At 44.5% G+C, this 72,089-nt stretch overlaps 1 protein-coding gene and 2 pseudogenes across 1 annotated transcript; all 3 read right to left on the minus strand.

Annotated features, from left to right (window-relative positions):
* Window positions 1–8,599: 8,599 nt before the first annotated feature.
* Window positions 8,600–10,713, minus strand: LOC123060071 (G-type lectin S-receptor-like serine/threonine-protein kinase SD2-5; annotated as a pseudogene).
* Window positions 10,714–22,975: 12,262 nt separating this feature from the next.
* On the minus strand, window positions 22,976–25,029 carry LOC123060072 (proline-rich receptor-like protein kinase PERK3). The gene has a single exon (XM_044482636.1). It carries the CDS (start codon window positions 25,018–25,020, stop codon window positions 22,990–22,992), a length of 2,031 nt encoding a protein of 676 aa, XP_044338571.1. The 5' UTR covers window positions 25,021–25,029; the 3' UTR covers window positions 22,976–22,989.
* Window positions 25,030–33,616: 8,587 nt separating this feature from the next.
* Window positions 33,617–35,859, minus strand: LOC123060073 (G-type lectin S-receptor-like serine/threonine-protein kinase SD2-5; annotated as a pseudogene).
* Window positions 35,860–72,089: the final 36,230 nt, after the last annotated feature.

The following is a 72,089-nucleotide window of genomic DNA, read 5'->3' on the forward strand; positions in this document are numbered from 1 at the left end:
TCCCTGGTGCCGCTCACAATTCACATATATGAGGCTAGAGGGTAGGGACCTTCTTATACTGTCGTTCCAAAGAGTCCACCTCTTATACAGATATAAGATTCCTAGTCTTTTTCACTAGTTTCCGGGATAGAGTCTAAATCAAATTACCAACCACGATCATATTTTTCTGCTTAACGGATTCTACCCGTTTTGTCCCCGGAGCACGCGCTTGTGAGCAACACGTCATAATAGAGTGTAAATTCCTCTAATTATGTAGATCAACATTAGGGCTGTAATCTAATTATACGATCTAGCTCCTTCCAATCATTAGTGTTCCCGGATAGTCTTTCCAATATAAATAGTATATTGTATTCCACCGATAATCGACCAGCTTCCTTAAGTATATATAAAACTTAAGTATGTTCCAGCAAGTAACAATTCCATGCTAAACATGTAAAACAATTCCATGTACAAATACATGTATAATTCCATAATGAGGTATTCCGAATATTTAACAATTCCAAGTTAATTGAATATAGTTGCAGGACACATAATTCTAACACGAATAAGTCCACATTATTAGATATTTGATTTGTTATCTTCTATGGATAAAGACAACTACATTGAATGATGACAACAAGAAGGCTAGCTATAAGCTTGTCTATCTAGTAAATAAATAGTCAAGAGAGAAGACAACTACATTTGAATGCTAACATATACTAAAACTAAAAGTTAGTCTATCTAACAAAGGGACAACTGGTAACTAAGTGTAAGTTATTATTGAGTGCTTAAGAATAGCAATGAAGATATACGAACATCCATGTACAGAACACAACAAGATTAAGTTGATGAACAATCACCTGGAGGATAGAAACTCTTGAAAGAATGACAGTAGGTAAAATGACTGATTTCACAAAGTTTCCTAGACTGCATTGACTTAAGTTGAACCATATAGACACCATGGCCCACCCATAGAAGTATTTCATCAGCATCCTCAACGCATCCCAGTATACCTTTCTTCCTTCCTTCAATCTCGGGAGGGAGCCCAAGAATGGCACGCATGTCAATGGTGTTCCGTAGCACCCATGTGGCAGCACCATGACAATTGATATTCCTCTGCCACAATTGCAAGTGATGGTAAGACAATAGGCGAAGGCACGAGCTCCATCCTCAGCATGGATGATCCAAGGACTGTCATGGCTGAAATCATTTGTAACCAGAGGCCCCTTGATCACAGCTAGACTTTGCTCATCCAAATCAAACTCAAGTATGCCATCGCTTATAGGATCCAGCAACCAGTAAAGTGCATTACCAACAAGCAACCCAAAGATACCAACATAAAAAATCTCATACGGAATGGCCGATACGATGATAGTGCTCCATATGCCAGTCTCGGAGGAGTAAACACAGGCGGCGAGTCGGTTCTCCGGTCCCAGTGGAGAGATCAACACCAACTTGAAGGGGCTCGAGTGGCAGCTGCCGTGCACGTGGTCATGATCGCTGGCAGCGCAGAGCACAGCCCAGTTGTCATGGGAGCATACTATGAACTCTGGCGGAACCTGCACACGGCGCTGCTCACCGATGATGGGGTCGCACATGATGACATGGTCTCCCAGCGGCTCGTTCGTGAGAAGGACGCGACCGTGACCGTGACGGCAATCAAGCAGTAAGACTTGCAACTTCGTGCGGCTGCCGGAGTCGCCGAGCTTGAGGTCGACGCGCTGAGGAGGCATGCGGTCGGGATGGTCCAGGATGGGCGTGAAGACGATATCATCATAGGTGCGCTGGTGGAAGAGGCCAAGGAGGGGCGGCTTTCCGTGGTGGAGGCGGAAGCCATGGAGGAACTTGGGGTCGGTGGCGGCGCATCGCCACTGCTTGCAGGCGGCGGAGGCCCGGAGGAGCGAGGAGGGCTGCCGCGGAAGACGGAGGAGGATCTCCCTCAGGAGGTCGTCGTCTTCGATCGGCGAGGCCAGCGCCGCCGGGAAGATTCCGCGGCGACGGATCGCTCCGGCGCCCTCGCCATCCGCGTGGATCTGGGAACGGGCTCCCTCCTCGCTGGCGTGAAGCTGGGGGTGGCAGCGGGCCACTCCGACGGCCTCATCACTCGCGTGGGTTTGGGAATGGAGGCGCGGGCTGCGGCGGTGGCGGTGGCGGTCGCCGTCCTCGCTCCCTTCCGTTTGGGCGGCGGCGGCAGAGGGAGCGGAGTGGTGGGCGTAGGCGTAGCAGTAACCAGTGAGTTCACCCGTCGCGTGGTTGTAGTACCACTGGGCCTTGGCTGATAAAGTGATGGTGTTGGGCCCCCGTTCACCCGACGGCTGCATCTTTTTTGCTGAATTTTTTTCTCAGTTTCCTCAGAGAGACATTTCTCTCTCTGTTGTAGCGCTAGCTAGCTAGTAGCTAGAAGCATTTCGAGACTTTTTTTTTGAACTGGCTACACTACATAGATCAGTAGTACTAGTACTAAGGGCCTGTTCGTTTTCTCTCCACTCCCGTGACTCAGCTCCCGGAGCAAGTTGCTGCAGCTTTTTATGAAGCTGCTCAAACCGAGCTCCGCAGCTCCATGGAGTTGAGCGCAGTGGAGAGAAACCGAAGGGTGCCTAACTAACAGATTGGTGTTGTTTCTTGGTGTCTTCTTCTATTCTACCGCTGTTTCTTGGTTCACCACTGAACTGATATTTCAAATTAACAGATTGGTGTTGTTTCAGCACTGAACTGATGAACCAAGAAACAGCACCAACCAGTGATGAACTATACAGAACTGATGAACCAAGAAACAGCACCAATCATGGTTCAAATTAACAGATTGGTGCTGTTTCACTCTCCAAACGTCAACATAATTTTGGAATCTGCAAGCTGCTAACTGCTTCTCCGTGTCTCATTTAAGCCAGATTCTCTCTTGTGTGGATTTCCCAGATAGTATTACACGATGATACCTCAATCTTTAACCCCACAATGTGAACTGCATCAACCAGATTATCACCATGGCATACAGTTATTCTTCCTTTAGTTCCAACTGATCTGTACATTTCTGTATAACTAAAAAACAGTGTGTTAATTTGAACCATGCATGATTGCATTCTCTCTTTCTTTTTTATGGTAAATGCAGTCAGTAATTCAGTTCAAAATATATCCTCCTGGCTTAAGAAGCCCAGACATGTAACAAGAAAGTATGAGATGAAAATAAAACCTGTAATATTACTTGGTGGAGCTCAAATCCACCAGACTTTTGGTATTCAAAAGCCTCTTGCTACATCAGAAACGTGGCTACAGTAAAACAGACGCTCAACAGGTACATGACTCGGTCAATTAATATGTACATGATACAGCCAATTTCAAAAGTACGGTTGTTTGCTTGTAAAAAAGCATGTTCTTTTTTTTCTCAAGGCAAAACTTACTGATCCCATAATACACAACCAAACAGAAAAGGCAGAGGAGAAAGAAAGAAACCGACAATCCACTTCCAAGCCCAGGCTCATCTGCACCCGTGCTGAAGAAAAAAACAAAATTAAAAGTAGAAAAATTCAAAACAAAAATCCACGTTTTTCTTGCATGGTAGATAATTTAATGCATGAGGTCCGCTTCAATTTTTAAATCATTTGGACATCTAAGCAGCTCTCGGCAAAAAACACAAAATAGAGGTCTGTAAAAAAGTTTACTGTTGATGCATTGTTTTGACACAGTTTGTCTTTTTTACTGGGAGCTACTCATATGTCCAAATAACCTGAAAATTAAAGTGGACCTCACCCAATAAATTTTGTACCATGCAAAAAATTGTTTTTTTAATGTTTTTTCTGGCGGGGTGCAGATGAGCCTGGGCACCGAAACTCTGCACTGGAAACTATCTATCTTAACTATACTACTCCCTCTGTCCCAAAATATAAGAACGTTTTTAACACTACACTAGTGTTAAAAACGTTCTTATATTATGGGACGGAGGAAGTAAGAAAGTAGAGCTCCAACTTGCACCTCCATGTCTGATTGCTAGTAAAATTTATGAACATTTTGAATTCATTTACAAAGGTTTGTGAAGATTTTTTCAAGTCTAAAATATTGTTTTAACTAGTGGACATTTTAAAATTTGAATAAACCGCCTGAAATGAAAAGAAAACAGATGGAAAACTCCCTGAAATAGAAACAAAGCTTTTTTAGTGCTAATTTTCTTTGAGGAATAAATAGAACCTAAAATCTAAAAAGTGCACACGCACCTTCTCGAGAGAACGAGCGGCCGGCTCGTGACCGCACGATCTCGATCCTGTCGTCCTGTGTCGGGGCCAGACTGCTGCGCGACACGCGCTTGTCCTCTCCGTGACTCCGTCCTTTGGACCGGCTCTCCACCGCGGCGCTGCCCTGCTTCTTCGCTGCCGCCCCTCGCCTTTCCTTCCTTCGCATGTTGGCTTCTCCTCCGCATTGAGCCGCCGCCATTCCTCTGCCCGCGTCTAATCTAGAGAGGTCCGGGGGGAGACAGCGGACCAGAGGAGCCATGTGAGCAGGCCGACTGGGACCCTGACCAGCGGTGCTGTCGTCTTCCCCTCGCCAGGTACATCACCAGATCCTGAAGCCGATTAAGGAATCTCCCGTGCAGCGTCGCAGGGGCTGAGCCTCGGGACGTTGGAGATCTAGCGTGACGTCAACGGCAACGAGTTTGCAGCGGCAGCACCGGCGCCGGTCAAGCCGTTCCCCAATGCGTCCATGTATCACCCTAGGGAAAAGTCTAATTCCTCAACTGTTCTCTGTATGTGCTAGAAAAAATTTCCCGCGGGGCAGGGCGAGATTCTAATTTTGCTAGTTGAACAATTTTAGATTCATGTGTATAGCCAATTAATGGATATGAGGTACGTGCTAGCCTTTTTTGATCTGATTGCTTAGTGCGCGCATGATAAGCAAATCTCGGAGCTGATGCTGGCCGTGGAACCAGAGGAGCAGCGCCGCCGCCACCGCCTCCTCCCTCCTTTTCTCGGAGCTGATGCTGGAACGACTCCGTTCGTCAAGGATAGTAGTCTAGTTGCACATATATTAATGTTTAGTTGGTTTATAATATAGTCTAGTTGCACACGCATTGATATTTAGTTAGTAGAAAGACTAGTTGCACACACATATGCTCAGTTGGCTTGTAATGTAGTCTACTTGTACACACATTGAAAATTAGTTGGCAGGAAGACTAATTGCACATGCATATGCTCAGTTGGCTTGTAATGTAGTCTAGTTACACATACATTGATATTTAGTTGGTAGAAAGACTAGTTGTACACAGATATGCTTAGTTGGCTTATAATATAGTCTAGTTGCACACACAGAGATGTTTAGTTGGCTTGTAATGTAGTCTAGTTACATGCACATTGATATTTAGTTGACAGGAAGACTAGTTGCACACGCATATGCTTAGTTGATTTGTAGTGCAATCTAGTTGCACACGCATTGATATTTAGTTGGCAGGACACTAGTTACACACACATATACGCAATTGACGCGGCAATGTAATCTAGTTGCACATGCATTGATATTTAGTTGGCAGGACTAGTTACATACGTATATGCTTAGTTAGCGCGACAATGTAGTCTAGTTGCACATACATTGGTGTTTAGTTGGCAGGACTATTGGCACACACATATGCTCAATTGACACGACAATGTGACTTAGTTGCACACACATTGATGTTTAGTTGGCAAGACTATTGGCACACACATATACTTAGTTGGCGTGACAATGTAGTTTAGTTGCACATATATTGATGTTTAGTTGGCAGGAAGACTAGTTATTGAAACATGTTCATGCGGGATCTACTTTTTAAGAGCACGCCGCGATGATTTCAACGGCGAAAACGGATCTGAATTTTGACAAGCGATTTTGAAGATATGTCTTTTATAATTTTAAAAACCAAAAATTAATATACAAGTGACGAACATGAGCAACATTAATGCAGCAGCATGCAGACATCTATCACTTGGAAAGAGATCACATAAGAAATGATTAATTAGCAATCTTCTTTTTAGCCATAGGAATAATTAGATAACAACATGCTAGGCACACTATTTGACAAAAAAGGCAGGCCGTCCAGGAACGCTAGCGGGCACCCAGCCGCCCGCTAGACGTGTCCTAAATAGAAACTGAGGTTTTTTTTGGAACCACTTGTACTTTTATTAGAAAAACAGAGCTGAAGCGCTACAAAAAATGTTCAACATTCCGTGGGCTGCATAGGCTGGGCTTTCTACGCCTGCATGACAGGGGCCTGCTCATACCCTTCCTCCCTACCCCTAAAAAAATCTAAGAAGAAGAAAAAAACACCTTTCTCCTCCAGCCGTTGCCGGCGGGGCCCCATCCGCGGCGAAGTCGCCGGTGAGCTGGGCCGTCTGGCCGCAGGGCATTTCCGTCGCCATATCTGGCGCCCAGTACCACGTATTTCCACCGCGCTCCATCAGCAGCCGCACCGCCCCTAATCGCCGGCCTCCAGCGAGGGGAACCGCGTTGCCGTCTTCGGTTTGATCCCCCTCAATCCTCGTCGGTGGAGGTAAGTAAACAACTCCCTTTTCAATTACTCGCTCGGCCAGCAATTCGATGATGAAACACCCACACATGGGTTCTTCAGTAGGGACAAGCATGGCAAGGTCAAGGTCTCAAGGATAAGGTTTGGGATGAACCACATGAACGTCAGGCAGGTCATTAGGTCAATATAACCTCTGTATTGCAATTTACGCGATGATTTGGTGCACCGGCATTGCATTATATGGTGAGCCGAAAACCAAATGGGATTAAACATGGCATAACTGATGTAGTGATGTAGTGATCTCTGTATGTAGATGTAGTGATGTGTGTGTATATGTTATGCTGATGTAGTAATGTAGTGATGTCTTGGTATAGTAGGACATTTTCATGGCTTGGGTTCATCAGTCGGTGGGTGGTTCAGAGAAAAAACCAATAATTAGGAGGCATCATTATAGTTGACAAGTTTCCTTACCATTCTAGTTCTTGCCCCGTGATTATTTTGTCACGAAGCTTATCTTGGCTATCAAACCATCGACCGGCATCCGGCCTCCTCCTCCTCCTACTCAGCATTTCCAACACAACAGTGCCACAGCCGTAAACATCTGACTTGAAAGATATTGTTCCAAACTTCAGAAAATATTATAGCATTTAAATATTTCTGAGTACGACAAGTTAAACAGTTGAAAGCCGTATTTTTCATCTTTTGAGAAAGCCGAGCCATCTTTTTAGACATAAGAACTTGATGCACATCACTAACTCCTCTGCCCTCTGGTGACTATTGTATAGCAAATCTCTCATTGTGCAGTTTTTTTCCTTAAAAAAACTCTGAATTTCAGCAGTCCCCACAAAACGAGTCATTTATCTGAAACAGAAGTTCTACTATTACAGAAGTGTGTTAAGTTCATTTGTAACCCTCTTCGTACAAGAAGAAATTTTGTCAGATCTACATGATGTCCACTCCATATAAAACTGAAGTACTATCACATAGGAACTGTGAAGCAACAAAGAGAGCTTAGGGACCATAAAGGAACTTCCTGCCTTTCCAAACTTAGTGGATTATTGAGAGTACAATAAGCACTTGTTGATACTAAACATTTGGTGTTTATTAGTCTCTCGAAGTCCCAATTTGCTTTCATATGGTCCATTTCTCAGCTTTCCCTGCACATGTGAAAATTTTAAACATGCTATTAATTTCAAGTACAATTACTAGAAACAGATTTGCAACGGGAGAAACTGGACAAAACAATAAAATTGACTCATTCGTCTGTTTTAGAGACCAAGACGAAGAGGGCTAAAAATGTCTTATTCACAATGATGGTTCTGCGGTTCCTGTGCAACAGAGAAGGATGGCCAGAGCCTTGTTATCTTGGGTTCTCTGGCCAATATGTAAAGAATGCAAACTAGGCATCTTAGTATCTCTGGAGTGCTGAAGCAGCAACATTGACTTCACCGTTGATCAAGTCCTTGAAGTGCCTCCCTCACTGGTGAATACGGTTACAGGGCTGGGATAGTGTTAGGTTTAGAAGAACCTCATGGGGGAAAACCCAGGAAATATGGATCAAGATCGAAGATCCGTGTGGCACTGTGACCTTAATCTATGAAAATGATATATGTGTGTGGCTACTGGAAAAATCTAGGCAATTTACAGTTATGTTATGAACTTTGCAAGATAAATTTTAATCTGAGTTCCTCCTCCTGCTCACATCTTTGCAAGCTAAGAATCTGAATTCTTTGTATTGAAAATGTAGCAAAATCCTTTCAGTCAGTGGAAGGAAGAATAAACATCTCATCAATTATCAACACTTTTTGGTTATCTGGGATGTTTAAGAAAGAGCAAAAATTTATCAATGCGTGTACATTTTACAGTTTGCTCGTAACGTCTTACAATAGATTTGAGCTACCTTTTCTCCATTTGAGGAAATCAAGCTGTACCTAATTTCAACAAAATCAAGTGGGCAAGCTGCAGAACATAAAGGCACTTGCGGTAACTAACATACCAGACTGCCCATTTACTTCTCTGCTTTATTGGAGCAATGACAATTTTACAACATGTTAGTAATTTTTAATTTCAACCATGATAACTCAAACTAGATTTGCGCTACAGGTGGAGCTGAAGAGCAATGCATGTGGAGCTCAAAGGAACACAAATGATTTCATCTGTTGTGGATCAAAGAAGGTTTGCAATACTGATATATTATGCAGGTTAGCATAACTCAAAAGTTGTAATAATTTGAGAAAATACAACAGACCATGAATTCTGTTTTACATAAGAGAATCTCCTACGCACAATCTAATTGCCTACCTTGTCTGAATTGTCTCTGTTTCACCTGGGGCCTGATACATCTGAGGCTAGAGGTGGCGCTGAAGAGCTCACATTTCCTGTTCTACCAAAATTTGCTGGAGTTGTTACAACAAAGTTATGCTCTATGTTGAGGTCTGCAGTCATGACACCTTCCAATACTTTTACCACCTCAGACATTTTAGGCCTTTTTTTGCAATCAATCTGCAAGCACCACATTGCAAGCATCATCATCTGAATGCATCTTGCTTGTGTGCTTGCATGTCGTTGCTGTTATTGTCAATCAAATCTACCAACTGATCATTCTTTACCTTTTCCTCCAATAGGCTGATGAGATGGATGCTCTCTTCTGACCGGGAAGTGTCGAGGTTCTTTCTTCCACTGATGATTTCCATGACCACGACGCCGAAGCTGTAGATATCCGCCTTTTCTGTGATCTGTGATGTCAACCATTCAGGAGCTAAATATCCAGGCGTGCCTCTCATTCCGGTAACCACTTGGCTCATATCCCTGTCTATGAGTTTGCATAGTCCAAAATCAGAAAGTTTAGCATTAAAGTCATCATCTAAGAGGATGTTTTGTGGTTTGACATCCAAATGAGCAATTCGTTTTGTGCACTCCTCGTGAAGATAAGAGAGGCCCTTAGCTATATGAGTTATAATCTTGCACCGCGTGCTCCAATCCAGAGGAGAAGCATCATTGTCATGTCGGCAATAGATCCATCTGTCCAAGGATCCTTTGGGCATGTACTCATATACCAAGAGCCTGTGGGATTTCTCTGCACAGAAACCAATCAATCTCACCAGATTAATATGATGAATGCTGCCAATTGTCTGAACTTCTGCCGAAAATTCTCTTTTGCCCTGACCAGTTCGATCCAAACGTTTTACTGCAATCCTTTCATCAGCAAATTGACCCTTGAAAACAGACCCAAATCCTCCTTCCCCGAGCTTGTCTTTGAACTGCTCGGTTGCTGCTCTTAGCTGTTGAAATGTGAACCTCATTGGTGTTCCTTGTAGCTCCCCAAACTCTTCCTCTTCTTCCATCTCATGTTGTTGTTGTGTTCTTCGTTTACATATAAAGAAGGCGACGAGGAACAAGATGGTGAGAAAAATGAAGCCGCCTACAGGAGGTAGAATTGCAACAACTCTTCTTCCAGAGGGGGATTTCGGTTTCATGCTTGTTGGCCCAATAGTTGTAGGTAGAGTACTTGGGGTCGGAGGTGTTGCCTTGGCTGGGGGTGCAGGCAGGGGACTTTCAGCTGTAGGTGAGAGTGTTTGATTAATCAGGGGACAGAAGATGACCTGGTACTTTGTGCCCGACGGGCAAGAGTAAGTGGATGTATCATCAGGCTTGCTGTAGGCATCTGGGCACATCTGCTTAACGAAGGCCGAGTAACTTGTGTTGCAACGGCTTGCCGTGCTCCCAGTACATGCATTGCTACACCCTCCCGGAGCCTCCAGCTCTCTTGGGCACTGCGATGTGATGTTGGCTGCACAACGCGGCCCCTTGCTGCACCCTGACCTTCCCTGAATCGGCACCGGCAGGAAGTCCATGGGCACGTTGAAGCCATCAATGAGCGAGATGTCGAAGAAATCATCAACACTTTGGCCTTGGCCAAGACTGAACTCGCCCAGCGTGCTTGGCGATCGACCACTGGCCGTACATGCGAGCAAGCCGCTGCAGTCACCAGTTTGGCATGACCCGCCTTCGTCAAGGAGTGAGCAGCCTGTGCGCGGCCAGATGCGCCCTGTTGAGGTACCAGCGGGCATGTTCAGCGCCCATGTCTCCCCCGGATCGAGCTTCACGCCACCTCCCGGCAGAGCGGCTGGCCACACGGTGTAGGAGCATTGGTTGATGATTTTGAATGTGGTGGCCTCGCTGGTGGCTGCGAGTAGGAGTACGAGGAGGAGAGGGAGGAGGTGGAGACACGAAGAGGTACTCGCCACTGCCATTTTTGGTACGATTTTTTTGCTTGCACGCGTTAACTTGAAACACAGTCTGAGTTGGAAACTTGCAATAGGGTTCCTGTGATGGCTAACAGGGTGGAAGAGTGGTAGGGGATTGTAGATAGGGACTGCATCTGTGTGTTGATTCATTCAACGGTCAGCAAAAAAACAGCCTAACATGCCTATAGCCATGACTGTTTGATAGGAACAGACTTGCTTGTTTGCTTGTTTAGTCCCTTTTGAATTGTAGCTGTACGTCTTCCAAAGAAAAAGAATGGGAATCTTTGCATCTGCATAACGTGTTGTTTGATCAATTTTTCTGCCTAACAAATTCTTTAAGCTGATGTAGACCTAAACCCTAAACCCTAACTGCGCACTTTTCTGCCTTTAAGGAAATTGTTAGGTTGCACATCTTAATTTGTTCATTCCTAATCTGCTGTTATGATTTGTCACGTCATTCCTGATCTGGAATCTGGAGTCACCAACAGTTTAGAGGTAATCTGGTGTTTGGGGGCAAAGCTGAAGCTGACAGCGGTTGGCAGCTGCCTCGAAGCAGCTGGAGGCCTCCTTCACCCGTCGACGACTGGCCTAGCTATCATACGCCGTCAACCACATGGAACCATGCATGCATGTCTCACTCATCATAACTGTTAGACCGGCATATTAGGGGCTTAGTCCAGTGGGCTGTGACCCAAGTTATTTTATAGTTATTAGGGGTTTAGCCCAATTATCTTATCGTTATTAGGGTCGTTTGCTTAGGTGTCAAGTAAACCTCCTTATATAAGGAGAGGAGATGTATCAATCTAATTAAGTAAGAAGTAATCAGTATTTGCTCAGCTTCCCTTAGGGAGCCGGGAGACCTAACCCTAGCTGCCTCTTGCACCGCCGCCGTCTCTTCTCCACCACGCAAGGACGGCGCCCAGCCGCCGGCCGCCGCGCCCTCGACCTCGTCTTCCTCCATCTTTCTCCTACAATCTCCGCCCTAGAACCGGCAGAACCCTAGCTCCTAACACTTTGGTATCAGGTAGCTCAGTTTCGATCATGTCTTCGCCGCCGCCCATCCCGTCGCTTCCGCTGCCGACCGTCACCACCGCGCCGCTGCTCTCCCCGTCCGCGCCGCTGGTCGCATCCTCCGGTGCCACCACCACCCAGATGACGATGCCCTCCACCGCACCACCGGCCGCCGTCTACTCCCCGGCGGAGATCACCGGGGTCCTCAACGATCTCGTCACCGCCGTCCAGGGGATACGGCTATACCTAGCCGGCCCCTACGGGCCGCCGGCCGCCGCGACCGGCCCAGCCGCCCTGCCATGGTATTCGGCACCCGCGGCGCCGACCGGGCCTCTACACCACCACTGGCCGGTTTAGCCGCCGCCCGCCGCCGCGCCCCAATGGCCGCAGTGGCCGGCGCCGGCCCTCGCCGCGTCACCCACGCTACCCGGGTCCTCGCCGCCACCGCCCTGGCAGCCCTGGTAGCCGTCGGACCCCAGGGCCACCGCGACGCTGGTTGGGCCACTACAGCCCTCGCTGCAGCTACAACCAGCCCCCGCCACCGCCCCGATCTGGCCACAATGGTTGGCCCCGGCCATCGCCGCGCCCGCCGCCTCCGCCGTTTCCAGGCAGCAGCAGCTGCCACTGCCGGCGCCTCCGCCGCCCAGCACCGGGCTGACTACAACCGCGCCGGCGGGCGTGCCGATTCAGCAAGTGCGGTACCCGCCCTCGCCGTCCCAGCTTCCGGCCTGGTTGGCCGGGACGTCACCGCCGCCAGTCTACACCGTGGCCGCGGACCAGCAGGCGCCCTCCCTGCCGTATGACGGGCCCTCCGGCTCCACAGGTTTCCACACTGGCTTCGACGGGTCATCGCTTTCCTGCGGACCACCTGTGCACAACGGACCAACACCATCTTCTTCGCTGCTCCATATCGCCGAGCCATACACTCACGCGGTCATGCTCAGACGCAGGCAAGGCTTTTGCATCTTTCAACAAAAGAAAAGAAAAAGCTTCGGACCCGGCCTGTGATGTATGAACTCTTAATGTGGCTGTCATTAAGAGCCTATAGAATAAATTAAGTTCTTTTTTTGTGATGTATGAACTCTTAATTTATATACTAACGAATAAATTAAGTTCTGCTGTAGAGCAAGAAGGTTTGTAATGTTAAAACATTTTGTATGTAAAATTAACTCAAGAGAAGCGGCTTTAGATTGTACTAATTTAGAAAGATTCAACATACAAATCTTTTACTCATTTCACTTGGCACGTGATACAATGGACAAATCTTTCACTCCAGATAAGCGGTTCATATTTTCATTGTCCTATTATTCTATTTTTAGTTTTAAATTCATGAATATTTTTAAAAACTTGTGAACATTTTGAATTAATTAAAATAATTTGAATTTATGAAGTTTTATAAGTAGAAAAATATTTTTAACTCGTGGACATTTTTAAATTTGAATAAACTGACCGAAATAAAAAAACCAGCTAGAAAAATCGCTGAAATAGAAACAGAGCTTTTTTAGTGCTTTTTTAGGCATATTTTTTTGAGGTGTTTATGAGGGATAAATAGAAAGAGAGCTTTTTTATCAGGGGTTGCGACATTCCGTGGGCTGCATAGATCGGGCCATATACGCCCGCATGAGGCAGGGGCCTGCGCTCAAGAAAAGAATAACTTTTGTCTCAAAAAGAATTAACCTTTCTCCTCCAGCCATTGCCGGCGGCGCCCCCATCCGCGGCGAAGTCGCCGGTGAAGTTGGTCATCTGGCCGCAGGGCATTTCTGTCGCCATATCTGGCGCCCAGTACCACGTATTTCTACCGCGCTCCATCAGCAGCCGCGCCGCCCCTAATCGCCGGCCTCCAGCGAGGGGAACCGCGTTGCCGTCTTTCGGTTTGATCCCCCTCAATCCTCATCGGTGGAGGTAAACTCCCTTATCAATTACTCACTCGGGCAGAAATTCGATGATGAAACACTCACGCATGGGTTCTTCAGTAGGGACAAGCATGGCAGGTCAAGGATAAGGTTTGGGATGAACCACATGAAGCGTCAGGCAGGTCAATATAACCTCTGTATTGCAATTTACGCGATGATTTGGTGCAACGGCATTGCATTATATGGTGAGCCGAAAACCAAATGGGATTAAACATGGCATAGCTGATGTAGTGATGTCTATATGTCTTGCTGATGTAGTGACGTAGTGATCTCTGTATGTCTTGGTATAGTTGGACATTTTCATGGCTTGGGTTCATGGTTGGCGGGTGGTGCAGAGAAAAAACCAATCATCAGGAGGCATCATTATAGTTGACAAGTTTCCTTACCGATTCTAGTCCTTGCCCTGTGATTATTTTGTCACGAAGCTTATCTTGGTTATCAAACCATGGACCGTCATCCGAGCTCCACCTACTCAGCATTTCCAACACAACCGTGCGACAGCCGTAAACATCTGACTTGAAAGATATTGTTCCGAAGTTCAGAAATTATTATACTCCATCCGTCTCCAAATAAGTGTCGTTGATGTAGTACAAAGTCGTACTAATTTTGTACTAAATCAGCGACACTTATTTTGGGACGCAGGGAGTAGCATTTAAATATTTTCTGAGCACGACAAGTTAAACAGTTGAAAGCCATATTTTCCATCTTTTGAGGAAGCCGAGCCATCTTTTTAGACATAAGAACAGGATGCATATCACTACCTCCTCTGCCCTCTGGTCATTGTGCAGTTTTTCATTCAAAAAACTCTGAATTTCAGCAGTCCCCACAAAATGAGTCATTTTTCTAGACAGAGGTTTCACCATTGGAGAACTGTGTGCAAAGTCCATTTTTTTGCCCTCTTCTGGATTTTTTCTGTTATGTCTGTATGATGGCCGCTCCATATAAAACTGGAGTATTACATAGGAACTGTGAAGGAACAAAGAGAGCTTAGAGATGATTAAAGGAACTCCCTGCCTTTCCAAACTTAGTGGATTATTGTTAGTACAAAAAGCACTTGTTGATACTAAACATTTGGTGTTTATTAGTGTCTCGAAGTCCCAATTTGCTTTCATACGGTGCATCTCTCTGCTTTCTCCACACATGTGGAAAATTTCAAGCTTATTCGTCCAGCCCAGGAAAGAATGCAAAATTTCAAGTACAATTACTAGAAACAGATTTGCAATGGGAGAAACTGGACAAAACAATAAAATTGACTTATTCGTCTGTTGTAGAGGCTCAGAAGCTGCTTGGAATCAGCTCAAGACCAAGACGTCTTTACTGACGAAAATGTCTTATTCACAATGATGGTTCTGCGGTTCCCGTGCAACAGAGAAGGATGGCCAGAGCCTTGTTATCTTGGGTTCTCTGGCCAATATGTAAAGAATGCAAACTAGGCATCTTAGTATCTCTGGAGTGCTGAAGCACCAACATTGACTTCACTGTTGATCAAATCCTTGAAGTGCCTCCCTCGCTGGTGAATACGGTTACAGGGCTGGGATAGTGTTAGGTTTAGAAGAACCTCATGGGGGAAAGCCCAGGAAATATGGATCAAGATCGAAGATCTGTGTGGCACTGTGACCTTAATCGATGAAAATGATATTTGTGTGTAGCTACTGGACAGATCTAGGCAATTTACAGTTAGGTTATGAACTTTGCAAGCTAAATTTTAATCTGAGTTCCTCCTCCTACTCACATCTTTGCAAGCTAAGAATCTGAATTCTTTGTATTGAAAATGTAGCAAAATCCTTTCACAGTCAGTGGAAGGAAGAATAAACATCTCATCAATTATCAACACTTTTTGGTTATCTGGGATGTTTAAGAAAGAGCAAAAATTTATCAATGAGTGTACATTTTACAGTTTTCTTGTAACGGCTTACAATAGGTTTGAGCTACCTTTTCTCCTTTTGAGGAAATCAAGCTGTACCTAATGTCATAAAAAACAACGAAACCAATGCAAGAAAAGTATAACAAAGATACCAGGTTGTCCTTCTAATGTGACAATGAAGAACTGATAATTAGCACATTCTTCTTCCACTTCTTAAAAGCAAAAGACTATTCTGGTTAACATTCTTCTTCCTCTTCTTAAAAGCAAAAGACTATTCTGGTTATGAGTTGTTCAAACATGATATTGGTTAAGATTCAAACATGATACTCAAGGTAGCATGACAATTGACAAGCACCAAATAGTCCTACTATAAGTACTAAAACATATGTCAAGGATCATTCTACTTCAATCAACACATGGATAGACAATAAACAAGTTGACGTATGGCATGCATCTTTCTGACCTGCTGAAAAACACTGAAATTCCTCTCACAAGCCGAGGAGCTGCATGTCAAACTCAAAATCCGCATCGCCAATACCCTGAGATTTGGTGCACTTGACCCATGATTGGACCACCAATCAGCTTCATTAAGAGTAAAAAACGGAGTTAAGAAAGCATTGCAAGTTCTGATTTGAGAATGGAGAAAAAATTAAATGTAAATATGCACCTGGATCAAAGTTTTTGTTTTTCCGCTGCCTTTTAGCAATGTCTCTTCCAAATGACCCCTCTTCACCTTGATATGCCTTAAGCTCATCCGTGATTTTGTCTTGAAGGAGAACATCTTCCACCATTTTTCCCATGCAACTTACAATCCCATCTTTAAATGTTGGATCCAACAAAATTTGTAGCTTGTTTTCATAAAAGTAGTCTGGATTTAAGAAGTATCCAGCCCTATGTAGTGGCCTCTTCAATTTGTTGTCCCATCTTTTATCCACTATATCCAACACTTCTTGAAAACAAGATTCTTGTTGTTCATTTTCACACTTGGCTGAGATCTCTTTCTTTGCATCCAAAAAGGCGCCGTATATGAATCCCATAGCTGGTACATCGCTGTCCATTCTCCTTAGCAAGTTAGCCAATGGTTCAAAGAACTTTACGGCAATATCTACTCCTCTCCAAAAAGATTCAGAGCGCACAGTTTTGTTGGTTTCACTTCCTTTAGCCTTTTTTAGATAGCCCATTTCATCAAGTTGATCTGATCTAAATAGCTTCTGGAGTTGCTTCTTGTTATCCAGCATGCTCTTCAAGTTGAAGTATGATGTAGCAAACCTAGTAATACCTGACCTAACCAGATCTTTCCCAAGGAACTCCCTCATTAGGCTCAAAACCCTTATGTGTGCATAAAGGAAAACCGTCACAGCTCTATCTTTTGTAATAGTGGAGTCAACTGATGGCAGCTTACCGATGTCCTCTAGCATCAAATCAATACAATGGGCAGCACAACCATTCCAGAATATGTTGGGCCGCTTTGCATTCAACAAAGTTGATGCTGCCTGATTCACACTTGCATTATCAGTCACCACTTGAACTACATGTTTCTCCCCAATCTCTTCAATGCAATCATCTACAAGCTGAAAGATGTACTTGCCATCCTTCTTCACAGCTGAACAATCAAAAGAATCGAGAAAAACCACACCATATGCACTATGGACTACCAGATTCATTACCCCTCTTCCTCTTATGTCGGTCCACGCATCTGTCATGATTGTACATCCAATGAGCTCCCAAGCTTCCCTGTGTGCTTTGAAGGATTCCATCACTTTCTTCTTCCTCTTCTTCAAGAATGGGCCACCCATTTCATAAGGACTAGGACCTGGCAAGTCTTCGCCGTATTGTCCAACTGACTGAAGCATAAGGGCAAAGCTTGGAAGTGTGACTGAATTGAAGGGAATGCATGCTTCATAGAAGAACTGGCATATGTACTCACAAGCACGGTTCCTTTTCTTCAGTCTCTCCCCAGTTGTCAGCTTTAATTGGATGCTCTCACTAGATTTTGCCTTCCTTGCAGCGATAGCATCTTCAGTTGATAGTTGGCAGAATTTGTCCATAGGCCCACCCGAGGATTTAGATGTTTTGCCTCTCGCCGACTTAAGCATAACAACAGAATTGCTTCTGCCATCTTCATCACTTGAACCTTCCCCCTTTGAGTGGCTCAAGTCCACTTCACATCTAATCCTCTTCTGCTCTGAAATTTTTGCTGCCTTTTTATCACCCTTCTTTGTCAAAAACTCAGTGATTTCATCCCTTACATCAGCTGGCACTTTTGTACAGGGAACAACACCGGAAGTTGGAATGTTTGCAAGGTGGAGCTTGATTCGAGCAATACCATTGGTGTACAAATGATTACAGAAAATGCACTTCAAAGAATTCCTCTTGTTTTCGTCAGGACAACTGCAATATTTCCATCCTGGGTCTTTTGATTTCACATTCACAACTACAACTTCTCCTTGCACCGTTGATGCTGTGCTTGAAGCACCAATGCCTACAATCAGACAAAGTATATATCAATGCCTACGTCTTCAGTGCAGTACATATATCTTTAGTACAGAGTAAATATATCTTTAGTACAGAGTACATATATCTTCAGTAGAGAGTAAACACCACCAAAATGAACCACATGGTGCAAATAAAATCGGCCCATCCAAGCATTAACACCAAATAATCACAGATAATTAGTCAAAATGAACCACATGGTGCAAGTTAATTAGTCAAAACCGTAAACCATATTGAGGAAATCAACATCTTTCTATGAATAAGTGAATAACTGAATATACAGGGATCTCCTTCTGAATCCTACTTCCCTTTGTTGGTGCTCTTGCCGGCGTTCATCTGGTGGTGCTCTTGCTGGCGACATAGCGGGAGACGGGGAGGGCATGGAGATGGCACAAGGGAAACTGGGTATGTGACGGTGTGGATGCTTGATTACCTAGTGGTTGACTTGCCAACGGTGTGGTTGACATCGCCCGTCGGTGCTAGGAATAGGATGGAGTCGAGATGGAGGACGCCGCCGCCACGAGAGGATGATGCCGCCGCTGCTCACGTGAAGATGTTGCCGCCGCGCTGATGACTTGATGCTGTCGCTCCCTGCGCTCACGCCCAGATGTTGCCACCGCAGCCGCCGCTCATCTGGGCTGGGAACTAGGAAGGGGGTGAGATGTGAGAACTAGGGTTAGCCGGTTAGGTCATGGGAGACTGATAAAAGGAGTGAGAAAGGTTGTTGTCGTGGGTTGGTTTCGGCTTGCTGGGCCTGCTGGGCTGTGCTTATTTTAGTTTTGCATGGTCTGCATGTTTAAACGTCAAACGCTACAACGTTATAGCGTCTGTAGCGCGCTAATAGCGCGATTAGCGCCGTAGCGGCCGATTTTGCCAAAATGTAATGTCTCCCTTCCGAATATGCTATAACCGCGCTATAACGGCGAAATAGTGTGCTATTTTTTTTCGTTGGGTAATACCCTACGTCCTGCTTGATTGTTCTTGATGATATGAGTATTACAAGAGTTGATCTATCACGAGATCGTAGAGACTATACCTTAAAAGCTAGCCTATGTTATGATTGTATGTTGTCCTACGGACTAAACCCTCCGGTTTATATAGACACCGGAGGGGGCTAGGGTTACACAGAGTCGGTTACAAGGGAGGAGATCTACATATCTGTATGACCAAGCTTGCCTTCCACGCCAAGAAAAGTCCCATCCGAACACGGGACGAAGTCTTCAATCTTGTATCTTCATAGTCCAACAGTCCGGTTAAAGAATATAGTCCGGCTGTCCAAAGACCCCCTAATCCAGGACTCCCTCAGCTGGGATAGTGTTAGGTTTAGAAGAACCTCATGTGGGAAAACACAGGAAATATGGCTCAAGATCAAAGATCCGTGTGGCACCGTGACCTTAATCAATGAAAATGATATATGTGTGTAGCTACTGGACAAATCTAGGCTGTTTACAGTTTGTTTATGAACTTTGCAAACTAAATTTAATCTGAGTTCCTCCTCCTACTCACATCTTTGCAAGCTAAGAATCTGAATTCTTTGTATTGAAAATGTAGCAAAATCCTTTCACGGTCAGTGGAAGGAAGAATAAACATCTCATCAATTATCAACACCTTTTGGTTATCTGGGATGTTTAAGAAGGAGCAAAAATTTATCAATGAGTGTACATTTTACAGTTTTCTTGTAACAGCTTACAATAGGTTTGAGCTACCTTTTCTCCTTTTGAGGAAATCAAGCTGTACCTAATGTCATTAAAACCAAGTTTGACATGCTGCAGAACATAAAGGCACTTGCGGTAACTAACATATACCAACTGATCGGTTTTTGTTAGTTAGTCCCTTGGACTGCCCATTTACTTCTCTGCTTTATTGGAGCAATGAGAATTTTACAACATGTTAGTAATTTTCAATTTCAACCATGATTACTCAAACCAGATTTGCGCTACAGGTGGAGCTCAAGAGCAATACACGTGGAGCTCAACGGAAGCAAATGAGCTCAAAGGAACATTTTAAAATTATTGAACATTTTTCAGCTGGAATACATTAAAATCAGAGAAACAGCCGAAATAAAAACAGAGCTGAAGAGCTACACAAAAAAATCTGGGTGCGACAATCCGTGGGCTGCATACTTGGCTGGGCTGTCCATGCCCGCACGAGCCAGGGGCCTTGCTGCTCTTACCCTTCCTCCTCCGACGCTCAAAGAAAAAGAAAAGGGAAACATTTCTCCACCAACCGTTGCCGGCGGCAGCCCTATCCGCGGCGAAGTCGCCGGTGAAGTGGGCCGTCTGGCTGCAGGGCATTGCCTCCCATTCCTTGTGCCCAGTGCCACATCTTTCCACCGCGCCCCATCCAGCAGCCGCGCCGTCCCTAGTCGCTGGCCTTCTTCGGTTTGACCCCCTCAGTCCTCGTCGCTCGTCGGTGGAGGTAATTAGCCAACTCCCGTGTTAATTACTTTCTCAGGCAGCAATTCGAAGATGAAACCCTCACACATGGTTTCTTCAGTAGGGAGAAGCATGGCAGGTCAAGGATGAGGACGGTGATGAACCACGCGAACACCAGGCGCAGGCGGTTCAATGTAAGCAGCAGCCTCTCCATTGCAAATTATTTGATGATTTGGTGCAACGCCATTACATTATATGGTCAGTGGAAAACCAAATGGGATTGTGGTCAGTAGCATAACTGATGTAGTGATGTAGTATATGGCTAGCTAATTAACAGTCCAAGAGTAACCGAGTACAGTGTAGTTGGACATTTTCATGGCTTGGGTTCATCGGCTGGCCCAGAAACAGAGCAGATTGCCTACCAGTCATTGTTAGACTTGGCAAATTTACTCACTGATTCCAGTTCTTGTCCAGTTATTAACTTTTTCTCACAAAGCTCATTTTGCCTATCAAACCATGGGCCATCATCTGAGTTCCTCCTCCTGCTCACCATTCCCAACACAAGCATATGCCCTGCTGTTATTAACATCTGACTTGTAGTATAGTTTTCCGAAGTTCAGAAAAATATTTTTGTTCTGGTGAGGCATTGCACTGTTACTGTAGCTGCAGTCAGTGTGATTGTGATGATTCCCCACAAAAAATAAGAAATGTGATTGTGATGATGCTTTCATCCCTAGCACACAGTTTTGTAAGCCCCAAACCTTGAATATTTAGATTGAAATTATAGAAAAACCATCTAGCTGCCAACAGAACAAAAAAAATGCTTCCTTTCTTTACATTTAGCAAATTCCTATTTATATAGCCTTTAAAAATTTCTGAGTACGACTGGTTGAACAATTGAATGCCATATTTTCCATCTTCTGAGGAAACCGAGCAATCTTTTTAGACACAGGAACTTCATAGACATCACTACCTCCTCTGCCCTCTGGTCACCATTGTATACCAAATATCTCATTGTGCAGATTTTTTTTTTCTTCAAAAAACTCTGAATTTCAGCAGTCCCCACAAAACAGCCATTTTTCTGAAACAGAAGTTCTACTATTGCAGAAGTGTGTGTAAAGTACATTTTTTCCCCTCTTCTCAAAAGAAGAAATTTTGTTATATCTGAATGATGGCCACTCCATATGAAACTGGAGTACTACATAGGATCTCTGAAGCAACAAAGAGAGCTTAGAGATCAATAAAGGAACTTCCTGCCTTCCCAAACCTAGTGGATCATTGTAAGGACAAAATTTTAAACATGCTATTAATTTTAAGTACAATAACTAGAAACAGATTTCCATTGGAAGAAACTGGACAGAACAATGAAATTTAGTTATTCATATGTTGCAGAGGCTCAGAGGCTGCTTGGAATCTGCTCAAGACCTGGATGTATTTACTAACCAAAATGTCTTATTCACCATGGCTCTGATTCCTGTTCAACAGAGAAGGATGGCCAGAGCCTCACTATCTTGGGCTCTCTGGTCAATATCTAAAGAATGCGGTCTAGGCATCTTAATATATCTGCAGCACTAAAGCAACAACATCGACTTCACATTGATCAGGTCCTTGAAGTGCCTCCCTCGTGGCGAATACAATTACAGGGCTGGGATAGTGTTAGGGTTAGAAGAACCTTCTGGGGGGAGCCCAGGAAATATGGATCAATATCCAGGATCTGTGTGACACTGAATTGATGAAAATGATATATGGGTGTATTTACTGGACAAATCTAGGAAATTTACAGCTAACTTCTTACATTTGCAAGCTGAGTCTCAATCTGAGTTGCTCTTCAATATGAGCTCCTATTCACAATTTAACTAAATATCTGAAATCTTTGGATTGAACATGTAGCAAAATCCTCCCAGTCATTGGAAAAAAAAAAGGGCAACCTGGTGCATGTAGCTCCCGCTTGCGCAGGGTCCAGGGAAGGGTCCGACCACTTTGGGTCTATAGTACGCAGCCTTTCCCTACATTTCTGTAAGAGGCTGTTTCCAGGACTTGAACCCATGACCTCATGGTCACAAGGCAGCAGCTTTACCACTGCGCCAAGGCTCCCCTTCCCTCCCAGTCATTGGAAACAAGAAAAAATACATATCTCATCTATTATCAACACTTTAGGTTATCTGGAGTGTTAAAAAGGGCAAACAATATCAATACATGTAGCATTTTACAGTTTTCTCAAAACGGCTTAGAATAGGTTTGAGCCATCTTTTATCGTTTTGAGGAAATCAAGCCGTACCTAGCGTCATAAAAAGGCAGTGGAAATGCTGCAGAACATAAAGGAACTTGTTGTAACTAACATACCAACTGATTGATGTCAATTAGTTAGTCCCTCAGATTGCCAATTTGCTTTTACTCTGCATTTCTCTGCTTTATTGGAGCTATGAGAAGTTTAAAACTTGTTATTAATTTCAACCATGATAGCTCAAAGCAGATTTGTGTTACAAGGAAAACCTGAACAAAACAATACAAATAAGTTCATCTGATTGTAATAATTTGAGAAAATACAGCAGTCCATAGCTTTGCTTTACATAAGAGAATCCCCTACTTACAATCTAATTGGCTACCTTGTCAGGATTGTCTCGTTTCACCTAGGGCCTGATACATCTGAGGCTAGAGGTGGAGCTGAAGACCTCACATTTCCAGCACTACCAAAATTTGCTGAATTCACAACAAAGTTATGATCTATGTTGATGTCTATATTCATGGCACCTTCCAATACTTTTACTACCTCAGACATTTTAGGCCTTCTTTTGCAATCAATCTGCAAGCACCACATTGCAAGCATGATCATCTGAATTACATCTTGCTTGTGTGCTTGCATGTCGGTGCTGTTATTGTCAATCAAATCTACCAACCGATCACTCTTCACCTTTTCCTCCAATAGGGTAATGAGATGAATGCTCTCCTCTGACCGGGAAGTGTCAAGGTTCTTTCTTCCACTCATGATTTCCATGACCACAATGCCAAAGCTATAGACATCTGCCTTTTCCGTGATCTGTGATGTCAACCATTCAGGAGCTAAATACCCAGGTGTGCCTCTCATTCTAGTAACCACTTGGCTCATATCCCTGTCAATGAGCTTGCATAGTCCAAAATCAGAAAGTTTAGCATTGAAGTTGTCATCTAAGAGGATGTTGTGTGGTTTGACATCCAAATGAGCAATTCGTTTTGTGCACTCCTCGTGAAGATACGTGAGGCCCTTAGCTATATGAGTGATAATCTTGCACCGTGTGCTCCAATGTAGAGGAGGAGCATCATTGTCATGTCGACAATAGATCCATCTGTCCAAGGATCCTTTGGGCATGTACTCATATACCAAGAGCCTATGGGATTTCTCTGCACAGAAGCCAATCAATCTCACCAGGTTAATGTGATGAATGCTGCCAATTGTCTGAACCTCTGCCGAAAATTCTGTTTTGCCTTGACCAGATCGATCCAAACGTTTTACCGCAATCCTTTCATCAGCAAATTGACCCTTGAAAACAGACCCAAATCCTCCTTCCCCGAGCTTGTCTTTGAACTGCTCGGTTGCTGCTTTTAGCTGTTGAAATGTGAACCTCATTGGTGTTCCTTGTAGCTCCCCAAACTCTTCCTCTTGTTCCATCCCATGCTGCCATTGTGTTCTTCGTTTACGTATGAAGAAACTGACGAGGAACAAGATGGTGAAGAAAATGAAGCCACCTACCGGAGCTAGAATTGCGACAACTCTTCTTACAGAGGGGGGGTTTGGTTTCATGCTTGTTGGCCCAATAGCTGCAGGCAGAGTACTTGGGGTCGGTGGTGTTACCTCGGCCGGGGGCGCGGGCAGGGGACTGTCAGCTGTAGGTGACAGTGCATTAATCTGGGGACTTTCAGCTGTAGGCGTCAGTGCTTGATTAATCTGGGGACTTTGAGTTGTAGGCGATAGTGTGTGATTAATCAGGGGACAGAAAACGACCTGGTAGTTGGTCCCCGACGGGCAATTGAAAGTTCTGGTGGAACCATCGTCGGGGTAGCTGTAGGCATCTGGGCACATCCGCTTAAAGAATTTCGAGTAATTTGTGGGGCTGCTTATTGTGCTTCCATTCAAGCAGTATATGTCCTGCTTGAACACTGTGCACGCGTTGTTACAACCCCCCGGAGCCTTCAGGTCGCCTGGGCACTGCGATGTGATGTTGGCTGCGCAGCGCAGCCCCTTGCCGCACCCTGACCTTCCCCGAACCAGCACCGGCAGTAACTCCATGGGCACATTGAAGCCATCGAGGAGGGAGATGTCGAAGAAGTCATTCGTTTGGTCTTGGCCAAGCGTGAATTCGCCCAGCGTGTTGGGCGGTTGACCATTCCCCTTACAAACGAGCAAGCCGCCGCAACCGCCAGTTTGGCATGACCCTATGCCTTCGCCATGGAATGAACAGTCTGTGCGTGCCCAGATGCGCCCGCCCATGGTGCCAGCGGGAACGTCCAGCAGCCACGTCTCCCCCGGATCGAGCTTCACGCCACCTCCAACTGGAATAGCGGCTGGCCACACGGTGTAGGAGCATCGGTTGATGATACTGAATATGGTGGCCTCGCTGGTGGCAGCGAGGAGAAGGAGAGGTAGGAGACAGAGAGCCGAAGAGGTACTCGCCGGTGCCATTTGTTGTTTTTTCTGCTTGCTCCCGTTAACTTGAATCAGAGTCTGAGTTTCCTAGCGCTATTGCAAACTTGAGTCAGAGTCTGAGTGACAGCTAACAGGATGGAAGAGTGGTAGGGGATTGCAAAGTTGAATCAGAGTCAAAGTTGACCGCATCTGTGTGTTGAATAATTCAATGGTCAGCATAAAAACAGCCTAACATACTCTGTAGTGATGACTGTTTGATAGGACCAGACTTGCTTGTTTGCTTGTTTAGTCCCTTGCAAATTGTACCTGTACTGAGTCTTACCCCAAAAAGAAGGAATCTGTATATGAGCATAATGTATTGTTTGATTAATTTTGTTTCCTAACAAAATTCTTTAAGCTGATGTAGACTGAGATTTTGTTTTATGTTTGCCTTTCGTGAAATCGTTAGATTGCACATCTTAATTTGTTCATTTCTGATCTGCTGTCATGATTTTTTTTTCGCTACAGTCAGACCCAGAATCTTGAGTCAGCAACCATCTTGGTGGTTGGGGGCAAGCTGAAGTTGACAGCGGATGTCAGCTGCCTGGAAGCAGCTGGAGGTCTCCTTCACTACTCTCTGGTTTGCGTGCAAACGAGAGTGGCGAAAACCTTGTGATCTTTGCGAAAATCTCTGTTGATTGGTAGCTTTCTTTTAACACATTTTGTGGCGCCCGATCCTAAGGTTGCATGACTTGTTTGGTTGCGCTGTTGGTAGAATTGAATCTCGCAGCTGGTATTAGCTGATTGTAATTCAATTTCCGAGTACTGGTATGTACTACTACTACCTTGTCTCTTACAAATTAATTGAAGTTCTAGTTCTGTTCATTTTTTAGCCTGGTACTACTGTCAAGAGGGGAAAACCATCATGCATGGTTTATTTTGGAATTATTAGTAAACAGTAAGCATTGCATTAACCTTACCATCCATAGGACAGACGTCAGCTTGACCAAGATTTGATCTTCAAAGTACTCTCAAGCTTGTGCCGTACGTGTTCTACTTGTACGTATGGTCTGGGGAAAAGCTCTGTGGTTTGAGGAAATGAATGCATGCATGTAGCTGTCCGTTCTTGGGATTTGTGAATGTGTCCTGAAATGACCTGGAAATGAGGCTGCAAGCGGAATTTCAGTCAGAGTCGTGCTCTACTGATAGCGATTTGGGCTGATTCTAGAGCAATTTCTTAGCAATCAGTTAAATCGGACCAAATGGAATTTTCCGTCAGGTCCACACTAATTTCCTGCTGTCACTCTCAAGGAGAACAGAAGAACTGGTGGATCATGGCCACATTAGATTGACCATAACGATATGATGTTTAAACCTCAGCTTAGAAGAACGAGAATAAACAGAAATATATACTTAGGCCTGAAACTCGTGGCTCACGGGAAGTCTGCCAAGCACAACCATATAAACCAAGCAAGGTATGGCGAAATCTCACTTGAAATGATACTTTGGGAAGCTGAACTTCCGTGAACTGGATTAGGTATTCAAAAACATCTTGCTACATTATTAACTTCGCTATATTAAGGCACGGCAGTTTTTTTTCTTCAGATAACATATAGAAACATTGTCGATCGCATTGATGTGATGCGACAAGCTCTGTGAGAACTTCAGCAGCCCTTCCTTCACCTGGAGAAAAGCTCTGTGCCATCTCCTACATATCAGGTATGGTCCGGGCAAAAGCTCTGTGGTTTGAGGAAATGAATGAGTGCTTATAGCAGGGACAGCTGTGTTCCTGATGCCGTGTTCTTGTGATTTACAAATGTTTCCTGAAATGACCTGGAAATGAGAATACAAACGGAATTTCAGTCAAGAGTGTGCTGTACTGATAGCTATATGTGTGAACCATTGCAGAGCAAGTATTGTAGAAGCAGAAGCAACCTCAGTCTCAGCAGCCGCTCCAATTTCTACCGCATAAACTTCAGTCGTGTAAACAATCAAAATGACTTGTGAAACCACCGTGCTTACACCACTTCTTTTGTATAGGAAAGATTATGTGACAAAACCATGTAAGGTCAAACGGATGCATATATGGAAACCACGTTCGGGCCATGCTTTTGTGTTTATTCAAAAGAAACATGCTGACTTTGCCAGCCCAAATGCCAAAAAATTATAGAGCAATTTCTTAGCAAATCTGTTAAATCTGACCAAATGGAATTTTCCGTCACGTCCGCACTATCTCCTGCTGTCAATCTCAAGGAAAACAGAAGCACTGGTGGATCCTGAACACACTAGATTTGACGATGGCAACATGATGTTTAAACTTTAAACCTCAGCTGAGAACAAGAATAAACAGAAATATAAGTTTAGGTGATATATGCTTGGGCCTGAAGCTCGTGGCTAACTAGAAGAGCTGCCAAGCACAACCATACAAGCCAAGCAAGGTATGACCCAATCTGACTTGAAATAATACTTGGGGAAGCTGAAAATCCCTGAATAGGATTAGGTATTCAAAAGCATCTTGCTACATTGTATAGTTGGCTAGATAAAGGCACATGATGCGGAGCATCCTACGGTCATCCCAATGGACCGACCATCGTCTCAAGAAGTGCCAAGAGGGCCTATGACTAGAGCTAGAGCTAGAGCTCTCGAGACCGAGGTGACTTCTCTCCTTAGTGATATTGCATACCATCACACATGAACATCATGATTTACACAGAGAGAGAGAGAGAGAGAGAGAGAGAGAGAGAGAGTTTATATATATATATATATATATATATATATATATATACCTATTTACAGAATTGCTCTTTGCTTTATTTATATCTTTGAACAAGATGCTTTCGAGATTACAAGTCTTCTATCGATCTTCCATTTCCTTTCCTTTGCATCTTCATTTGGTTATTGTTTGCCTCTTATGCATTCTCAAAAAATCTCCAAAAAGATTGCATTTGTTTTTTCGTTTGCTTTCTTGTCTTTAGAACCATTATACCTACCTACCATGACTAAGTCATTCAAAGTAAGCTTTCATTGTTGCCCCGGTTGTTCTTTTTTGCTGCCTAAGATTTTGAAGGAGGAAAATGTGTAGTTTTCTGTTCCCCTAGTAATGGCTTCAATGAAAATAAAAATAAAATATATTAAAAGAAAGTTGAGTTTAAATTTAGAGACCTGGAATTGAATTGTTTTCACGAACTTGTGATGGTGCGGAAAACCATAATAACAATGCAAATGGACATCATCATAAGGAGCAATGAAAAATAAAGTTCCAATTCACTAAGGTTTGAGCACCAAAAACCAAAATGTTGGATTGAATCTTTTGGGATCACTGAGATCAGGATGCATGTCGAGTATAATTTTTGGAGATGCCCGTAGTGACATTGGGATGACTCTATGGATAATACGTTAGAATGATAATTATAACGGTCATGAGGTGATTGTTTAGTCTAATTTTTAGGGCTGTCTGAAGTGACATTGGGGCTGCCCTATTTTTTTTCAAAACGGAGGCAAAGATTGCCTCATCTATTAATTAAGCATAAGAGAATTGCCCAATTAATTACGGAAAATCGGGCAAAAACCGGAACAACAAGGGCCGAGCCCACTCCCATAGACTGAAACACACAGGGCAAAGCCCACCCTCCCCGACGACATGTCGACCTGCGGACAAACAACGCAGCTCCAATTCTGACGGAGAACTCAGAAGAACGAAACCAGGCACGGCTGGCGCCACGGAAGATCGCCGAAAGGAGAGAGGTGCGCCTATCCATACCTACATTATCTCATCCTGCTTTGATCCGACAAAAAAGGAACTTGGGAGCAGTGGTGGAGCGTGAAACAAAATTTAGGGGTGGCCAAATAAGTGTGTGACAAAGATAAGGCTATGGTGATCAGAGACGTCGGGGAATTATTAAAGCAATTAGCAGAAAAATAAGCTTATTTGGCAAAAGTTTCTGTAGGAAAGGGTGGTCAAGGCCCGAGTTCGTCTGCTGACACTTCGCCAGTGCTTGGGAGTGATCCTTTGTTGCACTTTTTAAGGGTACAAACATATGTTTTAATTATGTTAATGATATTGCGATTCGGCAGTAGTGAATGTATGAACCCTCGACTTTGTTTCCAAGCTTTAATACATCATTTTATTACTCACTTTTACTACTCCTATTTACCTTGTTGTCCTATTTTATTTTGAAAATGCGAAAAAATGTTATCATTCAAATTATCAATCGGTTCGTCGAAGTAGTGCATGTATACAATTAACAATTGTATTGGGTGTGTTTGGGGACACAAGAGATGACTTGTATTTGATTGCAGGGTTGTTGAGAGGGGTCACTTTCAACCTACACCTCACCCGGATTGACATATCTTAGGTCTCCATTTGAGAGAAAATTGATGGTGTCCTACAATCCTTTGCGCTGGAGGCCTAATAGTCTACAAGAATATACGTGCATAGTAGATATCATGGATCTGACAAACGGGTCACGCATAATGAACCAAGCCCACCCCTACTAGATGGCTCATGAACCAAGCCCACCCCTACTAGATGGCTCATATCGGTTCTTGCTATTACAGGTAGTTTCCTTGAGGCATAAGTTCGAAGCAATGAGGAACTTGAGCAGAAGTCGACTAGGCTAGAACCAAAGTTCGTGAATGTCGATGATTCATTGCATGACGATGATGGCGGTGAAGTTGCAGCGGTGATAGTCCGAGATGAGAAAGGACATATTTTTAGCTGAAAAGGACATTTTTTGCAGCACAATGTAATTAAGTACATTCAGCACGCTTCTGATGTTACGATGATGAGACAGGGGCTATGTGGGATGGATTGGTTCTTGCAAATATTTTGGGATTCCACGTGGAGGCTGAATCAAACTCCCTTGATGATATCAATTTTTGCACAAGGCAAAACACAATGGCGGGATGCGGCTACAACAATCTTTTGCTGAATTTTTTGATACGACAACAATAATTGGGAAGGTCAAATTTAAACATTGTCTTCGTGCTGCTAATACCGTTGCACATTATCTAGCTAATTTTTATTTTTATAATAAATTTTCTGAGACTTGGGTTGACGAAACTTCTGATTGTGTCGTCAATGGATTTGTGAACAATGTAATTTTGATATGAGTTAATAAAGCTACCCATGATAGCCCTTTCTAAAAAAAAGTCTTTATTTGACCATAACAGTACCCAATCTTCATGCTTCGGGGTGCTTTTGCACTCTCAGCTACACCTGATTTTTGTTTTTTGAGGTTAACTACAGCTGAGCTAAGTGTTGGAGATGTTTTTTTTTTTTCAGATTTTTCCTTTCAAGAAAATTGTGTCTGGCTTTGACATTCTTTCAGTGGGTTGCATACTGGTGAGGGTTAGCTTCAGGCACCCATGCGTGAATGAGGCAGAGCCCTGCTCATCTTTGTCGATTGTCTGTGAAAAAAGTCCGTAAAGTTGTCCTTGCCGAATGTAAGTTTACCGAGTGATATACTCCGAGTGTATTTTGCCCTTTATCGAGCTTTTGCACGGTCAACTACACCTGAGTTCTATACCTGACATGAATACTTACATTTCATGTATTTATTTTAGCATGTGATGTCTGCTTAGTAGGAGATGATGTTTTCAGTGACTACTAGTAAATGCGCACGTGCAACTCACGTTAATATTTAGGCAATATATCAATTGCATGCGGATATTAGGTATGTTATTATTTATGTGTTAATTATATGATTAGTGAAGTATTTGGTATAATATTAATTGCACGTTTAACGCTCGCCATTGTAGGAGTCTAGGTCGTTGGATTGACTTAGTTAGATGGCCAAGATCAGTTTGGATCTGCCCCTTTGGGTCTTTTTATATTGGTAGGTATAGATGAAACACTTTGTGGTGACTATTTCTAGCTCAAAATTTGTCAACTCGATGTCTCGGAGGTACTCATAGGTTAGAGAGTGCATGTGTGTGTGTTCATTAGGATGAATGTACATGGATAATGTGTGTGGGTGTTGAAACATACTCCCTCCGCTCGCTTTTATAAGGTGTTGAAGACGTTTCAGACAGCATGCAAAGCAGCCCATTTTTAGTTGTCTGAAACGACTTACAAAACTGAATGGTGGGAGTATTTTTTTTCTTTTGCATGAACATTTCAAAATTGTTTGAAATTTTTTAAATTTATAAAATGAACCTATCAAAATAAAAAAAAACAGCTGGAATACATTAAAATCAGAGAAACAGCCGAAATAAAAACAGAGCTGAAGGGCTACACAAAAAAATCTGGGTGCGACAATCCGTGGGCTGCATACTTGGCTGGGCTGTCCATGCCCGCACGAGCCAGGGGCCTTCCTCCTCCGACGCTCAAAGAAAAAAAAAAGGGAAACCTTTCTCCTCCAACTGTTGCCGGCGGCGCACCCACCAGCGGCGAAGTCGCCGGTGAAGTGGGCTGTCTGGCCGCAGGGCATTGCCGTCGCCATTCCTCGTGCCCAGTGCCGCATCTTTCCACCGCGCCCCATCAGCAGCCGCGCAGCCCGTAATCGCTGGCCTCCAGAGAGGGGAACCGCGTTGCCGTCTTCGGTTTGATCCCCCTCAATCCTCGTTGGTGGAGGTAGTTAGCCAAGTCACTTATCGATTCGAGACGAAACGCTCACGCATGGGTTCTTCAGTAGGGAGAAGCAGGGCAGGTCAAGGATAAGGATGGGGATGAATCACACGAACACCAGGCGGTTCAGTGTAAGCAGCAGCCTCTCTATTGCAAATTATGCGATGATTTGGTGCAACGGCATTACATTATATGATCATCAGTAGAAAACCAAATGGGATTATGGTCAGTAGCACAACTGATGTACTGATGTGTAGCTAATTAACAGTCCAAGAGTAACCGAGTACCAGTGTAGTTGGACATTTTCATGGCTTGGGTTCATGGGCTGGCCCAGAAACAGAGCAGATTGCCTACCAGTCATTGTTAGACTTGGCAAATTTCCTGACTGATTCCAGCCCTTGCCCAGTTGTTGGCCATCATCTAAGTTCCTCCTCCTACTCACCATTTCCAACACAAGCATATGCCCTGCCGTTAACATCTGACCTGTAGGATATTTCTCCAAAGTTCAGAACAATATTTTGGTTCTGGTAAGGCAGCACACTGTTCCTGTAGCTGCAGTCAGTGTGATTGTGATGATTTGATGCTTTAATCCCTCGCACACAGTTTTGTAGGCCAAAACCTTGAATACTTAGATTATATATACATGAATATTTAGCATTTTACACTTCCTGCCTTTAGAAGTTTCTGAGTACGACCAGTTGAACAGTTGAATGCCATATTTTCCATCTTTTGAGGAAACCGAGCAATCTGTTTAGACATAAGCACTTAATGAACATCACTACCTCCTCTGCCCTCTGGTCACCATTGTATAGCAAGTATCTCATCGTGCAGATATTCTTTTCTTTCAAATAACTCTGAATTTCAGCAGTCCCACAAAACGGGTCATTTTTCTGAAACAGAAGTTCTACTATTGCAGAAGTGTGTGTAAAGTCCATTTCCCCCCCTCTTCTCAAAAGAAGAAATTTTGTTATATCTGAATGATGGCCACTCCATATGAAATTGGAGTATTATTATTATTTTTTGACAAATATATGAAACTGGAGTATCACATAGGATCTCTGAAGCAACAAAGAGAGCTTAGAGACGAATAAAGGAACTTCATGCCTTTCCAAACTTAGTGGATTATTGTTAGTACAAAAAGCACTTGTTGATACTAAACATTTGGTGTTTATTAGTGTCTCGAAGTACCAATTTGCTTTCATAAGGTGCATTTCTCTGCTTTCTCCGCACATGTGAAAATTTTAAACATGCTATTAATTTCAAGTACAATAACTAGAAACAGATTTGCAATGGGAGAAACTGGACAAAACAACAAACTTGATTTATTCATCTGTTGTAGAGGCTCAGAAGCTGCTTGGAATCTGCTCAAGACCAAGACGTCTTTACTGACGAAAATGTCTTATTCACCATGATGGTTCTGCGGTTCCCGTGCAACAGAGAAGGATGGCCAGAGCCCTGTTATCTTGGGTTCTCTGGCCAATATGTAAAGAATGCAAACCAAGCTTCTTAATATCCTGGAGTACTGGAGCAACAACATTGACTTCACCGTTGATCAGGCCCGAAGTGCCTCCCTCGCTGGGATTGTGTTAGGTTTCGAAGAACCTTATGGGGGGGAACCCAGGAAATATGGATCAAGATCGAAGATCCATGTTGCACTGTTACCTTAATTAATGAAAATGATATATGTGTGTAGCTACTGGACAAATCTAGGCAATTTACAGTTAGTTTATGAACTTTGCAAGCTAAATTTCGATCTGAGTTCCTTCTCCTACTCACATTTTTGCAAGGTAAGAATCTGAATTCTTTGTATTGAAAATGTAGTAGAATCCTCTCACAGTCAATGGAAGCAAGCATAACATCTCATAAGTTATCAACACTTTTTGGTTATATCCGGGGTGTTTAAGAAAGAGCAAAATTTTATCAATGCATGTACATTTTACAGATTTCTCATAACGGCTTACAATAGGTTTGAGTCACTTTTTCTCCTTTTGAGGAAATCAAACTGTACCTAATGTCATGAAAACCAAGTGAACATGCTGCAGAACATAAAGGCACTTGCGGTAACTAACATACCAACTGATCAGTGTTTATTAGTTAGTTTCTCGGACTGCCCATTTACTTCTCTGCTTTATTGGAGCAATGAGAATTTTACAACATGTTAGTAATTTTTAATTTCAACCATGATAGCTCAAACCAGATTTGCACTACAGGTGGAGCTCAAAAGAACACAAATGAGTTCATCTGTTGTGGATCGAAGAAGGTTTGCAATACTGAGATATTATCCAAGTTAGCATAACTCAAGAGTTGTAATAATTTGAGAAAATAAAACAGACCATGAATTTTGTTTTACATAAGAGAATCTCCTACACACATTGTAATTGCCTACCTTGTCAGAATTGTCTCTATTTCACCTGGGGCCTGATACATCTGAGGCTAGAGGTGGCGCTGAAGTGCTCACATTTCCCATGCTACCAAAATTTGCTGGAGTTGTTACAACGAAGTTATGCTCTATGTTGAGGTCTACAGTCATGGCACCATCCAATACTTTTACCACCTGAGACATTTTAGGCCTTTTTTTGCAATCAATCTGCAAGCATCATCATCATCTGAATCACATCTTGCTTGTGTGCTTGCATGTCGTTGCTGTTATTGTCAATCAAAACTACCAACCGATCACTGTTTACCTTTTCCTCCAATAGGGTGATGAGATGGATGCTCTCTTCTGACTGGGAAGTGTCAAGGTTCTTTCTTCCACTGATGATTTCCATGACCACGACGCCAAAGCTGTAGATATCCGCCTTTTCCGTGATCTGTGATGTCAACCATTCAGGAGCTAAATATCCAGGTGTGCCCCTCATTCTAGTAACAACTTGGCTCATATCCCTGTCTATGAGTTTGCATAGTCCAAAATCAGAAAGTTTAGCATCGAAGTTATCATCTAAGAGGATGTTTTGTGGTTTGACATCCAAATGAGCAATTCTTTTTGTGCACTCTTCGTGAAGGCAAGACAGGCCCTTAGCTACTTGAGTTATAATCTTGCACCGCGTGCTCCAATCTAAAAGAGGGGCATCATTGTCATGTCGACAGTAGATCCATCTGTCCAAGGATCCTTTGGGCATGTACTCATATACCAGGAGCCTATGAGATTTCTCTGCACAGAAACCAATCAATCTCACCAGATGAATATGATGAATGCTGCCAATTGTCTGCACCTCTGCCGAAAATTCACTTTTGCCCTGACTTGTTCGATCCAAACATTTTACTGCAATCCTTTGATCACCAAATTGTCCCTTGAAAACAGACCAAAATCCTCCTTCCCCGAGCTTGTCTGCGAATTGCTCGGTTGCTGCTTTTAGCTGTTGAAATGTGAACCTCATTGGTGTTCCTTGTAGCACCCCAAACTCTTCCTCTTCTTCCGTCTCATTCCGTCGTTGTGTTCTTTGTTTACATATAAAGAAGATGCTGAGGAACATGATGGTGAACAAAATGAAGCCGCCTACAGGAGCTAGAATTGCAACAACTACTCTTACAGAGGCAGATTTCGGTTTCATACTTGCTGGCCCAATAGCTGCAGGCAGAGTACTTGGGGTCGGAGGTGTTACATCTGCTGGGGGCGCCGGCAGGGGACTTTCAGCTGTAGGTGATATTTCTTGATTTAACAGGGGACAGAAGATGACCTGGTAGTCTGTGCCCGTCGAGCAAGTGAAAGTGGAAAAATCGTTGGGATTGCTGTAGGCATCTGGGCACATCTTAAAGAAGACCGAGTTAATTGTGTAACTGCAATTGCTTTCCGCACTCCTAATACAAGGATTGTTACACCCTCCCGGAGCCTTCACCTCTCTTGGGCACTGCGATGTGATGTTGGCTGCACAATGCGGCCCCTTGCTGCACCCTGACCTTCCCTGAACCGGCACCGGCAGGAAGTCCATGGGCACGTTGAAGCCATCAATGAGAGAGATGTCGAAGAAATCATCAACACTTTGGCCTTGGCCAAGACTGAACTCGCCCAGCGTGTTTGGCGATCGACCTCTGACCGTACAGGCGAGCAAGCCGCTGCAGTCGCCAGTTTGGCATGACCCGCCTTCGCCAAGGAGTGAGCAGCCTGTGCGCGGCCAGATGCGCCCTGCTGAGGTACCAGCGGGCATGTTCAGCGCCCACGTCTCCCCCGGATCGAGCTTCACGCCACCTCCTGGCAGAGCGGCTGGCCACACGGTGTAGGTGCATTGGTTGATGATTTTGAATGTGGTGGCCTCGCTGGTGGCAGCGAGTAGGAGTATGAGGAGAAGAGGCTGGAGCCGGAGAGCCGAAGAGGTACTCGCCACTGCCATTGTTGTTACGATTTTTTTGCTTGCACGCGTTAACTTGAATCAGAGTCTTAGTTGGAAACTTACAATAGGGTTCTTGTGATGGCTAACAGGGACCGCATCAGTGTGTGGAATCATTCAACGGTCAGCATGAGAACAGCCTAACATGTCTATAGCCATGACTGTTTGATAGGATCAGATCGACTTGCTTGTTTGCTTGTTTAGTCCCTTTCGAATTGTAGCGGTACGTCTTCCAAAGAAAAATAATGGGAATCTGTACATGTGCATAACATGTTGTGTGATTAATTTTTCTGCCTAACAAAATTCTTTAAGCTGATGTAGACCTAAACCATAAACCCTAACTGTGCACTTTTCTGCCTTTCAGGAAATTGCTAGGTTGCACATCTTAGTTTGTTCATTCCTAATCTGCTGTTATGACTTATGATTTGTCGCAGCATTCCTGATCCAGAATCTGGAGTCAGCAACAGTTTAGAGGTACCTGGTGTTTGGGGGCAAGCTGAAGCTGACAGCGGTTGGCAGCTGCCTGGAAGCAGCTGGAGGTCTCTTCACCCGTCGACTGGCCTAGCTATCATATCTCGTCAACCAGATCGAGCCATGCATGTCTCACTCACCATAACTCTGTGGTTTGCGTGCAAATAAGGGCGGTGAAAACCTTGTGATCTTTGTGAACATCTCTGTTAATTGGTAGCTGTTCTTTTAACATACTAGGTAATTTCCTGTGCGTTTCAGCGGGGCAAATAAATGATGACCAATTGTGATTGATTTCTTTCAGTGAATTTATCGTGTTACCACTACTGACCGTGATTGATACCTTCTCATGAATTTAAATTTATTGTGTTATCAAGTAATTAACGATCATGATTGATTCCTTCCCATTAATTTATTGTGTTACCAGATATTAATCGGATTACCAGATTAAAAACCGTTATTAAAGAATATCGGGAGGGATGAAAAACCGATGAAATGTGAAGGTAACATATGTGGGAGGTTGGATGAAGGGTTGGTGGGGAGAAAAAGTGAAACATGGAACCTTAGGTTCTTTCTAAGTAGTTGTAGATATATAGATTGTAGATGTAGATGTAGACAGATTTTGTAGAGCCGGATATAAGGTTGCACGACTTTTTTGGTTGCGCCCTTGGTAGTTAAATCTAGCAGCTAGTATTAGCTGATTGTAGTTCTATTTCTAAGTACAGCACTGGTGTATACCTTGGCTCTTCCAAATAAATTGAAGTTCTAGTTTGTTCATTTTTTAGCCTGGTACTACTGTCAAGAAGGGAAAACCTTCATGTATGGTTTATTTTGAAATTAATAAACAGTAAGCATTGCATTAACGGCACATGAGCAGGTTAGTTAAGAGTTCCATTGAGTGAACTGGAACAAACAAAGACTTGACCAAAGCTATACTCTGTTTGTTGTGGCCGAGATTGCCCTTCTGAATTAAACCGCCTTCTATATATCACAACTGAAAGACATACCATGATATATGATTATTTGGCAAGCTTTGTTCTTTCTTTCATCTCTAAAACTTGCATGGTTGCCCATATTCCTGAGATAGCTAGTCTGACTTCATGAATTCCAAAAGTTGTTAATTATAGTTAAGAAAAAAGCAAGATTAAAACAAATATAAGTACTGGATAAAGAATATAAGTAGCTTTGAGATTTCAAACTTGCAGACTAAGTTAGTAATTTACATTTGATTATACATATTTACTAATTTGACAATTGATTTGGATCTCCCAAGAATTAAGACTACAGCACTGAATGATAACATACCGCATAGTACGATTGTAAGTTAGGTTTGACGACTATCAAACAGAGGGACAATTGCTAACCAAGCCCGAGCGCATGACTTAAGAAGCAAAATGAAGATGTCTGATCCTGGTCTATGGTTTGTAAGCCTAAGGATAAGGGAGGCATGAGAGTCATTAACCTGCAGATTCAGAATAGAGCTCTGTTAACCTCAAAACTGCACAGATTTTACACTAAAGTTGGTGTGCTAAGCGTTTCTCTTATTTGTAACACATATTATGATGGAGTGGTTCCTCATGCAACTGTTTTGGTTCTTTTGGTGGAGGGATATTATGAAACTTAGTACTGTTAACAGAAGTATTAATGTTGTCAAGGTTAATATGGATGACGCTGTCCTCTTCTGGTCTGATGCTTGGTTACCCAATGGATCGGTGCAGCCTATGCATGAACGTTTTGCCATGCTTTTCTCTTTTTGGCTGGATGGCAAGATTTCAATCAAGGATTTCTTGGATTATGGTGATCCTATTTATTCCTTTGCTCTGCCTCTCTCAATTGAGGCCATGGGAGAATACAGTTCCTTGCAACAGGCCATTTCTAATCAACCCAGGAAGGCTTCCACTAGTGCAGAACCGGGCAATAGCATCGGTTCATAAGGCCTTTTAGTGCCGGTTCGGTAACCGGCACTAAAGTGTGGGCACTAAAGTCCCCCCCCCCCACCTCCTTTAGTACCGGTTCAGCACGAACCGGTGTTAAAGGGCAACCACGTGGCACGAGCCAGCTCCGGGGGTAGGGAGCCCTTTAGTACCGGTTGGTGACACCAACCGGTATTAAAAGGTTGGGGGGTTTGGGTTTATGATTCCTTTTTCATTTAATTTTGTGTTTTCCATTTAATTCTTTTTCGTTTGCTGGTATTTTACGATACTACATATTGTACACGTTATGCATATATATAAATAGAATTTTTACTAGAACCGATCATATATATATATATATATATATATATATATATATATATATATATATATTTCCTACAAGCAGTGATAGTTACCACCACTTGCGTTTTGTATGTTGTATGTAGTATCTGTCGAAACCGAGAGTATGTACGTGTAGTATGTAGTATATAATAATGATTAGGTAGTATATATACAAATTTTTAGGTAGTATGTACCATTTTTTGAGTATGCTCTTTTTTACGTACAAATATGTACGTATTTTACAAATATAACAAAAACTATGGGCTCATGTGCAATTTTTTCATGTAACTTGTTTTGAAATATCTTAGATATATTATATGAACATATTTAAAATAATAAAATAGTATATATAGTACCACATGCTAGTATATGAGACATGTGGGGTAACTACCACCGGGTGGTAGGATGGATTTTCCCTATATATATATATATATATATATATATATATATATATATATATATATATATATATATATATATATATATATATAAGTAGAACGCCCGTGCGTTGCTACGGGCGATAACACATATAAATGAATCAAATAAATGATTAAGATGATCTTCAAGGTCGAAGCTCATTTCTCTCGCATACGTTCGGACGTGTTTGGATATCAAACGGGCGCCCAGAGGGCCCGTATGGGGGGGGGTATGGTTGTGCGGACTATCCGCGATGTGATCCCCAACACACGGCCCCAACCAAAAAAACCACTGTATGAAGCATCCTTTCCTTTTCATGCTCGAACCCTCCCTTCCATCTCGGTCTCCCGTCGTAGCGGGACATTTCTCACTGGACCCCTCTTCTTTAAAACAAGATGACACCCGCCTCACCATCATCATGGACCCTCCCTCATTCACACTATACTTCCCCACGGACTGCCAAGGACGAGCCCCCCGCCAATCGCCCCGCTCTTTGCCTCCTTCCCACGTGTTTGTGCCGATCCACCACCGCCATCAAGGGAGAGGAGGCATGCACCGCCCGTGCCGCCCCTCTGAGCCTAAAGGGCAGATCCAATGTCTTCTGAAACATTACCACGTTGTAACATATAGTGGAATGTCATGCATGTTCACAAAACATAAATATGATACTTGTTGTTGGGCATGCAACTGATATGACATCTTATCCGTTATTAACTCTTGAAGCAATCAACCAATGCATTTACCCTTCTATCCTACAAAAATATTCTACGACTTATAGAAAAAAAAATGAACCATTCGCTCATTCAATTTGCTACGAAACCATCTCCAGTGAAATATAATTTGCCACATTTTCTAAAGTAGGGAAATTATTGCACTCAAACAACAATACTGAATAGACCAACCCCAACCCCCATCCCACTTACTCTCAATCCTCACTGTTATTACAAAATCCACTAACTCGGGTTCTAAGTGAGCCAGTGATAGATGCTGTCGTGACAGGACAACAACAAGAAACAAGGGCGGCAACCGCCTTCCCATCTTAGTATTATACCTCCTGGTTCTATATTGGACCCACTCATGATCCCGAGTTCTACCACGACTGAGCCACACTCATGTGTTGCCAAGCAAAAAAGAAAGCTATGAATAGAAATGATCATCCAAAGCATGAAAAATGTCGATGTTTCTTTCTTATTCCCTCCCTCATGCGTATGCCTGACTTATGGTACAAATTTATGTATTCGTTAGAGAAGAGCAAAAACAAAAGATTACCGTCTCCTATACCTAAAACTGCTTTTAGGTCAACAATTTTACAAATTATATGCTCTAATAAACCAAATGAAATCCTTCTATATCAAGTTGGAACCATGAGTTTCCCTTCAAGAGAAGTTGGAACCGTGAGCTAAATATGATAACCTAAAGAGATAACATTCAAAATGTTCCGAGGTATTTTGGATTTTAAAAGTTCTGAGATAAAATAAAAAAATGTAGCTCAAATGTAGATATTTGATTAATATTGCATGATACAACAATCAAGAAAATATAATGAACAAAGAGAAAATTATTAACACCAAAGTTTTCATTTATTTTGGATTTTTTAAGCTTTTCTATTATTTATTATGCGTGTTTCTCTTTCATAGAAAATTGATTACTAATCTCACTTCCGCTTGAAACTTCACATATAATTGCCAACTGCTTAACTTTCTAAATTGGAGTGCCAAAATTGATAATCTGAAGTAATACACATGGATAGGTCAATAGACGTCTTAATTCCACATGGATAGGTCAATAGATATCTTAATGCCCAAGCTTGATGTAGTGGGCCACCAAATTACAGATTATGGACACGATCTTAATGCACGGTTAGCCAGTTGCCTACACGGGCGTTATGCTTACATTGTCAAAGACACCAGAGTACCAGACACACATCTCTGATGTCTGGTTAACTGAACTTTCATATCAGTTGAACCCTACACGCGAGCTAAACTTGCTGATTGAAAGTTCATGCAAATCCAACCTAGTGGAACGTTTACAGAGTAATTAGAATTACCTCAAGAGAAAGTACATTCAGCTTCGAAGTTATATCCGACTTCGTAGCACCAGACCCCGACAGAGATAGCACTATAGGAGCCATCGACACAACTGCTAAGTGCTAACCTCTACTCTTCAGTCCTCTTCAAACTCGACGATGGAATGCATCAAATGGGGCAAGAATGGCGGAGGAGTGACTCTGCTGCTGTTTATTTAAAAACAACCTCTGTTTCTCCTGCTCTTGTCATTTGAAATTCGAACTTTGGGTGGGCAACCTCACACATGCACGCACTTGTCACAGCTGTACCCCTGACTGCCATGTCCCCAGCATTCAATTCCATGGCCCATCGAACAAGAAAAGATAACCAACTTATGTTTAGTTTAAAATTCAACACACAGAAACCATGGTGGCAATACAGTTTTCAGAATTACACACACAGATCAATACACTTTTATAGAAAACTCCTCCTGCTCTAGCAGACCAAACCAAAAACACAGGAACAACGCGTCAAACTGGAAGCACCATATCAGATCGACCATTCATGCAAAGGATGAATTTTCTTTTTATTACTCATCAAGACACACTTGGTATTAACATGTTTATAACAATTCGCACAGTGCAAAAATAGTCGCTAAAGTTCATTATTCAAGATAAACCTGAAAAACACGGGCACAGCCGCCAACTGAATAATTGTCGCACATATTTAGTTTCACAATGACAACACTCTGAAGAAATCATTCAAACACACGGCATAGCAAAGCCTCGTCATCAATTAGACCTAGAAAAGGGTTTCTTTCTAGAAGATCCTCTGTACTGGTTTCTTCATAAATTAGACCTAGAAAAGGGAATAATATCATGCCATGTAGAGAAACCCAAAATTTCCTACTTGATGGACAATCAGTTTATGTTTGAAACAACGTGAGATAAATGTCAACCCATCTATATGAGGAGGGTGTGAAGGAGCAGCTCCTGCTTCTCCTTCAGGAGGGAAGCTGCATGCTTATGCATCATCCCAAACTTGGTCGCGTCGATGAGGGAGGCCGTGTTGGAGGCACAAGCTACGAGGATTAGTATGTCGGGGCCAGGGACCGGCACCACAATAACATACTGGATCGATCAAGCTATTCGAGCAAAGATCCAGATTAGGAATAATTGTACTATAACAACAAACTGGATCGAACAATCGAGAGATTCTAGTGAAGATTCAGATTACAAAACATGGGAGAATTCATCACCTTGCTCTGCAACATTTGTTTGAGGCTGTCATTCGCGCTCTGTGCATTCTCCAACCATCTACAGGGTGAATGATAATGTTGACTTGTTTGAGAAGTTGCTGGAATCAATTGCATAGTAAATGGCATTACAACAACCTTTGGAGCAAGTCTTCCTTTCATAGTACACCTCTCGGCTATAAAAAAGGAAGCGTAGAACGTTTGATGTTGAGATCAACCAGGGAACAAGATAAGCATCAGTCAACAAATAACCTATTACAATACCTAAACTGTATAGCTTTCATTAAACAATGGACCTTCTCCCTCCGTTCGGAATTACTTGTCGTAGAAATGGATGTATCTAGACTCTAGATACATCCATTTCTACGACAAGTAATTCCGAACGGAGGGACTACTTAGCATTATCAGTAATGATAGACGTGTACATGCTACTAATAATTATTCAAAGTCAGTTGTATCTAACAATTACAGTAGTTCACAAAGAACTTAAATGTAAGTAGGTAGCTAATTGGTATAATTACTGAAGAAAACTACTCAGTTCTACATTTTTTAAAGGTCCACAAACGTATCAATCAGCTCTGTCTCACAAGTTCGTATTCTACTTATGGTTGAAATGACGCATTTGGCCAAAAAATCCTGGTGCCAAAACTGCCAAATCCTTTGAAGACACATAACACATAAACTGAATTTTGCATCATGGCGCTGGATCATCACCTGCATAAATTGCCAAATACTCCAGGGATAGAGATATGTGCACATTACCTGCATCTGCAAAGGATTCATACATGAGACATGAGAGGACAAGCACATGGCAGCATGAGATTTTCACCTTCGAGCAACGAGGAACGGCAACCAGTAGCAGCCCAGCCTGATCTAATGATCTTGCTTTGGCCTCGTGGCCATGCCACACGATGTCCACCCCTGCAGCCACACCATGGCGCTGAGCGTAGCCCACGGCGCCGCTGGCTCGCCACGCTTGCGCTCACCCTTGGAGAAGCCACCGACTGCAGGCAACACCACTCCCCCGCACCGGGTCACCTGCGGGAGGAGCTTGGTGGCGGCAAGGGTCGTCCGCCTCGGGTGGGTGACATCAGTTAACACAATAACACCTCGCCCACGGCCACCTCCTGCGTCGATCGAACTGCTGCCGCTCATGAGATCCAAGACACACAACCCCGAGCGGCGAGATCGAAGATGACTTCCTCAACTCGTGTGGAGGAGAAAACCTTGCAAGCTCCGGAGGAGCGGTACTCGTTGGCGAGGACCAGATGGCTTGGCCACGTCCGGTGGGTGGTTTCGGCGGCGGGATTGATGGCGGCCCTCATGTCGGCTACTTTTGCAATGGCAGGCCCGGGTGCATCATGCCGAGATTAGAGACCCGAACCATAGAGAGAGAGGAGAGGGATTTACGGGGAAAACAGAGATCAGAGGTATCTTACCATTGCATGTTTGCGATGCATCATCAGCGGCACGACTCATGCTTGAGAAATCCATAGATAACACGGAGGGTCAGAACTTAGAACAATATACTAAGATAATCTACCGCTGGATCAGCATGAGATCGAAAAGATCTTGGCTCACAAGCTGGTGCCCTTCATGTTCCAAGAGACCAAGACTACCATCAGCGATCTGGAAGGAGTATGTACAGAAAGATTCAGGGGATCACGTCCCGAATTTTGTTCTGGGCATACGTACGCGATGTACTCCTGATTTACTCTATTGATTGAGATAATTTTATTCGTTTGAGATATGTTCGGGAAGGAACATGAGGGAATCCGTGGCATGAAAGTCTTTGATTCTGTTGTGATTTGGGAAAGATTTGATTCTATTGAGATTTGTGGGAAGGAAAAGGATCCCTCGTCTCCACGCAAAAAAATGGGATACCTCGTCGGTCAATGATCGATCAGGGTGAGCGTACTGGGAGGGCTGAGACGTGGGATACATGATGGAGAAAAAACCAGAAAATATCGGTGGGGTTTGGTTCAAAAGAAAATCGGTGGAAGGGGTAACGAGGTGGGATTATACGAGGCTTATCGATCGAGAGGTGGGATGGGAGGACGAACGAACGACGTTAGGGCATCTCCAGCCGTTGGCCCCTCAGGAGGGGCAAAAAATCGCCCCCGGGGGTGCACCGGCGCTAAACCGCGCACTGAGGGCGTGATGCCCCTCAGTCGTGGCGCCCACGTTTTAAAAAAAAGTCAAATACGGCGCAAACACGACTCAAATTTAACGCAAACATCAGCGAATTCGATCAAATTTAAACATACTTTACAAAAAAAGGGAAAAACTACCGCGGGCTTGTTGGGGAACGTAGTAATTTCAAAAAAATTCCTACGCACACGCAAGATCATGGTAATGCATAGCAACGAGATGGGAGAGTGTTGTCTACGTACCCTCGTAGACCGAAGCGGAAGCGTTGATGCAACGTAGAGGAAGTAGTCGTACGTCTTCCCGGTCCAACCGATCCAAGCACCGTTACTCCGGTACCTCCGAGTTCTTGGCACACGTTCAGCTCGATGACGCTCCCCGGGCTCCGATCCAGCAAAGCTTCGGGGAGGAGTTCCGTCAGCACGACGGCGTGGTGATGATCTTGATGTTCAACCGTCGCAGGGCTTCGCCTAAGCACTGCTACAATATGACCGAGGTGGAATATGATGGAGGGGGGCACCGCACACGGCTAAGGAACGATCACGAAGATCAACTTGTGTGTCTATGGGGTGCCCCTGCCCCCGTATATAAAGGAGTGGAGGAGGGGAGGGCCGACCCTCTCTATGGCGCGCCCTAGGGGAGTCCTACTCCCACTAGGAGTAGGATTCCCCCTTTCTTAGAAAACTGGGAGTCCTTCCATGTAGTAGGAGTAGGAGACAAGAAAGGGGAAGGGAGAAGGGAAGGAAGGAGGGGGCGCAGCCCCTCCCCCTAGTCCAATTCGGACTAGGCCTTGGGGGGGCGCGCGGCCTGCCCAAGGCAGCCCCTCTCTCTTTCTCGTATGGCCCAATAAGGCCCAATACTTCTCCCCCCGTATTCCCGTAACTCCCCGGTACTCCGGAAAATACCCGAATCACTCGGAACCTTTCCGATGTCCGAATATAGTCGTCCAATATATCGATCCTTATGTCTCGACCATTTCGAGACTCCTCGTCATGTCCCCGATCTCATCCGGGACTCCGAACTCCTTCGGTACATCAAAACTCATAAACTCATAATATAACTGTCATCGAAACCTTAAGCGTGCGGACCCTACGGTTCGAGAACAATGTAGACATGACCGAGACACGTCTCCGGTCAATAACCAATAGCGGGACCTGGATGCCCATATTGGCTCCTACATATTCTACGAAGATCTTTATCGGTCAGACCGCATAACAACATATGTTGTTCCCTTTGTCATCGGTATGTTACTTGCCTGAGATTCGATCGTCGGTATCCAATACCTAGTTCAATCTCGTTACCGGCAAGTCTCTTTACTCGTTCCGTAATACATCATCCCGCAACTAACTCATTAGTTGCAATGCTTGCAAGGCTTAAGTGATGTGCATTACCGAGAGGGCCCAGAGATACCTCTCCGACATTCGGAGTGACAAATCCTAATCTCGAAATACGCCAACCCAACATGTACCTTTGGAGACACCTGTAGAGCTCCTTTATAATCACCCAGTTACGTTGTGACGTTTGGTAGCACACAAAGTGTTCCTCCGGCAAACGGGAGTTGCATAATCTCATAGTCATAGGAACATGTATAAGTCATGAAGAAAGCAATAGCAACATACTAAACGATCGGGTGCTAAGCTAATGGAATGGGTCATGTCAATCAGATCATTCAACTAATGATGTGATCCCGTTAATCAAATAACAACTCTTTGTCCATGGTTAGGAAACATAACCATCTTTGATTAACGAGCTAGTCAAGTAGAGGCATACTAGTGACACTCTGTTTGTCTATGTATTCACACATGTATTATGTTTCCGGTTAATACAATTCTAGCATGAATAATAAACATTTATCATGATATAAGGAAATAAATAATAACTTTATTATTGCCTCTAGGGCATATTTCCTTCAGTCTCCCACTTGCACTAGAGTCAATAATCTAGATCACATCGCCATGTGATTTAACATCAATAGTTCACATCTTTATGTGATTGGTTCACATCTCCATGTGACTAACACCCAAAGGGTTTACTAGATTCAATAATCTAGTTCACATCGCTATGTGATTAAGACCCAAAAAGTGATCATGTTTTGCTTGTGAGAGAAGTTTAGTCAACGGGTCTGCCACATTCAGATCCGCATGTATTTTGCAAATTTCTATGTCAACAATGCTCTGCATGGAGCTACTCTAGCTAATTGCTCCCACTTTCAATATGTATCCAGATTGAGACTTAGAGTCATCTGGATCAGTGTCAAAACTTGCATCGACGTAACCCTTTACGACGAACCTTTTGTCACCTCCGTAATCGAGAAACATATCCTTATTCCAGTAAGGATAATTTTGACCGCTGTCCATTGATCTACTCCTAGATCACTATTGTACTCCCTCTCTTAACACAGTGTATGGTATACAATAGATCTGGTACACAGCATGGCATACTTTATAGAACCTATGACTGAGGCATAGGGAATGACTTTCATTCTCTTTCTATCTTCTGCCGTGGTCGGGCTTTGAGTCTTACTCAACTTCACACCTTGTAACACAGGCAAGAAACTTTTTCTTTGACTGTTCCATTTTGAACTACTTCAAAATCTTGTCAAGGTATGTACTCATTGAAAAAACTTATCAAGCGTCTTGATCTATCTCTATAGATCTTGATACTCAATATGTAAGCAGCTTCACCGAGGTCTTTCTTTGAAAAACTCCTTTCAAACACTCCTTTATGCTTTGCAGAATAATTCTACATTATTTCCGATCAACAATATGTCATTCACATATACTTATCAGAAATGTTGTAGTGCTCCCACTCACTTTCTTGTAAATACAGGCTTCACCGCAAGTCTGTATAAAACTATATGCTTTGATCAACTTATCAAAGCGTATATTCCAACTCCGAGATGCTTGCACCAGTCCATAAATGGATCGCTGGAGCTTGCATATTTTGTTAGCACCTTTAGGATTGACAAAACCATCTTGTTGCATCACATACAACTCTTCTTTAATAAATCCATTAAGGAATGCAGTTTTGTTTATCCATTTGCCAGATTTCATAAAATGCGGCAATTGCTAACATGATTCGGACAGACTTAAGCATAGATACGAGTGAGAAACTCTCATCGTAGTCAACACCTTGAACTTGTCGAAAACCTTTTGCGACAATTCTAGCTTTGTAGATAGTAACACTACTATCCGTGTCCGTCTTCCTCTTGAAGATCCATTTATTATCAATGGCTTGCCGATCCTCGGGCAAGTCCACCAAAGTCCACACTTTGTTCTCATACATGGATCCTATCTCAGATTTCATGGCCTCAAGCCATTTATCGGAATCTGGGCTCATCATCGCTTCCTCATAGTTCGTAGGTTCGTCATGGTCAAGTAACATGACCTCCAGAATAGGATTACCGTACCACTCTGGTGCGGATCTCACTCTGGTTTACCTACGAGATTCGGTAGTAACTTGATCTGAAGTTACATGATCATCATCATTAGCTTCCTCACTAATTGGTGTAGTAGTCACAGGAACAGATTTCTGTGATGAACTATTTTCCAATAAGGGAGAAGGTACAATTACCTTATCAAGTTTTCTACTTTCCTCCCACTCACTTCTTTCGAGAGAAACTCCTTCTCTAGAAAGGATCCATTCTTAGCAACGAATGTCTTGCCTTCGGATCTGTGATAGAAGGTGTACCCAACTGTCTCCTTTGGGTATCCTATGAAGACATATTTCTCCGATTTGAGTTTGAGCTTATCGAGATGAAACTTTTTCACATAAGCATCGCAACTCCAAACTTTAAGAAACGACAGCTTAGGTTTCTTGCCAAACCATAGTTCACACGGTGTCGTCTCAACGGATTTAGATGGTGCCCTATTTAACGTGAATGCAGCTGTCTCTAATGCATAACCCCAAAACGATAGTGGTAGATCGGTAAGAGACATCATAGATCGCACTATATCTAATAAAGTACGGTTATGACGTTCGGACACACCATTACACTATGGTGTTCCAGGTGGCGTGAGTAGTGAAACTATTTCACATTGTTTTAATTGAAGGCCAAACTCGTAACTCAAATATTTTACCTCTGCGATCATATCGTAGAAACTTTTATTTTCTTGTCACGATGATTTTCCACTTCACTCTGAAATTCTTTGAACTGTTCAAATGTTTCAGACTTATGTTTCATCAAGTAGATATCCCCATATCTGCTCAAATCATCTGTGAAGGTCAGAAAATAATGATACCTGCTGCAAGCCTTAATATTCATCGGACCACATACATCAGTATGTATGATTTCCAACAAATCTGTTGCTTGCTTCATTGTTCCGGAGAACGGTGTTTTAGTCATCTTGCCCATAAGGCATGGTTCGCAAGCATCAAGTGATTCCAAAAGCCCATCAGCATGTAGTTTCTTCATGCGCTTTACACCAATATGACTTAAATGGCAGTGCCACAAATAAGTTGCACTATCATTATTAACTTTGCATCTTTTGGTTTCAATATTATGAATATGTGTATCACTATGATCGAGATCCAACGAACTTGTTTCATTGGGTGTATGACCATCGAAGGTTTTATTCATGTAAACAGAACAACAATTATTCTCTGACTTTAATGAATAACCGTATTGCAATAAACATGATCAAATCATATTCATGCTCAACGCAAAAACCAAATAACACTTATTTAGGTTCAACACTAATCCCGAAAGTATAGGGGAGTGTGCGATGATGATCATATCAATCCTGGAACTACTTCCAACACACATGGTCACTTCACCCTTAACTAGTCTCTGTTTATTCTGCAACTCCTATTTCGAGTTACTACTCTTAGCAACTGATCCAGTATCAAATACTGTGTTGGAAATATGCCCTAGAGGCAATAATAAATTAGTTATTATTATATTTCCTTGTTCATGATAATCGTTTATTATCCATGCTAGAATTGTATTGATAGGAAACTCAGATACATGTGTGGATACATAGACAACACCATGTCCCTAGTAAGCCTCTAGTTGACTAGCTCGTTGATCAATAGATGGCTACGGTTTCCTGACCATGGACATTGGATGTCGTTGATAACGGGATCACATCATTAGGAGAATGATGTGATGGACAAGACCCAATCCTAAGCATAGCACAAGATCGTGTAGTTCGTATGCTAAAGCTTTTCTAATGTTAAGTATCATTTCCTTAGACCATGAGATTGTGCAACTCCCGGATACTGTAGGAGTGCTTTGGGTGTACCAAACGTCACAACGTAACTGGGTGACTATAAAGGTGCACTACGGGTACCTCCGAAAGTGTCTGTTGGGTTAGCACGAATCGAGACTGTGATTTGTCACTCCGTGTAAACGCAGAGGTATCTTTGGGCCCACTCGGTAGGACATCATCATAATGTGCACAATGTGATCAAGGAGTTGATCACGGGATGATGTGTTACGGAACGAGTAAAGAGACTTGCCGGTAACGAGATTGAACAAGGTATCAGGATACCGACGATCGAACCTCGGGCAAGTATCGTACCGCTAGACAAAGGGAATTGTATGCAGGATTGATTAAGTCCTTGACATCGTGGTTCATCCGATGAGATCATCGTGGAACATGTGGGAGCCAACATGGGTATCCAAATCCCGCTGTTGGTTATTGACCAGAGAGTCATCTCGGTCATGTCTGCATGTCTCCCGAACCCGTAGGGTCTACACACTTAAGGTTCGGTGACGCTAGGGTTATAGAGATATTAGTATGCGGTAACCCGAAAGTTGTTCGGAGTCCCGGATGAGATCCCGGACGTCACGAGGAGTTCCGGAATGGTCCGGAGGTAAAGAATTATATATAGGAAGTGCTATTTCGGCCATCGGGACAAGTTTCGGGGTCACCGGTATTGTACCGGGACCACCGGAAGGGTCCCGGGGGTCCACCAGGTGGGGCCACCTGCCCCGGGGGGCCACCAGCCGCAAGAGGCCCATGCGCCAAAGTGACAAGAGGAGGGTAGAGTCCTAAAGGGGGAAGGCACCTCCGAGGTGCCTTGGGGAGGATGGACTCCTTCCCCCCTTGGCCGCACCCTTCCTTGGAGGAAGGGGCAAGGCTGCGCCCTCCCCCTCTCCCTTGGCCCTATATATAGTGGGGGAAAGGGAGGGCAATCCAATCTAAACCCTGGCGCCTCCCTCTCCCTCCCATGACACATCTCCCTCCTTCCACAGCGTTTGGCGAAGCCCTGTTGGAATCCCGCTACTTCCACCACCACGCCGTCGTGCTGTTGGATCTCCATCAACCTCTCCTCCCCCCTTGCTGGATCAAGAAGGAGGAGACGTCGCTGCTCCGTACGTGTGTTGAACGCGGAGGTGCCGTCCGTTCGGCGCTAGGATCATCGGTGATTTGGATCACGACGAGTACGACTCCATCAACCCCGTTCTCTTGAACGCTTCCGCGCGCGATCTACAAGGGTATGTAGATCCACTCCTCCCTCGTTGCTAGATGACTCCATAGATAGATCTTGGTGACACGTAGGAAAATTTTGAATTTCTGCTACGTTCCCCAACAGTGGCATCATGAGCTAGGTCTATGCGTAGTTTCTATGCACGAGTAGAACACAAAGTAGTTGTGGGCGTTGATTTTGTTCAATATGCTTGCCGTTACTAGTCTTATCTTGATTCGGCGGCATCGTGGGATGAAGCGGCCCGGACCGACCTTACACGTACTCTTACGTGAGACTGGTTCCACCGACTGACATGCACTAGTTGCATAAGGTGGCTAGCGGGTGTCTGTCTCTCCCACTTTAGTCGGATCGGATTCGATGAAAAGGGTCCTTATGAAGGGTAAATAGCAATTGGCATATCATGTTGTGGTCTTTGCGTAGGTAAGAAACGTTCTTGCTAGAAACCCATAGCAGCCACGTAAAACATGCAAACAACAATTAGAGGACGTCTAACTTGTTTTTGCAGGGTATGCTATGTGATGTGATATGGCCAAGAGGATGTGATGAATGATATATGTGATGTATGAGATTAATCATGTTCTTGTAATAGGAATCACGACTTGCATGTCGATGAGTATGACAACCAGCAGGAGCCATAGGAGTTGTCTTAATTTATTTATGACCTGCGTGTCAACATAAACGTCATGTAATTACTTTACTTTATTGCTAACCGTTAGCTGTAGTAGTAGAAGTAATAAGTTGGCGAGACAACTTCATGGAGACACAATGATGGAGATCATGATGATGGAGATCATGGTGTCATGCCGGTGACGATGATGATCATGGAGCCCCAAGATGGAGATCAAAGGAGCTATATGATATTGGACATATCATGTCACTATTATTTGATTGCATGTGATGTTTATCATGTTTATACATCTTGCTTACTTAGAACGACGGTAGTAAATAAGATGATCCCTCTTAAAATTTCAAGAAAGTGTTCCCCCTAACTGTGCACCGTTGCGAAAGTTCGTCGTTTCGAAGCACCACGTGATGATCGGGTGTGATAGATTCTTACGTTCACATACAACGGGTGTAAGACAGATTTACACATGCAAAACACTTAGGTTGACTTGACGAGCCTAGCATGTGTACAGACATGGCCTCGGAACACAGAAGACCGAAAGGTCGAGCATGAGTCGTATGGTAGATACGATCAACATGAAGATGTTCACCGATGTTGACTAGTCCGTCTCACGTGATGATCGGACACGGCCTAGTTGACTCGGATCATGTAATCACTTAGATGACTAGAGGGATGTCTATCTGAGTGGGAGTTCATAAGATGAACTTAATTATCCTGAACATAGTCAAAAGGTCTTCGCAAATTATGTCATAGCTCGCGCTTTAGTTCTACTGTTTAGATATGTTCCTAGAGAAATTTAGTTGAAAGTTGATAGTAGCAATTATGCGGACTAGGTCCGTAAACTGAGGATTGTCCTCATTGCTTCATAGAAGGCTTATGTCCTTAATGCACCGCTCAGTGTGCTGAACCTCAAACGTTGTCTATGGATGTTGCGAACATCTGACATACACATTTTGATAACTACGTGATAGTTCAGTTAAACGGCTTAGAGTTGAGGCACCGAAGACGTTTTGAAACATCGCGAAACATATGAGATGTTTCGAGGGCTGAAATTGGGATTTCAGGCTCGTGCCCACGTCAAGAGGTATAAGACCTCCGACGATTTTCTTAGCCTGCAAACTAAGGGAGAAAAGCTCAATTGTTGAGCTTGTGCTCAGATTGTCTGAGTACAACAATCATTTGAATCAAGTGGGAGTTGATCTTCCAAATGAGATAGTGATGTCTCTCCGAAGTCATTACCACCAAGCTGCTAGAGCTTCGTGATGAACTATGATATATCAGGGACATATATGATGATCCTTGAGATATTCGCGATGTTTGACACCACAAAAGTAGAAATCAAGAAGGAGCATCAATTGTTGATGGTTAGTGAAACCACTAGTTTTAAGATGGGCAAGGGCTAGAAGGGATACTTCATGAAACGGCAATTCAGTTGCTGCTCTAGTGAAGAAACCCAAGGTTGAACCCAAACCCGAGACTAAGTGCTTCTGTAATAAGGGGAACAACCACTGGAGCAGAATTACCCTAGATACTTGGTAGATGAGAGGGCTGGCAAGGTCGATAGAAGTATATTGGATATACATTGTGTTGATGTGTACTTTACTAGTACTCCTAGTAGCACCAGGGTATTAGATACCGGTTCGGTTGCTAAGTGTTAGTAACTCGAAATAAAAGCTACGGAATAAATGGAGACTAGCTAAAGGTGAGCTGACGATATGTGTTGGAAGTGTTTCCAATGTTAATATGATCAAGCATCGCATGCTCCCTCTACCATCGAGATTGGTGTTTGCATTGAGCATAGATATAATTGGATTATGTCTATCGCAATACGGTTATTCATCTAAGGAGAATAATGGTTACTCTGTTTATTTGAATAATACCTTCAATGGTCTTGCACCTAAAATGAATGGTTCATTGAATCTTGATCGTAGTGATACACATGTTCATGCCAAAAGATAGTAATGATAGTACCACCTACTTGTGGCACTGCCACGTAAGTCATATCGGTATAAAACGCATGAAGAAGCTCCATGTTGATGGATCTTTGGGCTCACTCGTTTTTGAAAAGTTTGAGGCATGCGAACCATGTCTATTGGTGTATATGCATGAAGAAACTCCATGCAAATGGACCGTTTGGACTCACTTGATTTTGAATCACTTGAGACATGCAAATCATACCACATGGGCAAGATGACTGAAAGCCTCGGTTTCAGTAAAATGGAACTAGAAAGCAACTTGTTGGAAGTAATGCATTTTGATGTGTGCAGTCCAATGAGTGCTGAGGCGTGTAGTGGATATCGTTATGTTCTTACTTCACAGATGATTTGAGTAGATGTTGAGTATATTTACTTGATGAATCACGAGTCTGAATTATTGAAAGGTTCAAGTAATTTCAGGGTGAAGTTGAAAGATCGTCGTGACAAGAGGATAAAAGATCTATGATATGATCATAGAGATGAATATCTGAATTACGAGTTTGGCACAGAATTAAGACATTGTGGAAATTGTTTCACAACTAATACAGCCTGGAACACCATAGTGTGATGGTGTGTCCGAACATCATAACTGCACCCTATTGGATATGATGCATACCATGATGTCCCTTATCGAATTACCACGATAGTTTATGGGTTAGGCATTAAAGACAACCACATTCACTTTAAATAGGGCACCACGTAATTCCGATGAGATGACACCGTATGAACTATGGTTTAGAGAAACCTAAGCTGTCATTTCTTAAAAGTTTGGGGCTGCGACGCTTATGTGAAAAGGTTTCAGGCTGATAAGCTCAAAGCCAAAGCGGATAAATGCATCTTCATAGGACACCCAAAACAGTTGGGTATACCTCCTGTCTCAAATCCGAAAGCAATAAGGGATTGTTTCTAGAATCGGGTCCTTTCTCGAGGAAAAGTTTCTCTCGAAAGAATTGAGTGGGAGGATGGTGGAGACTTGATGAGGTTATTGAACCGTCACTTCAACTAGTGTATAGCAGGGCACAAAGAGTTGTTCCTGTGGCACCTACACCAATTGAAGTGGAAGCTTATGATATTGATCAGGAGACTTCGGATCAAGTCACTACCAAACCTCGTGGGATGACAAGGATGCGTACTACTTTAGAGTAGTACGTAATCCTGTCTTGGAAGTCATGTTGCTAGACAACAATGAACCTACGAGACATGGAGAAGCGATGGTGGGCCCGGATTCCGATAAATGGCTCGAGGCCATAAAATCTGAGATAGGATCCATGTATGAAAACAAAGTGTAGACTTTGGAAGAGCTACTTGATGGTCGTAAGGCTGTTAGGTACATATGGATTTTAAAAGGAAGACGGACAATGATGGTAAATGTCACCATTAAGAAAGCTCGACTTGTCGTTAAGATGTTTTCCGACAAGTTCAAGGAGTTGACTACGATGAGACTTTCTCACTCGTAGCGATGCTAAGAGTCTGTTGGAATTATATTAGCGATTACTGCATTATTTATGAAATCTTGCAGATAGGATGTCAAAACATTGTTTCCTCGACGTTTTTTTGAGGAAAGGTTGTATGTGATACAAACCAGAAGGTTTTGTCAATCCTGAAAGATGCTAATAAGTATGCAAAGCTCCAGCAATCCTTCTAGGGACTGGAGTAAGCATCTCGGAGTTGGAATGTATGCTTTGATAAGATGATCAAAGTTTTGGGTTTATACAAAGTTTATGAGAAACTTGTATTTCCAAAAAGGTGAGTGGGAGCACTATAGAATTTCTGATGAATATATGTTGTTGACATATTGTTGATCTGAAATGACGTAGAATTTCTGGAAAGCATATAGGGTTATTTGGAAAGTGTTTTTCAATGGAAAGCCTGGATTAAGCTATTTGAACATTGAGCATCAAGACCTATAAGGATAGATCAAAATGCTTAATGGTACTTTCAAATGAGCACATTCCTTGACATGATGTTGAAGGTGTTCAAGATGGATCAGTCAAAGAAGGAGTTCTTGCCTGAGTTGTAAGGTATGAAGTTAAGACTTAAAGATCGACCACGGCAGAATAGAGAGAAAGGACGAAGGTCGTCCCCTATGCTTAAGACATAGGCTCTACAGTATGCTATGCTGTGTACCGCACCTGAAATGTGCCTTGCCATGAGTCAGTCAAGGGGTACAAGAGTGATCTAAGAATGGATCACAGGACAACGGTCAAAGTTATCCTTAGTAACTAGTGGACTAAGGAATTTTCTCGATTATGGAGGTGGTAAAAGAGTTCGTCGTAAAGGGTTACGTCGATGCAAGCTTAACACCTATCCGGATAGCTCTGAGTAGAGATACCGAATACGTATAATGGAGCAACAATTTAGAATAGCTCCATGTAGAATAGTTATTTGAAATGGCTCCAAATATAGCGTAGTAGCTGCATCTACAAGATGACATAGAGATTTGCGAAGTGCATACGGATCTGAATGTTGCAGACCCGTTGACTAAAACATCTCTCACAAGCAAAACATGATCAAACCCAGAACTCATTGAGTCTTAATCACATGATGATGTGAACTAGTTTAGTGACACTAGTAAACTCTTTGGATGTTGGTCACATGGCGATGTGACCTGTGAGTGTTAATCACATGGCAATGTGAATTAGATTATTGACTCTAGTGCAAGTGGGAGACTGTTGGAAATATGCCCTAGAGGCAATGATAAATTAGTTATTATTATATTTCCTTGTTCATGATAATCGTTTATTATCCATGCTAGAATTGTATTGATAGGAGACTCAGATACATGTGTGGATACATAGACAACACCATGTCCCTAGTAAGCCTCTAGTTGACTAGCTCGTTGATCAATAGATGGCTACGGTTTCCTGACCATGGACATTGGATGTCGTTGATAACGGGATCACATCATTAGGAGAATGATGTGATGGACAAGACCCAATCCTAAGCATAGCACAAGATCGTGTAGTTCGTATGCTAAAGCTTTTCTAATGTCAAGTATCATTTCCTTAGACCATGAGATTATGCAACCGTAGGAGTGCTTTGGGTGTACCAAACGTCACAACGTAACTGGGTGACTATAAAGGTGCACTACGGGTACCTCCGAAAGTGTCTGTTGGGTTGGCACGAATCGAGACTGGGATTTGTCACTCCGTGTAAACGGAGAGGTATCACTGGGCCCACTCGGTAGGACATCATCATAATGTGCACAATGTGATCAAGGAGTTGATCACGGGATGATGTGTTACGGAACGAGTAAAGAGACTTGCCGGTAACGAGATTGAACAAGGTATCAGGATACCGACGATCGAATCTCGGGCAAGTATCGTACCGCTAGACAAAGGGAATTGTATACGGGATTGATTAAGTCCTTGACATCGTGGTTCATCCGATGAGATCATCGTGGAACATGTGGGAGCCAACATGGGTATCCAGATCCCGCTGTTGGTTATTGACCGGAGAGTCATCTCGGTCATGTCTGCATGTCTCCCGAACCCGTAGGGTCTACACACTTAAGGTTCGGTGACGCTAGGGTTATAAAGATATTAGTATGCGGTAACCCGAAAGTTGTTCGGAGTCCCGGATGAGATCCCGGACGTCACGAGGAGTTCCGGAATGGTCCGGAGGTAAAGAATTATATATAGGAAGTGCTATTTCGGCCATCGGGACAAGTTTCGGGGTCACCGGTATTGTACCGGGACCACCGGAAGGGTCCCGGGGGTCCACCGGGTGGGGCCACCTGCCCCGGGGGGCCACATGTGCTGTAGTGGGTGCGCCTTGGCCTATATGGGCCAAGGGCACCAGCCCCAAGAGGCCCATGCGCCAAAGGGACAAGAGGAGGGTAGAGTCCTAAAGGGGGAAGGCACCTCCGAGGTGCCTTGGGGAGGATGGATTCCTCCCCCCCTTGGCCGCACCCTTCCTTGGAGGAAGGGGCAAGGCTGCGCCCTCCCCCTCTCCCTTGGCCCTATATATAGTGGGGGAAAGGGAGGGCAATCCAATCTAAACCCTGGCGCCTCCCTCTCCCTCCCATGACACATCTCCCTCCTCCCACAGCGCTTGGCGAAGCCCTGTTGGAATCCCGCTACTTCCACCACCACGTCGTCGTGCTGTTGGATCTCCATCAACCTCTCCTCCCCCCTTGCTGGATCAAGAAGGAGGAGACGTCGCTGCTCCGTACGTGTGTTGAACGCGGAGGTGCCGTTCGCTCGGCGCTAGGATCATCGGTGATTTGGATCACGACGAGTACGACTCCATCAACCCCGTTCTCTTGAACGCTTCCGCGCGCGATTTACAAGGGTATGTAGATCCACTCCTCCCTCGTTGCTAGATGACTCCAAAGATATATCTTGGTGACACGTAGGAAAATTTTGAATTTCTGCTACGTTCCCCAACATACTGAGGGGTTGCTATAAACACTAGTAAAGTACACATCAATAACATGTATATCAAATATACTTTTGTTCACTTTGCCATCCTTCTTATCCGCCAAATACTTGGGGCAGTTCTGCTTCCAGTGACCAGTCCCTTTGCAGTAGAAGCACTTAGTCTCAGGCTTAGGACCAGACTTGGGCTTCTTCACTTGAGCAGCAACTTGCTTGCTGTTCTTCTTGAAGTTCCCCTTCTTCCCTTTGCCCTTTTCTTGAAACTAGTGGTCTTGTTAACCATCAACACTTGATGTTTTTCTTGATTTCTACCTTCGTCGATTTCAGCATCACGAAGAGCTTGGGAATTGTTTCCGTTATCCCTTGCATATTATAGTTCATCACGAAGTTCTACTAACTTGGTGATGGTGACTAGAGAATTCTGTCAATCACTATTTTATCTGGAAGATTAACTCCCACTTGATTCAAGTGATTGTAGTACCCAGACAATCTGAGCACATGCTCACTGCTTGAGCTATTCTCCTCCATCTTCTAGCTATAGAACTTGTTGGAGACTTCATATTTCTCAACTCGGGTATTTGCTTGAAATATTAACTTCAACTCCTGGAACATCTCATATGGTCCATGACGTTCAAAATGTCTTTGAAGTCCCGATTCTAAGCCGTTAGGCATGGTGCACTAAACTATCAAGTAGTCATCATATTGAGCTAGCCAAATGTTCATAACGTCTGCATCTGCTCCTGCAATAGGTCTATCACCTAGCGGTGCATCAAGGACATAATTCTTCTGTGCAGCAATGAGGATAAACCTCAGATCACGGATCCAATCCGCATCATTGCTACTAACATCTTTCAACACAATTTTTCTCTAGGAACATATCAAAATAAACATATGAAAGCAACAACGCGAGCTATTGATCTACAACATAGATATGCTAATACTACCAGGACTAAGTTCATGATAAATTAAAGTTCAATTAATCATATTACTTAAGAACTCCCACTTAGATAGACATCCCTCTAATCCTCTAAGTGATCACGTGATCCAAATCAACTAAACCATAACCGATCATCACGTGAAATGGAGTAGCTTTCAATGGTGAACATCACTATGTTGATCATATCTACTATATGATTCACGCTCGACCTTTCGGTCTCAGTGTTCTGAGGCCATATCTGCATATGCTAGGTCGTCAAGTTTAACCTGAGTATTCTGCGTGTGCTTGCACCCGTTGTAGATGGATGTAGAGCTTATCACACCCAATCATCACGTGGTGTCTGGGCACGACGAACTTTGGCAATGGTGCATACTCAGGGAGAACACTTTTATCTTGAAATTTAGTGAGGAATCATCTTATAATGCTACCGTCAATCAAAGCAAGATAAGATGCATAAAAGATAAAGATCACATGCAATCAAAATATGTGACATGATATGGCCATCATCATCTTGTGCCTTTGATCTCCATCTCCAAAGCACCGTCATGATTTCCATCATCACCGGCATGACACCATGATCTCCATCATCTTGATCTATATCAGTATGTCGTCACATGGTCGTCTCGCCAACTATTGCTCTTGCAACTATTGTTATCGCATAGCGATAAAGTAAAGCAATTATTTGGTGCTTGCATCTTATGCAATAAAGAGACAACCATAAGGCTTTTGCCAGTTGCTGATAACTTCAACAAAACATGATCATCTCATACAACAACTTATATCTCATCACGTTTTGACCATATCACATCACAACATGCCCTGCAAAAACAAGTTAGACGTCCTCTACTTTGTTGTTGCAAGTTTTATGTGGCTGCTACGGGCTTAAGCAAGAACCAATCTTACCTACGCATCAAAACCACAACGATAGTTTGTCAAGTTGGTGTTGTTTTAACCTTCGCAAGGACCGGGCGTAGCCACACTCGGTTCAACTAAAGTTGGAGAAATTGACACCCGCCAGCCACCTGTGTGCAAAGCACGGCGGTAGAACCAGTCTTGCATAAGCGTACGAGTAATGTCGGTCCGGGTCGCTTCATTCAACAATACCGCCGAACCAAAGTATGACATGCTGGTAAGCAGTATGACTTATATCGCCCACAACTCACTTGTGTTCTACTCGTGCATATAACATCAAACCATAAAAACCTAGGCTCGGATGCCACTGTTGGGGAACGTAGTAATTTCAAAAAATTTCCTACGCACACACAAGATCATGGTGATGCATAGCAACGAGATGGGAGAGTGTTGTCTACGTACCCTCGTAGACCGAAGCGGAAGCGTTGATGCAACGTAGAGGAAGTAGTCGTACGTCTTCCCGGTCCAACCGATCCAAGCACCGTTACTCTGGTACCTCCGAGTTCTTGGCACACGTTCAGCTCGATGACGCTCTCCGGGCTCCGATCCAGCAAAGCTTCGGGGAGGAGTTTCGTCAGCATGACGGCGTGGTGACAATCTTGATGTTCAACCGTCGCAGGGCTTCGCCTAAGCACTGCTACAATATGACCGAGGTGGAATATGGTGGAGGGGGGCACCGCACATGGCTAAGGAACGATCACGAAGATCAACTTGTGTGTCTATGGGGTGCCCCCTGCCCCCGTATATAAAGGAGTGGAGGAGGGGAGGGCCGACCCTCTCTATGGCGCGCCCTAGGGGAGACTTACTCCCACCGGGAGTAGGATTCCCCCTTTCCTAGTCCAACTAGGCGTCCTTCCATGTAGTAGGAGTAGGAGACAAGGAAGGGGAAGGGAGAAGGGAAGGAAGGAGGGGGCATAGCCCCTCCCCCTAGTCCAATTCGGACTAGGCCTTGGGGGGGGGGCGCGGCCTGCCCTAGGCAGCCCCTCTCTCTTTCCCGTATGGCCCAATAAGGGCCAATACTTCTCCCCCCGTATTCCCGTAACTCCCCGGTACTTCAAAAAATACCCGAATCACTCGGAACCTTTCCAATGTCCAAATATAGTCGTCCAATATATCGATCTTTACGTCTCGACCATTTCGAGACTCCTCGTCATGTCCCGATCTCATCCGGGACTCCGAACTCCTTCGGTACATCAAAACTCATAAACTCATAATATAACTGTCATCGAAACCTTAAGCGTGCGGACCCTACGGTTCAAGAACAATGTAGACATGACCGAGACACGTCTCCGGTCAATAACCAATAGCGGGACCTGGATGCCCATATTGGCTCCTACATATTCTACGAAGATCTTTATCGGTCAGACCGCATAACAACATACGTTGTTCCCTTTGTCATTGGTATGTTACTTGCCTGAGATTCGATCGTCGGTATCCAATACCTAGTTCAATCTCGTTACCGACAAGTCTCTTTACTCGTTCCATAATACATCATCCCGCAACTAACTCATTAGTTGCAATGCTTGCAAGGCTTAAGTGATGTGCATTACCGAGAGGGCCCAGAGATACCTCTCCGACATTCGGAGTGACAAATCCTAATCTCGAAATACGCCAACCCAACATGTACCTTTGGAGACACCTGTAGAGCTCCTTTATAATCACCCAGTTACGTTGTGACGTTTGGTAGCACACAAAGTGTTCCTCCGGCAAACGGGAGTTGCATAATCTCATAGTCATAGGAACATGTATAAGTCATGAAGAAAGCAATATCAACATACTAAACGATCGGGTGCTAAGCTAATGGAATGGGTCATGTCAATCAGATCATTCAACTAATGATGTGATCCCGTTAATCAAATAACAACTCTTTGTCCATGGTTAGGAAACATAACCATTTTTGATTAACGAGCTAGTCAAGTAGAGGCATACTAGTGACACTCTGTTTGCCTATGTATTCACACATATATTATGTTTCCGGTTAATACAATTCTAGCATGAATAATAAGCATTTATCATGATATAAGGAAATAAATAATAACTTTATTATTGCCTCTAGGGCATATTTCCTTCAGGGCTACCCCCGCCGTCTCCCTCGCCGCCCGCCTCGCCGCCCGCCCACGCAGTTCTACATGCCGAGGAGGCGGTAGAACCGCGTGTAGTCACCGTCGTCGTTGTCGTCGCCCCCACCGACGCCTCCGCCGTCCTTGCTGCATCCCTCCCCCGGTTGGTGCGGCGGGTTGGGCGGTCCGGGGGCGGCGTCATCGTCATCGCTGTCGAGGACCACGACGCCGTGCTCGTCCTCGCGCCCACGCTTGCGGGCGGCGATCTCCTCCAGCGCCCGGCGCTGCCGGACCATCTCGTCGTGGAGGTAGTCGTCCCGCGCCCACCGCAGGGCGTCCTCATTGGAGAAGCCACGCCGGGCTACCTCCTCGTACTCCGCGGGGAGGCCGGGCTCCGGCTTGGGCTCGACGAGGACGAAGCGGCCGGTGGGGGAGGCGTTGTCGCGTGGTGACAGGCGCGCCCTGGGGCTCCGGCTTGACGGGGCGCAGGTGGAGGCAGGGGGAGCCGCCGGACGAGGAGGAGGACCCCCCGGTCTCCATGCGCCTCGGGGTCCAGGAGCTTCCCTGGCGGCGTGTGAAGGACGGGGGAGCGGGGTACTCGAGGCGCGGCGTATTGCCGCCCTCGATGTACTTGAGGACGGCCTCCAACGTGCGCCCGGGAACGCCCCACCACCGACGCCGGCCGACGGCGTTGAGCCTGCCGGAGGGCTCAACGCCGTTGGTGGCCTGAGCTGGTCGGTGTGACGGCGGCGGAAGTAGGGCTCCCAGAGCGGGCTGTCGGGGACGTATCGTGGCCCCTCCCTCGCCGCACACGGCAGGGACGAGCGGATGCGTGCGATCTCCGCACGCCACGCCGCGCCGGTGGGTATCGGGGGCACCGGCACACCGCCGGCGCTGATCCTCCATGCTCCGGGCACCCGCATGTCTGGCGGGACCGGGTACTCGGCGTCGAAAAGCAGGCGAGCCTCGCTCTCGTGAATATGGCGGCGGCCGAAGCCGTTCGCCGCCGCGCCGTCGCCTGGGAAGCGCTCGGCCATGGGTGCTGGAGACGGCGAGAGAGAGGAGAGGGAGGAACGACGACGGCGAGAGAGTGCGAGTCGCCGAGTGCGTTGAGGCGCATCTTATATAGGCCGAGGTGCCGCCCGTGCGTGAGCCGCCGTGAGTACGCGTGGCGGGCGAGGGAGGGCGAGGGACGCGCGTCATCCGGTCTTCACTGCGCCGCCCGTGAGGCATCAATGGCGCAGGCTGACCGGCGCGGCAGCGTGGTAGCTTTGGCATTGATTTGCCGCGGGAAATGAGGCGATGAGGATGACGAAGGGGCGAGAAGAGGGTAGAGTCGCTGACGCGGTGGGCCCGTGGCTGTTTTGCGCCAAAACAGTTCGCCCCGGCGCCCCCGGGCGCCCCCCAGCGCGCCGGGTTCGGCCTAGGTCCGCCGGTGCTGTTTTCGGCCCAAGCCGGCGAAAATCGGGCTCCTGGGGGCGCGACTGGGCCGATTTTTCGGCGCCGGCGCAAAAAAACGCCTGGGGAGGCCTTCCTTAGGACGCGGCTGGAGATGCCTTACCCCACCTGTCGTACAATCGAGAGGTGGGATGACAAGATATCTACGTGGTTCGTTCGTACGTCGTGCATTGATCGCTACCCCTTCCATCGTTCGCCCCTCCCCTTCACCCTTTTCTCCACGGCAAAAAAAAACAAATCATGCAAATGCACACACACGGAAACCCGAAAAACCAGCCACCTCTCCTTGCCTTTCCTTATTGTTGGTCCAGCCGCTAATCCACTCAACAATCCTGAACTTATTTGATTGGCGTCGTATATAGAAGGGAAGGATGGAAGGATTGGTGTTTTATATGGAAGGATGTGATCGATGGAAGGGTGGATGGGTTGGTTTGGTTCTGACGATGCATGAATTAAAACTGGTCTTGGTTTTCGGAGGGAGGAAAAAAACCAGTGGAGGAAGATCGCCTGGTGGGGGGGGGGGAGATCGATGGAGGGTTGGAACGAACGAAACGAACGAACGACTTACGTACTGAGACATTAGGAGTAGAACCGATCATATATATTATATATATATATATATATATCATCGAATGTCTCACAACCATCATTAATTAATTCACACATATATACACACATGTATATATATATATATACAATTAGCTAGCTATATACAATCTCTCCTAATTGGTGCCTTCGGAGCCAGTGGCATTAGCCTAATTGGTGCCTTCGGAGCACGATAACAATTGGAAGTGGTTCATGGGGGCGGTAGCGGGTAAACGTATTCTCCTTTGTGATCTATGACCTGGTCGAGCAAAAATCCCACTATTTCCTCTTGAATTACTTCTATGCGGTCCTCTGATAGGAGCTTCTCCCGCACCACTTTGAACTGTTAAGAAGGAGATCAATATGCATGTGTATTAGTTGTGTGACTAGATATCGATAATGGTGTAAAAATTGTGAATAGTGTTCTGACAAACGTACTCACTCTTGTCTTTGAGATCTGCTCCTTTCGGACGCCATCATGTGAATGTTCTCGCAAACGTAGTATGCACACAGATTATTCCCCGGCGCCTGCTTCAGGGCCTTTACGAGAATGGAATTTGATCAGATAATAATTAATCAAGCATGATAATTAAAGAGATGGCAGCTAGCTAGTACTACTTAATTACTTACCATGGGTCGATACCATTTCAAATTTTGTTTCCATTGGCCTGGAGTGACGCTGATGAACTTTGCCCAAGCCCTACCAGTCGACAAAGAAAATGAATAAATGGGTCATTAAATAGTTGTTATCAGGAAATGATGAACTAATTAAATAGGCCGAGATATAGTTGATAATGATTGAAATTACCTGTTGACTATCCCCTTCACGATGGTGTAGTCAGTTCTTTTCTTAAGTAGTGAGTCTAGTACTTCAACTGTTCCTTCATCAACTTTAATTATTAACAAGATCCAGTGAAATCTGCATGCACACACGTTTGCATGTCTTAATTAAGCAGGCATATGTAAGCAAAAACATGTAGCTAGCTAGTAGGCAAAAACGGAATTTGTAGTACAAGACAGTATGACTCACTCGAAGTTGTAAGGAAGTAGTATATCTTCATTGTATTTGAGGCGCTTGAAGAACTCTAGCATGATTTCCTCTACATTTTTTTGTAATATGGATCTAATTTCCATGTGTATTCATTAATGGTATTTGGGTCAACGAACCCAATGCCATAGCATCCACCTTTCTTCATTTCATAAATCTTCATCCTGCATAATACCATAGAAAAGAATATAGTGAGGATAATTGCAGGTAATGATTGATCAAAATGATCACTACAGCTAGCTTGAGACTTAAATTACAGAAAGAAATCACTTACATACAATAGCAACTGACGATAGATTTGTCGAGTGCGTCTTGATTGTATAACTAAAATAGTTCTGAATACTCAACGCACACAACTTTCTCATGGTAGTAATGATCCTTCTTGACATTCACCATGAGGGACTCTCGATTGGAAATCTTGGTAATGTCCATGTACCATTGATTCAATTCATACATTCTCGTTGGGAGCTTCTTGACCTCGTCTGGCTCGACCAAAGGTTGGCCCTGGACATATTTCCGTTTTATTTCCTCCTCTCTAGTCGGAGACATGGGCTCGATATCGAGGAGTTGTCCAACAGTGATCTTGAGGGTTTCAGCATGCTCAATATGCTCCTCGATTATTACCACATCGCCCAGCTCGGGAATGTAAATAGTTTGCACACAATAATATTGGGCGCGCCTACTCTCATGTGTTGTTGGCACAATAAGCAAGGGGATTGATTGCGCCGCCTGTTCTCCCGGCTGGGGAACGGTTTTACCGCATGTTTTGCCAGCTGATTTGCTCGACCTCGAGCTCGCCTCTTTCTGTAGACGTGCTCGATTTAACTTCCTGAGGTGGCGCTCATAGTCTGTGTCAACAGGCTTGGGAGCTCGTGCGTTAGCCATACGAATGAAGTGGTCAATCTTTTCCTCAGTCACTTTTTCCCTTGGCGGCGGTGGCGGTTTCGGTGCAAAATGGGCTTCCACCTCGGCCTTCGATATGGATGTGTTTTCCTTCTCGGACTTGTCGTAAGGCCTCTGCGGAAGAGGCGCGAGGCTGCTTGGACCATATTGAAATCGCTTGCCTCCGCCTGTACCTCCAGTACTACCTCGACTTGTACCGCTACGCACCATAGCTGAGGCGGCGAAGACGGCTGACGTGGCTGAGTTGGAGGAGGATGAGTGGCCTGAAGATGTGCTGGACATGGAGGAGGAGTGGCCTGACGCTTTGCCGGACTTGGAGGAGGAGGAGTGGCCTCAAGTTGTGCCGGACTTGGAGGAGGAGTGGCCTGACGCGTTGGTGGACTTGGAGGAGCGGGAGTCTGCTGACTCGGTGGCGGACTTCGACGAGGAGTCGGATGACGCGGTGTCGGTGGCCTTCGAAAGATGATGCAATCCTTTGTCCATAGGATGATACGATGGTTGGCCTCTCCCAGTGTGTGCTCCTCGTCACCTCTAGGAATGTCAAGCTCTAGCCCCGAATATTGGTCCACCACCTCATCAACCAAGACACGAGCATAGCCCGCTGGAATCGGGTTGCAATGGAAGGTTGCCTCGGGGGGATTTGTAAAAGCAACGGCGTCCGCCACCTTCATGGATATGTTTTGATTTTGAAGTGTAGCTCGCAGTTAGTGTTCTCCATGATGTCATCCACTGGGTAGCTATCCAGCAATCCATCGCCCGGGGCGGAACCCACGCTGCTTCTCGGCATGGATGGGACGGTGCTATCCAATGCTGGATCATCCGCTAGCTGCTGCAGCTGCTGAGACCCCCTTTGCTGGCTAAGTGAGTCGATCTACTCCTATTGCCGCTGGAATTTGACTGCCAAGTCCGCGTGCGCTGATTCTAGGCCTTGAAGGTGTTCATAGTCCAGCTTCCTCTTCTCCTCCTCCATCTTCATCTTCTTCTCCTCTGCAATCTTCTTTCTCTCACGGGTTCTATAGTCGGTGTTCCAGTCCGAAAACCCCTCATACCACGGAATAGCGCTCTTGCCTCGTGTTCTTCCTGGGTGTTCAGGATTTCCCAAGGCACGTGTAAGCTCGTCGTTCTCTCTGTTGGGCTGGAACACCCCCGATCGAGTCTCTTCTATTGCAACAAGTAGTTTATCTTCGGCTCCGTCCAGACATGCCTTCTTCGAAACTTTGCTTGTCTTCGGGTCCAACTCCCCCCCATGCGCATAGAACCAAGTCTTGCACCTGGGGGGCCAGCTCAATGTTTCTGAGTGACACCTGCATCCTCCATGTCTTTCTCAGACTTATCCCACTTAGGCATTCCCACCGCATAGCCACCTGGCCCCAGCTTATGGAACTTATCCTTTTTTGCGGCATTGGCCTTGTTTATTCTCGACCATTCCTTAGATAATTCTGAATCCTTGAATTTCACGAAATCGTCCCAATGAGCACTTTGCTTCTCTAGTGTTCCCTCGAATACTGGAGTCTTCCTTCCTCCCTTGACGTACTTGTCCCATTCATGATTCTTGTGGTTGTTGAATGCAACCGCCATCTTCCTAAGAGCAGCTTCCTTGACTTTCTCCACATCTGCATCTGTGAAATGATATGGTAGGGTGAAATGTTCCATGAGCGTTTCCCAAAGTAGAAGTTTTTGTCTGTCGTCGACAAAAGTAACTCCTGGACGTGGCTTTGCTGGCTCTCTCCATTCTTGAAGGGAGATCGGGAGTTGGTCCTTCACAAGAACTCCGCACTGATGAATGAACTTGTCCGCAATCTTCTTAGGCGCTGATGGTTCGCCATTAGGTTTGATGGCCTCGATATTGTACTTTACGCCCTCCTTTAACTTTTTGTTCGGGCCTCGTTTCCTGTTGCCTGAAGATTTGCTCAATCCGGATGGCTTAAAGAAGAAAGATCGATTCGTTAATATATCTTCAAGTCATTTAAAACATGTGATGATCACCAGATGCTTGCTTATATAAATATATATACCTCGCCGGTCTTTGTTGTTTCAAGATCAACATTTTCTTCGTCATGTTCATAGTTCATGACTTCATCAATTCGGTCGTCGTGATCAAATATCATATCACCTTCCTTGGTGTTGTTTAGACATTCGGAGCCGTCATAATCTTCTTCATTCTGATCATCATCTGGCCCGCGAGGATTGCGTATGATATTGAACAGGGCCTCTTCTCCCTCTCTGCCGGTATTGTCCGCCATAGGTTTTATTTAACTAATCCAAAAGAAATATATTCAAATTACAATGCATGGATGCAATCAATTAGTAAGGAAAAACTGAATCAATCATAGTACATAATAAGCGTCATCGAATATAATCTCGAATACATTGTCTCGAATAATAGATATAATATCGAATACATCTTCTCGAATAATAGATATAATCTCGAATACATCGTCTCGAATAATAGATATAATATCAAATACATCACTAGCTAGCTAGCTAGCAAGCTAATAAAGATCGAATACTACAGAGTAATCTAGGCCACTCGCGGTTCCTGAGGTGCGGGCGGTGGACACCCAAAGAGAAGGAACCATCACTGGATCATAGCTCGGGTGATCTCCCAAAAGAACCTACCAGGTATTGAAGAACATGACGTGCATAGCAGCCATGTAGCGATGGGCGTGCTCGTCCTCCTCCCTGACACGTTGACGTACCACCTCCGGCGGGGCCGGCTCCCTCCGCACCGAAAGTGGCCCATGCGAACGCCACCAAAGGAGACCAGGGTCAATGACGGGACCCGGGGCCGGGTTCCTCACCAAGCATCGCGCCCCTGAAGGTAGCACCTCCTAGTGCCAGCCCGGCGGAGCCCAGTCCCGGACATGGGTCCTCTGAAGCAGGACGTCGTCGCGAACGGGTCGACGGCGAGGATGCGGGCCAGGCATGTCGACAACAAATACTATATGCCGCAAAAGTAAAGTAACATTATTTAAATGATGGATTGTGATTTCATATATGCAAATTCTAAATTTTATAACTAAAACTAACATTTCTAATATTTCTATAACTAAAACTAACATTTATAATATTTCTATAACTAAAAAACATTTCTATATAACTAACATTTCTAATATAACTAACATTTCTATATAACTAACATTTCTAATATTTCTATATAACTAACATTTCTAATATTTCTATAACTAAAAAAACAGAAAGATTGCTAACATTTCTATAACAATGTGTGTGTGTGTGTGTGTGTGTGGTACATGGAGGCCAGGGCAGGAGCTCACCGGCGAGGCGCGACGACGGGGGGCGGCGACGGGGACGGAGATGGAGACGGTGATGAGGATGGGGCGGCGACGATGGTGATGGGGCGGCGATGACGGGGACGGGGACGGGCCGGGCGTGGACGACGGGGCGGGGCGCGGCGCGGTGACAGGGACGACGGGGACGGCGACGGCAACAGACGGCAACGGGGACGGTGATGGACGGCGACGGGGGCGGCGACGAGGGGCGGCGGCGACGGGGCAGAGGGGAAAGAAGTAGAGGGAGAGATGAGAAGCTAACAAATTTTTTGAAGTGTTTTCTTATATAGAACAACCTTTAGTACCGGTTGGAGCCACCAACCGGTACTAAAGGTCTGTTTTGGCTAGGCCAAGCGGCGAAAACGGCACCCCTTTAGTGCCGGATGGTGGCTCCAACCGGTACTAAAGACCCCCCCTCCCTTAGTACCGGTTTGAGCCACCACCCGGTACTAAAGGGGGTGCACTGGCGCAGGTGCGGTGCGTCATGTTTAGTCCCACCTCGCTAGCCGAGGGGCGTCCGCAGTGGTTTATAAGCCCCAGTGCGGTAGCTCCCTCGAGCTCCTCTCCGAAGCAGGCCTACTGGGCCTAAATGTTCTGTGCTGCTCTGTGGCCCTACTGGGCCTTTGCGGGCCTGCATCCTGGCCCAACAATAGGTTGGGTTTCTAGTCGTATGCAGGCCGTTGTGGCGCAGTAGGTGGGCTTTTTTTCTTATTCTTTTAATTTATTTATTTTTGAGTTGTTTTTTGCTCTATTTGGAGTTTCTTTGTGAATATTTTTGCTTTAGGTACAAAAAATTACAAACTTTCTGTTAGTACCGGTAGTTTACAAATTTGAATAGTTTAAATTTTGAATTATTTGAAATTTGTGTGAACACTAGTTTGTGAATAACTTAACTTTGAAAATAGATTTTTCAATGATTCTTTTTTTATGTTTAATATTAGTGTAGTTTATCATTATATTCAATTTGGTAATGCTTAGGTTATTTAACAAATAAAATGCCTTTGTAACGGATGAGTTTTCGTCCGAAACCCTGATACTTCGAAAGAGATTGTCCATTTTGTACACGAAGTGCATCCAGTTTTTGCCGTAACCCTCTCTACTTTTTTGCACATGCTATGTGGGTGAAATTATGATATCATGCCTACTTTCAACCTTTTCTGGGTTCATTTGAAATGCTTTTCAATTTCAGGGTCATTTAGCTGAAAAATCAGTAAATGCATGAAAGAATTTGCTTCACATAAAATTTCTTCGTGTTCCAAATGCCAAAACACATAACTAGCTACCTTAACTATTAGAGAGATTCCCTCCTGGGTGTGAAACACAGAAGAAAGTGATGGTGAAGCCGATCACATCCCAGATCTTTGGGTGTGAAACTTTTTCTTCGCGTGTGTCCCTTTGCGCCGTAGCCATGGAAAATTTTCATCATTTAACTGGATGCTCGGGTCAATATTCACTATGAATGGATCAATTTCATCAAACTTTTCATAATCTCCTTACATATCTGTCTTGCCATCCACTCCCACGATGTTCCTCTTCCCAGAAAGAACTATGTGCCGCTTTGGCTCATCGTACGATGCATTCGCTGAAGGAAATATGCCCTAGAGGCAATAATAAAGTTATTATTTATTTCCTTATATCATGATAAATGTTTATTATTCATGATAGAATTGTATTAACCGGAAACATAATACATGTGTGAATACATAGACAAACATAGTGTCACTAGTATGCCTCTACTTGACTAGCTCGTTGATCGAAGATGGTTAAGTTTCCTAGCCATAGACATGAGTTGTCATTTGATTAACATGATCACATCATTAGGAGAATGATGTGATTGACTTGACCCATTTAGTTAGCTTAGAACTTGCTCGTTTAGTTTGTTGCTATTGCTTTCTTCATGACTTATACATGTTCCTATGACTATGAGATATGCAACTCCCGTTTACCGGAGGAACACTTTGTGTGCTACCAAACGTCACAACGTAACTGGGTGATTATAAAGGTGCTCTACAGGTGTCTCCGAAGGTACTTGTTGGGTTGGCGTATTTCGAGATTAGGATTTGTCACTCCGATTGTCGGAGAGGTATCTCTGGGCCCTCTCGGTAGTGCACATCACATAAGCCTTGAAAGCATTGCAACTAATAAGTTAGCTGCGGGATGATGTATTACGGAACGAGTAAAGAGACTTACCGGTAACGAGATTGAACTAGGTATTGAGATACCGACGATCAAATCTCGCGCAAGTAACATACCGATGACAAAGGGAACAACGTATGTTGTTATGCAGTCTGACCGATAAAAGAACTTCGCAGAATATGTAGGAGCCAATATGAGCATCCAGGTTCCGCTATTGGTTATTGACCGGAGACGTGTCTCGGTCATGTCTACATTATTCTCGAACCCGTAGGGTCCGCACGCTTAACATTACGATGACAGTTTCATTATGAGTTTATGTATTTTGATGTACCTAAGGTTGTTCGGAGTCCCGGATATGATCACGGACATGACGAGGAATCTCGAAATGGTCGAGACATACAGATCGATATATTGGACGGCTATATTCGAACACCGGAAGTGTTTTGGGTGATTTCGGAGAAAACCGGAGTGCCGGAAGGGTTACCGGAACCCCCCGGTGAAGTATTGGGCCTTAGTGGGCCTGAGGGCAGAGAGAGGGCAGCAGCCCAGGAGGTGGCGCGCCCCCTCCCATGGGGAGTCTGAATTGGACTAGGGGAGGGGGGCGCGGCCCCTCTTTCCCTCTCCCTCTACCTCTCTTTCCTTCCCCCTTCTCTCTTCCTAGTTGGACTAGGAAAGGGGAGTCCTACTCCTACTAGGAGGAGGACTCCCCCCCTCCTTGGCGCGCCCCAAGGGCCGGCCGGCCTCTCCCCCTTGCTCCTTTATATACAGGGGCAAGGGGGCACCTCTAGACACACAAGTTGATCTTCATGATCGTTCTCTTAGCCGTGTGCGGTGCCCCCCTCCACCATAATCCTCGATAATATTGTAGCGGTGCTTAGGCGAAGCCCTGCGACGGTAGAACATCAAGATGGTCACCACGCCGTCGTGCTGACGGAACTCT

This window comes from Triticum aestivum, chromosome 3A (genome assembly GCF_018294505.1).
Source record: "Triticum aestivum cultivar Chinese Spring chromosome 3A, IWGSC CS RefSeq v2.1, whole genome shotgun sequence".
Lineage (NCBI taxonomy): Eukaryota > Viridiplantae > Streptophyta > Magnoliopsida > Poales > Poaceae > Triticum > Triticum aestivum.

Coding starts and splice junctions, on each gene's coding strand:
- LOC123060072 (XM_044482636.1), bottom strand. CDS start 25,020: ATGGCACCGGCGAGTACCTCTTCGGCTCTCTGTCTCCTACCTCTCCTT.